Consider the following 60,926-nt stretch of genomic DNA (forward strand, 5'->3'; position numbering starts at 1 on the left):
GGTATGGGGAGAATGGGAAGTGACTGCTAATAGGTATAGGGTTTATTGTGGGGGGTGATAAAATGTCCTGGAATTATATATGGTGATGGTTGTACAACTTTGTGAATATACTAAAATGCTCTGAGTTGTCAAGTTTGAAGGAGTGACTTTTATGGTATGTGAATTATATCATAATAAAGAATTAAAATTAGCCCAGCTGGTGTGGCTCAGTGGATTGAGCATCGTACCATGCATCAGGAGGTTGCTGGTTTGATTCCTGGTCAGGCACATGCCTGAACTTGATTCCTGGTGGGGGTCATGGGCAGGGGGAGGGCGTATGGGAGATGGCCAATCCATGTTTCTATCTCATCAATGTTTCTATCTCTCTCTCTCTGGCTTTCTCTCAAAACAATAAAAACATATAAAAAAATAATTAAAATTACTAAAAAAATTTTCTTTAATTAACCACATATGAGATAGATTAACATATCTGGTAATGCTGTCTATATGTGAAGATCAATTTTGACAAAATCACTGACAAATTTGCAAAAATTAGGAACTGAAACAGAAGTTATAATGCTGTAATTTATTCCAATGACAGACCAATGTGTACATATGTTTTTCCTTTTCATTTAAAGTAAAAAGATGTAAATATAATTACAATTATTAATCCATTGCTTTTTTCCTTTCTTTTACTGTGACATATGTATGTATGTTCTATATGTATGTATATTCTATATGAATACATATTTTTTAACCAGTGTGATTATACATATGAGTTCAATAAAACTATTTTAACTCTTTGCATTTTTTTTCTGGTTACTATTATGTTTCATATCATTATTAATAATAAAACTAATATTTTGTTATATAGGAGAAGGGCTTTAAAAGTGACATATTTTAGTCACCAAATATGTAAGGTATGTCATTGACATTAGATACCGTTTTTGAGAGTCTAAATCAGAAAATATCAAGGCCTACACTAGACTGGTAATGAAAGGAATGGAAAGGAAGATAGATAGGTAGATAGATACTGCATTAATAACATAAAAACACTGACAGTTCTCTACAGTTATGGGGACAAAGAAGAGGGAGATGTCAAGTATGAAATATATTTTCAGCCTGATAATAACTGGAAGTTCTTGCGGGGCTTGGTTGATAGATATAGGTACCCAATGCCTAGAACTGCCTCTGAGTACAGAGTTTCCTCAATACACATTTTTTGTTTGAATGAGTGAATGATCTTATCTAGGATACATCTGATCTGCCTCACACACTCTCCATCCATCTTTTTACTCCAGCTATTACTATGGAAACCAACAGCTTGTAAGTGTCACCTGACAGTATCTGCTCCCAGCAACAGCTTTTTCTATCTTTTGCCTTTGCTGCAGTCTTGTGGGACACCTACCATTTTCCCACCCTTGTGTAAACCTGGAAGAGTAAGGGAATTAACACTTAAGAGGCAAATTTTGACCACCGGGAGTGGGAGAGTGGATAAATATTCTCCTCTCTGTCTCTTTAATCACATAGTATATGGCTCCACATAAAGTCCTCAGTGGGACAATGTTCCAGTCTTTCAGAGTGGCTCAATACCGCACCCTTGGTGGGGCTTCCCCTCTCTCCAGTTCACTCTTCCTGGTCCTCCACTTTTGTCCCTTGGGATTGGTTTCCACCATAAACTATGTGCATCTAGTTCTCATCTCAGGCTCTGCTTTTTGGAGGATTCTTATGTAAAATGGAATTAGCATTGGAGGTCCCAGGCAGTCTGGATTCCAGAGGGAGTCTGTCACCAACTTCAAATAGAGATGGGCACTTTTGTCATCATTTTCAGTTGTGCACGTGTTGACAGGTAAAAATCTCCAAGCTATTTGTTAACTGAGGGAAAAAAAAAAAAAGCAAGGCAAGAAAAATGCTTGTAGAATGGTCTCATGGATAAAGAGGGCTTGTGTGTGTGTGCATATATATGTTAGTGTATACAAAATGGTGGATTATCACGGTTTTCTATATAATTGTGTATGGCTTGAGTAGTTTACACGGAGAATGTATCTCGGGTAATTACAAACAACAACAACAAAACAGCCCGACCACCTCCAAGGCCCTTGCATTTTGCTTGTGAAAGTGCAGAGCCCGAGGCCAAACGCTTCGCAGTCACCAGGTGACAGAGCCGAGCTGCGCTCGGGTGCGCGCGCTAGGGGGCAGTGGAGCCAGGACAAAAAGCGAGGCGGGCGAGAAACCTGGAACTGCCAGGAGGCTGCTGGGTCTTTGCAGTCACCAGGGGGTAGAAGTATAGGGCAACCTAAATTTACAGCTACTCGCTCTTCCCCAGGCAGGACATGGCAGAAGTCATAAATTCCATCCCTCTGCTGCAGCCCAGACAGACTGGAGGGGGGACCCTCCACTCCTCTGAGAGAAGCTTGGCACCCGGAGCAGTCTTCAGGCCCGTTTGTATCACTTTTGCGCTTCCCAACTCTCCACTCTGTCCCCCACCCTCCCCCAACACCCGCAGAGGGGAAATTGAGTCACTGGGAGGCGAGGCCAGAGTCGCCAGGGGAATGTGCGCCGACGCCAGCCCTCAGGGCCTTCCAGATGCTAGGAGGAGGGGCAGGTTCTCCAGGAAAATATACAAAGAGGGTGAGAGGGGGAGGCTGCTGGCTGAGCAGGAGCTGAGCCAGACACATGGAGAAACGCTGCCCAGGATCAAAGGAAATATGACATTTGAAAAGAATGTGCGCGTCTGCCTGTGGTGCGGAGGGGGGCTCGGGGGCGGCGTGGCGGGGGGGTGGCGTGGAGGGCAGCAGGAGCTGGGTCCGGTTCGGGGTCTTTACCCTGCCTTTCTCGCCTCCGCTTCCCACCTCCCTTTGCCCCTCCTCCCGCTTTGGTGGACGCTCGTCGCAGGTCTCAGGGTGTTCCTCTCTCTCCCTCCCTGTACGTCTCTCCTTCCTTTATTTCCGAGACGAAGCTGGAAGGGAAGTGTAACCTGAGGAGACCAACCAAAGGGGGGGAAAATCAAACCAGGCCGCCTCCCCGCTTGGCCTCGGAACATTCTTCTCTCCCCGCCGGTCTGGTCTCTTCTCCCCGCCCCTCCAACGTCGCGGCCCTGGGCTCGGAGCCGGGGCAGCTCCGCACGTCACTGGGGTCCCCGGGGGCTGGGGGGTCCCCAGGGCGGGCCAGAGGGAGGATGGGAGGATGGGAGGAAGGGAGGAAGGGAGGGGAGCCGCCTCCACCGCTGCGGAGCTCGGGCCCGCCGGGCCAGCCCTCCCTCTTTCCCTGCCCGGCGGAGCCTGTTTCTCATTAGAGTAACGGGCGCGGTCCCCGGCCGGCTCCTGAGTGTTTGTAAACGTCTGACCCGAGGGCCGTCGCTTAACCCTTTAGGTGCGGGGCTGGGAGCGCCACGGGGGGTGCAGCCCGAAGCCTGAAGGGTTGAAAGATCGAGTGTTAGAAAGGCTTGAAGAACACGATTTGCGCGGGGGGAAATGGTGACACCCCACCGCGTCCGCCGTCGGAGTCTCGAATCCCGGATCTAAATCCCTCTCACACTACAGGGCCCTTCCTAGAAAATCCAGTCCAAGTTTTTCTTCCTCCTCCCGCCCAGGTGACAGGTGTCCTACTACGGGCCCGACGGGTCGCAGGGCTCCGGGCCCCTAGTAAACCTGGCGGGGATTTTCAGGAGAGCCGGAGCGAGATGCCAAAGAGTCTGAGATTCACTCCAGACTACAGTTCTAGGGAGGAGGGAGCCGACTTCCCTTGGAGGCTAATTAATGGCCCCTCTGGGTTCTTGGGACAAGGGCAGCGGTAAAGCCCGGCCTGGATCATCGCCCATCCGGGGCTGTGAACCTATGAACAGTTCTCCGGGACAGCTAAAAGTTCTTCACCTTTGGTGGGGAAGAGAGAGACTGCCGGTGGAAGGGCTGCGTTGGCAGAGCAAAGGCTTCTCGAAGGCCCGGGCAGGGCGGCTCAGGCGAGGGACTTCGAAGGAACGGCCTTTTGCTCTTCAGAGCAGCCGGGAGCCACTCTGCACCCCGCAGTCCGCTTGGCCAGAGGCTTGGAGGGAAAGGGGAGGAGAGGTGGTCCTTCCTAGTTAGCTGATGGCTGCAGAACTCCTTCAGAACTTAAGAAAGGGTCTTCCGTGGACCCTTTACACTGTGGGCCCCAAATGTGGTCCCTTTAAGGCACTCGGACCCGGAGCCCCTGAACTTAAACTAAGTTGGGGGTTGGAGGTGGTAGTGCTCCCGGCGGCAAGTGATTGTCACGACTGTGGGCCAATCGGCATCATTATGGTCATACCACGCTTGAGGGACCGTTTTTCCAATTCAGTTTTGTTCTCTCTCTCCCGTTTTTTTAATTTTTAGGGGGAGGGACTGCAGAAAGGACAGAGAGAGAGGGAGGGTGGGGAAGGACGAGGGGCGCGTGGTTTTCCCATCTCATCCCTGGAGGAGGGGCTGGAGCATCCCGGGCAGCCAATCAGGGACAGGCTGGGGGGGCCGCTTTGAAGAAGTTTGGGGAAAAAAGTTTGGAAAAGTTTCTATAATAACTAGGGGGCGTCCGGAGGGAGGCGGCAGCGGCGGAGGAGGGGGCGTCTCAGAGAAGGGGAGGGAGGGAGCCACGGGTGAAGAGACGCAGCCTCCTGAGCTCCCCCCTCCCATCCTGACCCGGACCTGGGGGCTCTGGCCGGATCCATGGGGGCAGCAAGCTGCGAGGATGAGGAGCTGGAATTTAAGCTGGTGTTCGGGGAGGAAAAGGAGGCCCCCCCGCTGAGCACGGGGGGGCCGGGGGAAGGTTAGTGCGGAGCTGGGAAGGGGTCTTGGGCTGAGTGAAGGAAGGGCCCGGGGATCCTGAGTCTGGGGACTTTGAGGCAGCGAGCCTGGGGTGGGGGATGGGGGGGGGTCAGAGGTTGAGGGTAGTTGCGGGGCTTCGGGGTCTGCAGAGGTCTGCTGGGGGCCGGGAACCACTTTCTCCTTTTTAGGTCGTGACTGGGGTGGGGGTGGGGGTGCCGCTGGCAGCGCGCCGCCTCTCGGCTGGGCCGACTGTCACTGGGATAGGGGGCGAACGGGAACGGCGGTCCTGAGAGCCCCGGGCACCGCCGGGGGCAGGGAAAGTGGGGCTCTGGAGCTTGCCCCTTTCGGACTGAGCTCTGAGCCGGCAGACCCGACGCCCGGGGCCGGGGGCGCTCTCGGGCCCCGCCAGGGCGCCCCTCCCCCTCCCCCGTCTGGCCGCAACTAGAGGCAGATGGCTGGGACTGAGCTGGGGGCGGCGGCCGCCACTCGCACGGAATCTGTGCAGCGCGCGCCCCCTCCCCCCAAACGGGCCGGGCAAGCAGCACCCCCGCCCCCAAATTGGGGGGAGCGAGGGAGGAGCCACCTCCCCTCGTCACCACTGCCCTGATGCCCCCCCCTTCCTTGGCCACTGTTGCGATAGCAACTGGGGCTCCTGCCAGCGCCGTTTGGGGGTTTGGGAACCGCTGCTAATTGGGTTCATGTGTGAGTCGCCCCCCGCCCAGCCCAGCGTCTCTCTAAACGCGCCTCCAGGCCGGGCTCCAGCCCCTCTCGACCCACGTCCCTCACGTTAAGACCTACCCGGTCTGGTACCCGCTGTCCCAGGCCAGGGGGCTTGAAGTGAGCTTTTCCTTGTGGGAAAAAAGTTGGCGCTTCTGAATCTTCTGTTCTACCTTCCGAGGTCCAACTTTGTTTCTGTCTTTGTGCCTCTGAAGGGCACCACAGAGACCTCGCTTTGCTGAGGAGTGGGTGGCATACAAGACTTAGGGGGCTGGTCTCTCAAGGAACCTAGACATCTCACCTGCTTCTCTCTCTCTCCCCATCTCCTGTGGCATCCCTCTCTCTGTTCCCCTCCCTTCCCATTTTGACAGAACTGGACTCAGAGGACACTCCGCCATGCTGTCGTCTGGCCCTGGGGGAGCCCCCTCCCTATGGCGCTGTCCCTATTGGCATTCCCCGGCCACCACCCCCTCGGCCTGGCATGCACTCGCCACCACCCCGCCCAGCCCCCTCACCTGGCACTTGGGAGAGCCAGCCCGCTCGGTCGGTGAGGCTGGGGGGGCCAGGCGGGGGCTCTGCTGGGGCAGGGGGAGGCCGTGTCCTTGAGTGCCCAAGCATCCGCATCACTTCCATCTCTCCCACGCCTGACCCACCAGCCACACTGGAGGACAACCCTGATGCCTGGGGGGACGGCTCCCCCAGGGATTATCCCCCACCTGAAGGCTTTGGAGGCTACCGAGAGTCAGGGGGCCAGGGCGGGGGCCCCTTCTTCAGCCCCAGCCCTGGCAGCAGCAGCCTGTCCTCGTGGAGCTTCTTTTCGGATGCCTCTGACGAGGCAGCCCTGTATGCGGCCTGCGACGAGGTGGAGTCTGAGCTAAACGAAGCCGCCTCCCGCTTTGGCCTGGGCTCCCCACTGCCCTCGCCCCGGGCATCCCCTAGGCCATGGACCCCTGATGATCCCTGGAGCCTGTATGGTCCAAGCCCCGGAGGCCGGGGACCAGAAGATAGCTGGCTGCTTCTCAGCGCTCCTGGGCCCACCCCAGCCTCCCCAAGGCCTGCCTCTCCATGTGGCAAACGGCGATATTCCAGCTCCGGAACCCCATCTTCAGCCTCTCCAGCTCTGTCCCGCAGGGGCAGCCTGGGAGAGGAGGGGCCTGAGCCACCTCCACCACCCCCATTGCCTCTGGCCCGGGATCCTGGCTCCCCTGGCCCTTTTGACTATGTGGGGGCCCCACCAGCGGAAAGCATCCCCCAGAAAACCCGGAGGACTTCCAGCGAGCAGGCGGTGACACTGCCTCGGTCTGAGGAGCCTGCGCCATGCAACGGGAAGCTGCCTTCGGGAGCGGAGGAGGCTACAGCTCCTCCAGGTGGTCCTCGGAAGGAGGTAGCGGGCATGGACTACCTGGCAGTGCCCTCCCCTCTGGCTTGGTCTAAAGCCCGGATTGGGGGACACAGCCCCATCTTCAGGTGAGGGTTGTGCCTGGCACCACTGTTACCACCAGCTGTTCTACTTTGGAGCAGGAGATCAAGGGATGGGTTTGAAGAAAGGTGCTAGAATCAGCAACCAGCTTGGCTACTACCATTTACCCAGTTGTAGGGAGAACTGAAACAACAGCACACCTTCTACAAACCGATAATTTGTAAAAGGATAATCATTTTCTGTGGACCAATTAATAAAAGCAGCCCCCCAACCCCTTAGGCAAAGGGGGGTTCCTCTGGGGTTCCCCCACACCTACCTCTGGACTAGTACTGTCTGGACATGGACTGTGGACTAGATTTCAGACCTACACGGGATAGCAGGAAGTCCCCCTTTCTAACTTTTCATTTCTAGGGCCTGACTTGTGTCTTAAAAGTATAGCTCCTCATCTGAATTGAAATAGCATGTATTTGCAAGACAAAAATTCATATTAAAACAAGGAGCTCTTGCATTCTTCTACCCCTTTACCCTCAAAGAATCCATAATCCTAAAACTTGGAATGTCAGATGGAGCTGGCTCCATTCAGGAAAGTTTCCTGGGGAAAGAAACCTTAACACCAGTTCTCCCTGGTTCCTGTAGGACAGGATTTCTCATCCTCAGCAGTATTGCTATTTTGAGCAGGATAATTCTTTGTTGAGGATGCTGTGCTGGGCACTGTAGGATGGTTTAGCAGCGTCTCTTCTAGTAGCACACCCTCCTCTAGTGTGACAACAAAAAATGTCTCTAGACATGGCCAAATATCACCTGGGGACAATCACCAGTTGAGGTCCTCTGTCTTAAGGTATCTGGAAGCTCAATACAGGAAAGTTGCACATTTGTAACACCCAGTTTCTGAACTGAACCTGTCCAACCCCAACTAGTGGAATGGGCACTGGCCTGAGAAGAGTGTGTGCTCAGTTCTGGCTTCTGCCAGTCATTGCTTGGCCCACTGTGTTCTATCATCCGAGTCTCTTTATTTGAAAAACGAAGGGGTTTATCTCCGAGGCCATTTCCAGTCTGAAACGGTGCTTCTTTGCTGGACTTTTCCCATCCAGGTCTCAAGGACTAGGATGGGCTTTGGGTTTCCCTGTATCCAAGTGAACACTTGCCACCTCAGACCCTGTGCTCAGAGCTGGAAAGGAGGGAGTCTCAGGCCTGGTGCTATCTTCCACACCCTCATCTTGAGGGACTTGGAGGGGCCTGTCTCCTCTTATCTTGCTTCTGGGTTTTTGGATTGTTTTATTTCTGCTGTGATTTCTCCCACACTCAAATCCTCTCCTCCATGGCATCTCAGGGAGCTGAGACTCACGCTGTGCTGACCGGGGTCTGAGGCTGCAGATGACTAGTGCTCTTCTCTTCTGTGCAGGACCTCTGCCCTACCCCCACTGGACTGGCCTCTGCCCAGCCAGTATGAACAGCTGGAGCTGAGGATTGAGGTGCAGCCTAGAGCCCACCACCGGGCCCACTACGAGACAGAGGGCAGCCGAGGTGCTGTCAAAGCTGCCCCTGGTGGTCACCCGGTAGTCAAGGTAAGAGGCAGAAGCTGGGCCTTGTAGCCTTTCTCCTCTCCAGTCCCAGATCCCTGCAGATGGGCTCCCACTGTGCAGACCCGTGGCACTGCCCTTTCCCACACTCCCTCTCAGCAGTGACCGGCAGGCAGGCGGGAGTTGGGGGAGGAAGGGTGCCCTTCAAGAACCCGGATATACTTTCTGCTCCTCTATCCCTCCACCCCCGCTCCCCTCATCCCATGGGACACCAGCCTCATGTCTACTGTGGAAAATGATGGCCTGCCAGATGTGGGGGAGGGCTTAGGCTGAGGCCAAAGTTTACTGGGAGTTAGGTTGTCTCCATTGAGTTGGGCCAGTCTCTCTTGGGAGAATTTCCCTTTTGCCCAGCTCAGTTTGAGCCTTATTCCAAGAATAACACTGTGAACTCCAGGCCACGTTTTCTCCACAACTGGTGCCCAATTCCCCCTGGGAATCCCTTCCAGGATATCCTTTGTCTTTCAGCGTCCTCACCCCTTGGTGGGTTGAAAACCCTGGGATGGATGAAGGACGAGACAGTGAAGATTTCAGTTGGGTTGCCTGTGTCTCTCTCTGCCAGCTCCTAGGCTATAGCGAGAAGCCGCTGACCCTCCAGATGTTCATCGGTACTGCAGACGAAAGGAATCTGCGGCCTCATGCTTTCTACCAGGTGCACCGCATCACTGGCAAGATGGTGGCCACGGCCAGCTATGAAGCTGTAGTCAGTGGCACCAAGGTGTTGGAGATGACTCTGCTTCCGGAGAACAACATGGCAGCCAAGTAGGTTCCCACGCTACTTCCCCTCAGTCCTCAGGCTTTAGGACCATTCGTTTCCATGGGTCCCAAGCTAGGCCCACTCTTCCTCTTCCCAGAAGAGCTAGACATCCTCCACAGGAGCAGTATAAGGCCTTTCCTCCACCTGGAAGAGGACTTAAGGGGCTGGGGAGCAGTCTGCAGAGGTTAATCTCTGGGTTAAAATAGCCCTCCTAGGCTCCCAGAGGTCTTCAGGGCTTTGGATAGAGAGCAGGGGCTTTCCTCTTGGGGCGTGGGCATGACCGTTCTGGCTTCAGCTGGGAAGACTTGCTTTCCATTCTTTGCCTTCAGCATTGACTGCGCTGGAATCCTGAAGCTTCGGAATTCAGACATTGAACTGCGGAAGGGTGAGACGGATATCGGGCGCAAGAACACGCGTGTGCGGCTGGTATTCCGGGTACACGTGCCCCAGGGCAGCGGGAAGGTCGTCTCTGTGCAGACAGCATCGGTGCCCATTGAGTGCTGTGAGCAAAGAGGCCCTATGCCATCTCTCTGTCTCTTGTGACCCTCTTGTCTGTGTGTCTGTGTCCTCGGCATAGTGTCCTGTGTCCCGTCTGTCCTGCCTAGCCCTATAAGGGAGTTAGCCCTCGTTTCTGCCCTGGAGGGGTGGGAGGAATGTTCTAATTTGTCCCTGCTGCAGACTCTGTCTCTGGGCTGGACTAGAGTGGCCCTGTCCTCCCTCTGCCCTGGGTAGCCCTGTGCACTTGTTTGGATAACTCTCTGGCCTACCCTGTTGGCCTCACTCTGCCTGGGTGGCTCTTTTCATGGTGGGTGCCACCCCAGGGACTCCGTGGGTTTACTTGTACACCTGCCACTGAGGAGGGCTCCTCCGGGGCCCTGTGGCAGTTATTCCAAGGAGGCGGGGGCAGAGGAGGCTGTCCTCTCCATACTCAGCCCAGCCAGGCCTTTCCTGCACTGCCCCGCAGCCCAGCGCTCGGCTCAAGAGCTGCCCCAGGTGGAGGCCTACAGCCCCAGTGCCTGCTCCGTGCGAGGAGGAGAGGAGCTGGTGCTCACCGGCTCCAACTTCCTGCCAGACTCCAAGGTGGTGTTCATTGAGAGGGGTCCCGGTGAGTACCCACGGGGGAGGGGAGGGCAGGAGGGCAGGCAGGGAGAGTTGGGACCGCCGGTGAAGGAACTCTGGCACTGCCACTGAACCAGCTTCTCTGTAAAAGGGGGCAGGTAGACTGTCCTTCCTCTTGGACTGTCTGCCTCCCGGGCATGACAGCAATCTAGAATGCTCAGAACGATGAGCAAGTGTAAGAAGTATGCATTCCATTTTTAAAGGACAGGTCAGCCTTGAGATCATTGACCCCATGTTCATAGGGTCCATGAAGAGAAAGGAAATGGTAACTTACACCCTCATAGTCCCACGCTCAGCCCCTCCTGAGTTATGATCCTGGTAGCACGACTATGATTACAAGAGCCTGTGACATACCCCAAGATGGAGCTCCAGGGGTGGAGAGGGAAGACTGATGGGCCCAGGTGCACCCACTAGCCTGAGGTCTTTGTCCTCCTCCAACCCTGACCACCAAGAGCCTTAGCCCCTACACTTGACTAGAACAGATTTTGAGGTGCTGGATCATGAGACTTGAGGTCTCATTGCTTTCCTTCAAGCTAGGACCCCTTCCTATCCTTGAACTTCCTCCCAGCACTGTCATGGGAGGGGATGTTTGGAGCTGGATGAGAGGGTTCAAGAGTTGCTCTGTCACCCACTTCCCCTGGTCCCTAGGGTCATGTCTCTTGGTCTCAGTTTGCTGCTTTATATTTTGTGGACATTTTTTAACCCTGCCTTGTCCATTCCATTGAGTAAATATGCAGTGGGCTTCTTTGTGCGTGAAGCCTTGTGGGGGGCTCTGAGTCTAGCCTTGGCCCCAGCAGGAGGGGAGATGGCAGGGGACTGGGCCCGGGCAGGGCCCTGGGGCCCGGCTGGAGCCATCTCTTCCCCCTGCACAGATGGAAAGCTGCAATGGGAGGAGGAGGCCACTGTGAACCGGTTGCAGAGCAATGAGGTACCAGTGTCACTGGGGTGCCCACGCTGGGGGCGGGGCAGGGAAGGAGTCAGGGATTCCCAGCTATGTCCCTTGCCCATGGGAATGGACTCCAGAGGTGACCTGTTCTTTCTAGAGGACACATTCTGGCCACTCCGGAAGCAGGTTCTTCTCTACGGAACAAACTTGGCTCCTTAGAAAATGGAAAAATCCAGGAGGTGGAGTTCGGGTCCCTGTAAGGGCTGGGCTGAGCCTAGGTCCCTGAGGGCTCCCTGCCTCATCCTCTCCTTCCCAGGTGACACTGACCCTGACTGTCCCCGAGTACAGCAACAAGCGGGTGTCCCGGCCTGTCCAGGTCTACTTTTATGTCTCCAACGGGCGCAGGAAGCGCAGCCCTACCCAGAGTTTCAAGTTCCTGCCTGGTGCGCTCTAGGACAGCCCATGGTGGGGTGTGGGGATATGGGGAGCTGTGACAGGGCAGAGGGGTGCCATGCCCCATCGTGAGGGGCCAGGGGATGGAAGAAAGCTGGGATGGGAAGGTGGATGGAGGGTGTGCAGTGAGGAGCCCGCCAGCCTTCTCACCAGTGTGTCCTGCTTCCCATCCCCGCAGTGATCTTCAAAGAGGAGCCCCTCCCAGATTCATCTCTCCGGGGCTTTCCTTCAGCCTCAGGCCCCTCCTTTGGTACTGACATGGACTTCTCACCACCCAGGCCCCCCTACCCCTCCTATCCCCATGAAGATTCTGCTTATGAACCACCTTACTTGTCAGAAGGCTTCAGCTATGGCACACCCCCTCTGTACCCCCAAACGGGGCCCCCACCATCATATAGACCTGGCCTTCGGATGTTCCCTGAGACTGGGGGTACCACAGGTTGTGCCCGCCCACCTCCAGTTTCCTTCCTTCCCCGGCCCTTTCCTAGTGACCCCTATGGGGGACGGGGCTCCCCTTTTCCCCTGGGGCTGCCATTCCCTCCTCCAGCCCCTTTCCGGCCTCCACTGCCTTCCTCCCCACCGCTGGAAGGCCCCTTCCCTCCCCAGAGTGGTGTTCATCCCCCAGCCACTGAGGGGTACAATGAGGTAGGGCCAAGCTACGGCCCTGGGGAGGGGACTCCGGAGCAAGAGAAATCCAGGGGTGGCTACAGCAGCGGCAGCGGCTTCCGAGACAGTGTTCCCATCCAGGGCATCACGCTGGAGGAAGGTAAGGCCCAGAGGCTCCTAACCTGCGAGTGCGTGTGTGGAAGAGGTTGCTCGGCATGTTTACTGAGGGCTGGAGCCTGGCCTCCCAGAAACTGGGCATCCTTGGTCCCTTGGGGCTGGTCAGAGGGTCTCAGGAGGCAATGTCTTGGTGCATGCAGCCACCTGAACCTAGTTAATTTAATTCTGAAGAATGCGTGGAGTTTCTGTCTGTGCCTCAGATCACAAAAGTCTCTGGCTAGAAATACTTTCAAGATTACTTAATCCAGTCCCCCAGTTTGCAGATTTAGGCACCGACTTTCAGAGAGGAGCAGTGGCTTGCTGAGGTCCCAGTCAGGCACGTTTTTCCTTCCCTCAGCTTCCCCCTAAACATGGCGACTGTGGTCAGGATTGGTGATGAGGGACTGTCATATTTGCCTCTTCCTCCCACTGACTACACCCACCATTGGCCCTGCTGACAGCGACAGTCCTGACCCTGCAGGCTGCTGAGCCAGCAGGAAAGGGCTGGAACGGGGGCCTGGGAGTCCACATGAATGGAGTTGAGCAAGATTTGATTGGGAGCAGGTGTCAAGACACATTGGGCAAACTGAGGCCCAGTGGAGGAGGAGCCTAGAGGCATCGTAGACTGAGGCCTGCCTTGAATGGATTGGGGGGTTTCTGGAAATGGAGGGGACCTGCTCCTAGCCCAGTCTCTGAACTGTCCCTCCTTTACAGTGAGTGAGATCATTGGCCGAGACCTGAGTGGCTTCCCTGCACCTTCTGGAGAAGAGTCTCCTGCTTGAACCATCGTCTGGCAACCCCAGCCTCCGCGGCCCTCTCCTGCCCTGCTCACTCCCCCTTCATCCTGGGATGATGGTTCCAGAAGCTTGGGACCAATCTGGTTCTTCTTTCCCCAGCTTTTGCCTCCCACCCCCCCTGCCCTCCCTCTCTTCCCATAGCTGCGTGGTGGCCCCCTGGGCCTGGTGCTGTCAGGGAGGGCTCAGGGAGGGACAGCACAGAGGACGAATGGGTGGAGACAGGCTGGGTGTGAGGACTGACTGAAGTGAAGGCTGTGTCTAGGTTGTGGACGGGCCCTGGTGCTGGGAGGCTGGGGACAGGTGGATGGGTAATAAAATGCTCACTGACCAGTGCTTCAGGCTCCAGAACTCTTTGGAGAGAGAGGAGGGGCAGCTTACCCTGGCCTTAGGTGGCTTAGAGGTTGGAAAGAGATGGGATGTGGCTGGGGTCACTGTACCCCAAAGAGCTTCTCAGAGCAGGGGGCTGGGGAGGCCTTGGAGGGGTCCCAGAGGCTCCCAACCGGGTCAAGGTTGGGGGCCAGAGTTTCAGTAGGCCTTTCCTCCCTGGGATTCAGATTCCTGTAGGGTCTTTGGGATGGGGCCCAGGAATCTCTGTTTTCAAGTTTTTTTTCTCTTTCTATCACCCAGATGATTCTGATTTATAGCCAAGGTCAGGAAATACCAATCTAGTCTTTTTCCCTTCACAAAGGAGGAATCTGAGACTCAGAGAGGGAAGGGGCTTGCCCAAGGTCACACAGCTAATCAGTAACACATGGAATGCTTGGGCTCCTGACTCCAGCCTACTGTCAGATACCCTGACTCATCAGGCTCAGGCTCCTGAAGTTTATCTCCATGGAGTAGGCCTGGGGGTGAGGGAGGGCTGGCATGGGTCTATCCACAGTCTGGATTCTTGGGGACGGTGGAAAGATCTGTGCTTTAGAGGTAGACTTCAAGAAGCCAAGCAAGCTCTCTAGCAGCTCCGAGTGCCACCTGCTCTGGGGCCCAGTGCATTGTATGAGCTCCTGGCCTGGCCTGCAGGTATGCCCATATATCACCAGTGACAGGCCCATGGTCAAACCTGGTTTGTCCCTTGTCTTGACAGCCTATATGGCCAAGTCCCCAGTGGATTGGGGAAAGTCAGGCCTTGTCAGCCCTGCTCACATGGAGCCTGGCATACAGTAGGCACTGAGTACCACCAGCCTGAGCTGGCTATGCCTGAATGCTGGGGGCTATACCCAAAATATTCCCAGGGAGTTGGTACTCAGGAAACTGGCCTCGCCTCCAGGCTGGTGGGGCCTCTCTATGTCCAGTGGGTCCAGACAGGTCTGGCAAGAACCCATGTGTTCAGGGGTGGGTGTGAGAGAAACTGGCTCTGGAATGGAGAACGAGAACCAGGACGACCCTCAGTAACAAGGAATTTCCTTTAACTTCCTGAATACAAACTGCTGTGGATCAAACTGACATCAAGTAATCAGCTCATTGGGCCTTGTCTGCTTTTCAGATACCCTCCAGTGGGGGCCAGAGTCATTGCCCTGAAATTTCCATGTCAGGAGGGACCATGGGATACATGAGTTATGTCCAGCATTCTTCAACTTCCCCCACCCCCACCTCATACCCCAAGATCTCTAACTAGGGGTAGGTCAGCTTCTGTGAGTGAAAAGCTACAGTGAAGGAGACTCACTGCCTCCCAAGGTAGACGATTTTACATTCTGCCAGGGTACTGCCTTTCATTCATTGCCAGATATTTATCAAGCAGCTAAATGCCCCCAACTGGTCCTGGAGGGCCTCTTAGCCTCATGAGGCAACAGTAAGTCAAAATCTCATTATAACTCAACAGCTTAACTCAGTAAATATTTCTTCTAGAATGCCAGGTCTTGGGGGGCAGTGAACAATTTTATTATAGGGTGCAGAAGGAACAGAGAGCAGGGGCACTCCATCCAGCCGTGGGAGCTACAGGGAACTTCAGGGGTGACCTCTAGATTGAGACGTGAAGTATGATGGCACTGACCAGCCCAACAGCAGGAAAAGGCAGGCCAGGCAGAGCCACCAGAATGGGCCAGGTTCCCGAGGAGGGAGGCGAACGGGAAGGCTGACAGGTGGAGGGCCTGCCACACCTGAAGGACCAGGGGAAGTTGTGTGTGATAGGGGTGGGGAAAGGTTACGTTCTGGAAGTGTGTGTATGTGGGGTGGGGGTGGGGCGGCTGAGGAGGGACTGGATGGGAAAGCACAGGCTGGATCCTGAGGGATCTCGTAGCCCTGCCAGGGAATTTAGTTCTCCAAGGATGATGGGTGCTTTCTCAGTAGATGGAAGGCCTTAAGCTGGGAGTGATACAATAAAGTTGCCATAAAGTTCCTCCTGGGGTGAGCTGACACCTGCTTCCCTGTGAGTGCTGGGCAAGGAGGCCCTCACTTCATAGGCCTAATCCTTCTCCCCTGTAGAACCCTAATGTGAGGCAGCCTCCCCGGGTCATTGTCTCTTCCCAGGATCCCTACAGACATCTAGCTCCCTGAGGCTGGAGTTGGGAGGGGAGAAGAATGCTGGACCTTCAGCTGGTGTCAGAAAATACTTTCTTGGTCAGGGTTTCCCCTAGTGTGGTCTGAGGATTACTTGCATTTGAATCACTAGGTGGTGGAGGGGGTGTGGTTTGCTTTGTTTTGGTTTGGTTTTTAATGTAGATTCCTAGGCAACCCTGACCTTCTCATGGTGGGTGGGGGGTGGCGCGGGGAGGGTTGGTGGCAGGCTGAGGTAACTGCGTTCTCAAAAGTAAAGAGTGCTCTGGGTAATCCTTCAGCATCATCTAGTTGAGAACGAGAGTCATTTGTCAAATAAGTGTCAGTTCTTCCCACTCCAAACTCTGTAATAGCTCCCTGGCTCCTCACAGATCTTGTCTGGGCTGCTGTGGGTAGAGGGTCACCTGGGAAAGTATACTTAGGGGAGGAGAAGGACACACACATTCTTGACATTGCAACTCATCTCTTCCCTCTCCTGGCTCTGTCTTGCTGCTTAGATAATATACGATGGCGTCAGGGACAGCCTGGAAACCGGTGCAGGAGTAGTTTCCCCTGGAGCTGACTGAGTCTCCTTCTCCGACTGGAACTCTGGGCCTCCTAAGTGCCTAGGGAGGGCTCCCCACTGGAACTCGGGGCCTCCAAAATGCCTGGGGAGGGCTCAGTGGAGAGCCGTGTAGTTGGGTTTCGGGTTGTGCTGGTGCCTTGGAGCCACCGCCAGACCCTTGCAGTAAAGCAGCATCTTTCTCACTTCCTGGAAATTCCAGATGTGGGAAGTGCATAGGGGTTCAGCTGCTCTTTTAAGAGCTGGTTTTAGTAGCCTCCATGTCTGATCGCTCACTTAGTTAACTCCCCACAAAGTCCTCTAGGGCCCCTGGTCTGTACCAAACCCTGTACTAGGCACAAGGGACCTGGGCAACGCACTGGGGCAACCTAATCACAAGTGGGAGAGACCTTCCTGCCTGGAGATGGGGTCGGGTGGTCTGAGCTGCCTGAGAGACAGACATGATATGTCGCTATGGAAACACTGGAACTGAGCCCAAGAAGGGGGGTAAAAACACATTTTACAAAGGCAGGTGACTTTGAGCTGAGTCTTTACAGAGAAGTGGGAGTTTTCTGGGTAAACAGGAGAGGGATGAGAGAGGGTCATACCTGGGGGTTCAAGTGTATGAGGTCAAGACCAAACAGGTGGGAAGAAATCAGACTTGAGATGCTTTAATAGGCAATGCTAAGGAGTGTGAATAACAAATAACAGGGTCACTGAGTTGGTCAAAGAGTCTACAGGTGTGTGTGTGTGTGAGGGAGGGGAAAAGAGAGAGAGAGAGAGAGAGATTTAAGGTTTAGAAGCTGTGTGGAGAGATAGTGACAGGGAGACCATAAAGAAGGGTTTTGCAGTAATTCAGGCAAGAGGAGTCTGGGCTCTACCTACTACTTGGCTCAGCTAAGCAGGATGAGCTGTTCCTAACAGGGAACAGGAAAGGTCCTGGGTTGGAGCCCTCGCTCAGCCAATCATCTGTGTGATGCCTAGCACATCCCACATGTAGCTGGGCCCTAGCTGCCTGCTGTAAATATTTACTGAGCTCCTACTACGTACGTGCAGGGCCCTGTGTTAGCTACAGCGAATAGGACGAATAGGGCGCTGAGTGAGACAAGCGGTTCATTCCCCCAGGGAACTCAGGAATTAGCAGGCACTTGCAGAACACTGTGGGGGAACGCTGGAGGCTTTGGGACCTCACAGAAGGGTCACTGACCTGTTCTCTCCTGTTGCTTGTGTATCTCTTGTAGCAATGGTGGACTATATTTTGATATAGTTTGGATCCACTCCTTTTGGGGGAAGTGGACAAGACATTCTCTGAAAGGAAGGGATATTTCCAAAGCCAGTGTAATCTTGGATGAAGAGTATCCAAGGCCAGGAAATGTGGATTTGTCACTGAGGCCTTGGGTAGAGTTAGAAGGAGCATCTCTCTGTGCTTCTCTCTCTTGGGCCTGAACCCTGAGCAATCTATTTAGGTCCGTATCCAAGCAGCCTCTACTGCAGGGAGGCAGGATACTGGTGGGGTGGGAAGCCAGAGGCCAAGGTGGGGAAAGGGGCAGCTTTATGACTAGGTGGCTCTCCATTCTGATGTTCCTCTAATTCCTTTTCACCCTTTTAGAATGTCTTAGTTTCCCAGGGCTGTTATAACAAAGCACCACAGAACCAGGTGGCTTAAAACAATAGAAACCTAGTCTTTCATAGCTCAGGAGCCAGAAGTCTGAAGTCGAGTTGCTGGCAGAGTTGGTTCCTTCTGGAGGCTCTGAGGGAGAATCTGTTCCTGTCCTCTTTCCTAGCTTCTGATGATTGCTGGGTCTTTAGTGTTCATCAGCTTGAAGAAGCATCACTCCAATCTCTGCCTCTGTCATCACATAGAATTCTTCCCTGTGTTTCCTCTGTCTCTGTGTCCACAGTTCCCTTATTAAGACACCAGTGGTTGGATTTAGGCCCCATCATAAGTCCTAAAGAAGAGAGACCCCCCCCCCCCTTCCTTCACAGTGGGACCCAGCTGAACTTCAAGTGTCGCTTGGCCATGCCCTAGGGTAGCTGGTAGCCCCTCCCCCCCGACTGCCCTGGTTGAACAGTGCTGAGGTTATCATCCAGGAGTGCTGGAAAGGTGACCGACACCAGGGGGCAGCAGTAACAAGGTGGGGTGGGAAGGTGGGAGGAGGAGAAAGATCAGAAAAGCAATGCCCCTTCTCCCCTGCGGACTTCACATCCAGGTTCTCTTCTGCATTTGCTCAGACTACCCCTGGAAGACTGGTTCTCAGAATCATCAGTCCTTCGGCTCTTAGTAATCTTAGGTTTGCCTTGTTAACTACATTTTTAAGGAGCTTTCCCTGTCTCCTCTACTACATTGTAAGGTCCTAAAGAGCAGAGACATTGTTTATATGTACAACTCCTTGTGTTTGTGCAAGGAGATACAGAGTTATAATGAATATTGAAAGCTGCCGTTTTGTGATGCCTGTTAGGGGAGTGCTTTACATGTTTTACGCCAGGTTTGCTGCAACCCCAAACCAAAGCTCAGAGACATTTGTTAAGAACCATAGCAACGGAAGAGAGTGCTCACCTCTTGGCGCTTTCTCACACCCTTTACATAGCCCACCTCATTGAAACCTCTCTCAACAATCCTAAGAAGTTGCTCCTATTACTGTCCCCATTTTATAGATGACGAAACTGAGGCACAGAGGGCTTAAGTAATGTCTAGAGCTGGGATTTGAAGGCTATCTCCTAACACCAGGCCCAGCAATCTTTCCCACAGTACTGCAGCCAGTTCCTTATCACGTGGGTAAAATCAGGTTAAAAGTAAACATCTAGTAAAGTAACATAGAGAGAATATAGTAAAAAAAAATTATAATAACTATGCATGTTGTCAGATGGTTGCTAGACTTATTGAGGTGTTCACTTCATGAGGTATATAAAATGTCTAATTGCTATATTGTATACCTGAAACTAATATAATATTGTATGTCAACTGTGATAGAAAGATAAATAAAAAAAAAAAAAAAAGGAAAAAAGTAAACATCCAGGGCTGCCTTCAAACGAGGCAGACAGACAACCCAAAGATTAAACTTAGTCAAGGGCCCTGGGATTCATGCAGCCATTTGAAAATTGTTCACTTCTTCTTTTTTCCCCCCTTTATTGATTTTAGAGAGAGGAAGGGAGAGGGAGAGAGAGATAGAAACATCCATGAGAGAGAACATCGATTGGTCGCCTCCTGCATGCCCCCCACTGGGGATCAGGCCCACAACTTGGGCATGTGCCCTGACCAGGAATTGAACCAGCAACCTCTTGGTGAATGGGTGGACGGACGCTCAGCCACTAAGCAACACTGGCTGGGCTGTTCACTTCTTAAGTAGTAAAATGCAGGGGTTGGAGTGGTCCAAACAGTGCCTGAGATCCCTCCCAGTTCTAACATTCCAGGAGTTTATGTCACTAATAGCAGGGTATAGAGGAGCCTGTGGAAGGAGACCCTCCTTCTCAGCGTTGCTAGATAAAATACAGGGTGGCCAAGTCCCACCTCCCCAGTCTCTGGCTAAAAGGGTGGAGTTGGGAAGGGGTACAAGGGCTGGGTGTACGTTCAGATGAGGAGCGGAACTATGCCCCTTTCCTCTCCATTCTTTAGGTTTTTTAAGGATGTTGCTCAGCCTCAGAGAGAAGTCTTCTTCATTCCTTGTTCCCCTGGTGGAAGAGAGCAGAGGAAGGAAGTAGGCTAAGGCCTTGACCTGCCTGGTACCTGGCCAGCCCCACATGCAGGCCATGTAGACAAAGATGTAGTACATAGATTCAACCTGGTGCTGATATGCTCGGTTACCCCTCACATGAGTGACTTTGTAGAGCACAAAAGGTTTTTCCAAGGCAGGGGAGATTATGTTTCAATTTCATTTTGGGTTGTTTTTGTATTATTTTCTCTATCCTGAAAATTCTAACACTTCCTGACCGAGCACCCCATTGGCTACGGAACTTAGTTTTTTCTGGTTTTGGAGTTTCCCAGTTTTGGGTGGATCTGGCTACACGCTGTTTTCTGCCTCCATCAAGACTCCCCACTGTCGTTTCTTTGAGGTTGTAGTCAGTCAGGGTGACCTTCTCTTGCTCTCCCAAAATGTAACACATTGTCACCAAAATTCTTGTTGGCTTAGTTTTTCATTAGCCATCCAGAATTCCATTCTATTGTGCAATTTGCACAACTAACTCATTATTTATCAAATATATATATGTGTGTGTGTATAGATAGATATAGATATAGATAGATATATATAAATAAACTTCTGGGAAAACTGCTGATCTATGCTGGGATGAAAAAGGCATGTATGACGAAGACCTATCCTCCCAAAGGCTGCAGCTGTGCAGGAGTTTGTCATACAGCCACGCTTGCTTGTTCACAAAGGAGTCATTAAGTAGTAAGTACCAGGCAATAGTAGTCACTGCAGAGACCAAGATCATCAAGATCCAATTCCCGTCCTCTAGGGGTTCACAGTTAAGAGATCACTAGCTAGTGACTTGAGATGTTTGGTGGGCATGGTGCTTTAATAATTCCTGCCTGTTATCTATTGCTGTGTAACAAACCACCCCAATTTAGTGGCTTAAAACAACAATGCTTTACTTTTCCTCAGGATTCTGTGATTTACCCTGGTGGTTCTGCTGCTGGTCTCATGTGGGCACGTTTGGTGGGTAGTTCAGCTAGTTGGCTCTAGATGGGCTCACTCCCCTGTCTGAGACCTCAGCTGAAATGGCTGAAACAGCTGGGATGACTGGGCTTCTCTCTGACCACCTGGCTTCTCTCTGACCACCTGGCTTCTCTCCACATGGGATCTCACCCTCCTTCAGGTGATCCTGGGCAGAGAATTCTAAGAGGGCAAAAACCAAAGTCCCAAGGTCGTTTTAGGTCTTGACTCAAAGTTGCCAGTCACCCACACTGCATCCTATTGGTCAACACAAGACACAAGACAGGGCCAGGCTCCACCCTCTCATGGGGAGGGGGGTAAGGCAGCGAGGTCACAGTGCAAAGGGTATGCATATAGAGGGAGAGGAATTTGCGGTTACATTTTGCAGTCTACCATGGCTGTCAACAGAAAAACAAAATTCTATTTCATGTAATGATCAGACTCACTACTTTTTCTTAAAAAAATGGGGAGATTTGGCCTTGGCCAGTTTGGGTCAACGGTTAGAGCGTCGAACCGCACACCAGATTCCCCGGTTCAGTTCCCGCTAAGGGCACATACCTCGGTTGCAGTTTGTCCCCAGCCCCCCGTTGGGGTCGTGTGGGTGGCAACCAGTCCATGTGTCTCTCTCACATCGATGTTTCTCTCTCTCTTCCCCCTCTCTCCCACCTGCTCTATCTGAAGATAAATTTTTTAAAAAGTTCTCCAGTGAGGATTAAAAAAAAAGGGGGGGGGGGGGAGATTTGGCAACAAGCTGTTAGAGCTGAGTAACTACTAGCCTGTTGAAACTGAACATCTCATCTCCAGCTCATGAGTCCCCATCACTCTCTATTGCTTATCTCAGGCTCTGCTGACCCAGCAGGTCTCCTGCCTGACCATGGCTTGTGACCGCTGTCTTTTAGCATTTCTGGCAATAACAATGGAGGACAGTATGTGATGAGGTCAAATGTGTCCTGCAGATCACTCAACCACTTTCCCCTGTGGGGTAATGTGAGGGGCTCTAAAGTTGCACATAAGTAATTTTTTTACTAAAAATAGTTTAAACGTTGAAGCTAATTATATTAGTTGTCTTGGGCTGCCACAAAAATTTCCACAGCCCTGGCCAGTTTGTCTCAGTAGTTAGAGCTTCGGCCTGCAGACCAAAGCGGGTTTGATTCTAATCAAGGGCACGTGCCTTGGTTGTGGTTGGTTCTCGGCCCTGGTCAGGGTCGTGCGGGAAGCTACTAGTCGATGTGTCCCTCTCGCGGCGATGTTTCTCTCTCTCTCTCTCCCCCCCCCAACTCTATCTGAAGATAGATAGAAAAATATCCTTGGATGAGGATTAAAAAAAATTACCACAAACTGGGTGGCTTAAACAACAGAAATTGATTCTTTCACAGTCTAGAGGCCAGAAGTCCCATATCAAGGTGTCAGAGGGCCTTGCTTTCTCTGCAGGCTCTGGGGAAGACTCCGTCTTTGCCTCTTCCAGCTTCTGGTGGCTCCCGACTTTCCTTGGCTCATTTCTTTTCTGCATCATTTCAGTCTCTGTCTCCATCTTCAGATTTTCCTCTGTGTCTTTTCTTCTAATGACACTGGTCATTGTTGGATTCAGAGCCCACTCTACTCCAGTATGATCCCATCTTAGTTAATTATATTCATAAAGACTTGATTTCCAAATAATGTCACATGCTGAGGTTCCAGGTGGACATGAATTTTGGAGGGCACTATTTAACTATACTAGTGAATGATTCTTCTAGATGAGATAGAGCATCTTGACATTTATGCCTGTAGAAATGTCACACTCACTTACAATCTAATAATATACTTTATCGAGTGAGAGACCAGCAGCATTATAACTAGATTTGCACAACTGTGGTCATACAAAGAGTGTATCTGGCATATGAATTCTCCAGGGTGGGAAGAGGAGGAACAAGAAGGGGAAGGCTGAGGGTAGCTGGTCGAGATAGGAGTGCTACTCGGTCTGGGAAGAGGTTGGAGTGTCCAAGAGAGGCTTCAAAAGGAGGCGGGAAGTAGTGCTTGAGACCCCAGACTGCAGAAAGGTTTAGATGGGTTAGAGGAAGTGAAAGAATAGCATAGACAAAAATTCAGAGAGTCCATGACATATTGATGCAAAGTAAATGATCAGTATGGTCTGAATGTTGTGAAGGTGAACAGTGAATTTTGGGGTGGGGAGTGTCAGATGGGGCTGAGAGGTCAGACGTAGTCCTGTGAACTGGTAGAACTGTGGTGCTCAAATCATATCAACTGATTGTGTGTCTCAGATCTTAGACTTCCTTTGAGATTTCCTTTGAGCGATAATAACAATAACACTAAGAGTGAGTGATTATAAATGTTTATTATACACTTTAGTAAGTACTTTGTATGCTTTATCTCATTTAATGCCCCCCCCCAATCTCCCACCTCCTTGACCAAATACTAGTATTATCCTCCTCAAAGATGAGGAAGGTGGGTTCTTAGAGCTGGGGTACCATCTCTGGGCTCCAGCTATCAGAGCCTATGCTTTTAATCACTATACTCAACTGCCACCCCAAATGGGTTCCATGGATAGTAATACAAAAAAAAATCATAGACACAGACAATGTATGGTGATTACCAGAGGGAAAAGGGGGTGGGGGAAGGCAGAGAGGGTAAAGAGAGGGTAAATGGTGATGGAAGGAGACTTGACTTGGGGTGGCGAACACACAATATAATATACAGATGATGTATTATAGAATTGTACACCTGAAACCTATATAATTTTGTTAACAATGTCACCCCAATAAATTCAATTAAAATATAATATTGTAAAACCACTGCTAGAGAGTTGCTGAAAATGTCCGAGCAAGGTTATACCACAGAGACAGTGGTATTCTTCAGTTAACTGGGGGTCTGGATTCAGAGTCGAATCAGGGGTGGCGGTGGGGGGGCAGTTTGGTGGCTAGCAGACCCGTTTAAAGTTCATTTCAGTAGCCTGGGCAAGGGTGGTGTCTGTGGCTTCTGAACCAGACAAAGCTCAGAAGATAAGGACATATTCGTGGGTCAGATAAGGAGAAGCAGTGAGTGAATTGCTTGTGCAAAACACTAACCTAAGTGGTTCGTCCCCTCTTAGAAACGGTAGGCTCTCTGCTGCCTAGAGCTGGTTTCAGCATTAATACAGAGTTTTGATAAAAAAGAGAAAGGAGGAGGGGGCGGGAGAAAGAGAAGAAGAAGGAGGAAGAGGAGAAGGAGAAGAAAGAAGAGTCCTATAGTGAACCACAGATTTTGGTTAGTGATGATGTGCCAGTGTTGGCTCATCTATTGAAATTAAAGCACCGCACTGGTGCTGGACATGGACAGCGAGGCGGGCGATGCACGTGTGGAGGGACGGGGCACGTGGGAACCGTGCGCTTTCACTCAGCTCTGCTAAGAACCTAAAACTTCTCTAAAAATAAAGTCTATATGTACAAGAAAAAAAGAAAAATGGAGGAGGGTAGTGGTTTCTGAGGTAAGTATAGAAAACACAGGTAAATAAAGTTTATTATTATAATTATTGTTTATCTTCACCCGAGGACATTTTTCCATTTTTTGTTCAGATAGAGTGGGAGGGAGAGAGAGGAAGAGAGAGAGAAACATTGACGTGAAAGGGACACATTGAGTGGTTGCCACCCGCACAACCCAACCAGGGCCTGGGACAAGCGGCAACCGAGGTACGTGCCCTTAGCGGGAACCGAACCTGGGTCTCTCTGGACCGCAGGCTGATGCTCTAACCCCTGAGCCAAACCGGCCAGGGCAAGTTAATTATTTTTAACTGCAAGACTTACAGCATTCCTTTTCCTTCATAACACTTAATAAAATTACAATGATATAATTATGCCATTATTTATCCATAGGCATAGGCTACGAGAACTCTAGGCATAGACTCCATGAGAACAGGGCCTACAATCACTGATACATCTCCAGCACCTAGAACAGAGTTTGGCACATGGTAGGCACTCAATACTTACCCACTGAAAGAAAGAGGAATCAATGTTGTAAGTCTTGTAAGACTTGGTGATGGAGGAGATAAGAGAGGAGAGGAAGTGGGGGGAGGGCTATAGCTTTGGAGTGGTTTCAATTAGTCATACTTTCGCTAGAGACCCTCCTTCCTAAAGTTCCCCATTGACTACCACGCTTTGCTTGACTTGTGATGACCTCTGACCTCTGGAGCCCCCATTTGACCGGCTTTGCCCCGCACCGTCCTCCCAGCATGGCTGTGCTCACTGTCCCCGCCCCAGAAGTCCAGCCTCCCGCAGCCACTTCCTCTCAATGCCCTTGCAGCCAGTCCTGGTTCAACACCCACAGAGCTCGGAAACGTTGCTCTTGTTTTTTTTTTACAACAATTTTCCAAAGTGCGTTGGTGTCTCATGGCAGTAAATATGGGGTCATGATGGGAGCCACCAGTGTCCTCTAGTGTCCCTGGGAAGCCAGGGAGTAGGTCCCCATAAGCACAACCCCAGGCTTTTTCTGGGAAGGGCTGGAAATACGCCAGGACAGGGGCAAGGCAGAAATCACCGTCTCTGGTGTTATGTCAGGGACAGAGGCTATCTTTGCGAGCTCAAGCCAAGATAAACTATAATCCTACATCTTAGGAATGATCTTTCAGAAACAAGTCCAGGAGAGAGGTGAAATAGCCCCTTCACGTCAGTAGGAATGTTCTTAATAACAAAAGGAAGAATTTCCTCCTTAGGGATTGATATATTTGTATAGAAAATGGTCTATCTTCTTCCCATTAATATCGAAAAAATTATAAAGGCAGTACCTGCTTATTAAAATATTTTAAAATATCAAGAAACTGTAAAATACTAAGAAGGAGAAAGTGGAAGTGGAAGTCTCGTCACGCATTCTCTACATACCTCTACCCATCCTCATTTTAAAATCATGCCATGTGTCCTGTTTTGCAGCCTGTGTGCTGCTCCCCTATTTTAAGGAATTGATCAATTATCTACCTCGATATTTTTATTGGCCACATGATTTTTAACAGCGTAAGAGCACTGTAATTCAGGGGGACAATCTAAGCCTAGCCTTTAATGCAGCTATTCTTTTTCTAGGAATCCGTCCTACAGAATTGCCCGCACCAGCGTGGAAGACTATGTGACCTGAGTGTTTGCCAACAGTGAAACAATGAAGTTAGTCTGTTAATTTGTAATATAATTGAAAAGAGACAGAGAGCAAACCACTTGGGTATGAGAAACTCTGGCTTTGGGGACTCTGTAGGGGAAACAAAGGGCCATTATGAAATAGAGGACATGTGTTTCCTACTAATAAAATTTCCCTTTTGGGGGTACAAACAGGGTAGTTAGTGTCAGGCTACCTGGACTCCTGGGGTATAAGCCAATTGGAGGGTCACTCTTTTTTTCTTTTTTCCCTAAAGACAGGGAAGCAAGGTAGTCTGCATTTTGCTCTTTTTTTAATTAAAAATTTTCTAAATTGGTTTGAGAGAGGGAGAGGTGAAGAGAGAGAGAGAAAGAAACAATGATTTCCCCCCCACCACTTTTTTATGCATTCATTGGTTGCTTCTTGTATGTGCCCTGACCAGGGGATGTAACCCACAACCTCGGCATATGGGGATGACCCTCTAACCACTGAACTACCTGGCCAGGACTGCATTTTGCTTTTAATTTTTGGTGCAAAACAGAAGAATTAAACTAAATTACACATTTAAAAAACATAAGTACCACAAATACTCTAAAGTTCAGAAAATAACATGGTATTTTAAAATTATGACTGCCCTGGCCAGTTTGGCTCAGCGGTTAGAGCGTCAGCCTGCGGTCCAGGGAGACCTGGGTTTGGTTCCTGCTAAGGGCACATACCTCGGTTGCAGTTTGTCCCCGGCCCTGGTTGGGTCATGCGGGTGGCAACCACTTGATGTGTCCCTTTCACGCCGATGTTTCTCTCTCTTCCTCTCTCTCCCTCCCACTCTATCTGAACAAAATATGAAAAATTGTCCTCGGGTGAGAATTAAAAAAATAAAATTATGACTAACTGCTTGATGTACAGTTTGTGTGGTCATCCCAGATGAGGTGGTACAGTGGGCAGCAGGAATATTTCTGGAAGACATTTTGGCACAGGGATGGCAAGCAATAACTTAAGTCTGCATGGAAGTTACTGCAAACCGCATGAATCTATCCCACAAAACCTACATATAATATGTCTCCAACTCACCTTCCCCTTAGCCAGATCCCCAAAATGCCCTTGATTGCTCCAATGTCACCTGATACAAGGGGAAGTGTGACAGGGGGAAGTCTGAAGGAAAGGCACAGTGATCTTAACCAATTGGGGTTAAAATATCTCTCGCAGTTGACCCATGCACCAAGAGGTTGCTGGTTCGATTCCCAGTTAGGGAACATGCCCAGTTGTGGGCCAAATCCCCAATAGGGGACATGCAGGAGGTGGCCAATCGATGTTCTCTCTCATCGATGTTTCTCTCTCTCTCTCCCTCTCCCTTCCTCTCATTCTAAAATCAATAAAGAAAAAAAAAATCTCTCACAGATTTGACAAAAACACAGGACCCTGGGAACACATGGCTGGGACCCTTCCAGGCCTTGGCAGAGGCCTGCATGACGGTAGGCCCTGAAGCCTCAGCTTCCTCAGGGACATAGTAAGTGTGCCTCTGGCTGTGGTGTGCTGGCAAGCTCACTGGGACAGCCAGAAGTTGGGTGGTTCCCCAAGCCCTCCTTCCCATGCACTTGGTTTTATAATGTTCACCTTTGTATGTCTTGAATGCAGTTCCATCTTTGGAGAAATAGAGGAGCCTGATTCTAACCCCACTTATTATTATTTTTTTATCCTCACCAGAGGACATTCTTGCATTTATCTTCAGATAGAGTGGGAGGGAGAGAAGGGGAAGAGAGAGAGAAAAACATCGATGTGAGAGAGACACATGGACTGGTTGCCACCCACACAACCCCAACTGGGCCGGGGATAAACTGCAACCGAGGTACGTGCCCTTAGCGGGAACCGAACCCGGGACTCTCTGGTCCGCGGGCTGACGCTCTAACCGCTGAGCCAAACTGGCCAGGGGTACCCCCACTTATTAAATGATAGTATTCCATTGTATGAACACCCACATTTACATTATTTCAAGCTGCCATAACAAACAATGCTACGAAGCATATCCTTGTTCACGTTTCTATCCTTGTTCATGAATATATTTGTAAAATACATTCTTATCATGCTACTGCTGGGTCTCAGAGTTCACTTAGATAATCGCTTTTGCCATGTGCTGTCCTTGAGGGCATGCCAGCAGGGTATGAGAGTGGTCAACACTGTGTGTTAGCAAACATTGCTGATTCTTCTTACTCTATAGGTGAAGAATGTATTTTGCTGCAGTTTTTTAAAAAAATTAATTTAATTATCCTCACCTGAGGATACTTTTCTATTTTTCTTCAGGTAGAGAGAGAGGGAGAGAAAAGGAGAGAGAGAAACATCAATGTGAGAGGGACAATCAACTGGTTGCCTCTCCAACCAGGACTGGAGACAAACTGCAACCTAGGTATGTGCCCTTGGCTGGAATCAAACCCAGGACTCATTGGTCCTCGGGCTGATGCTGTACAGCTGAGCCAAACCGGCCAGGCCTCTTGCTGCAGTTTTAATTTGCATTTCTCTTATTAGTGGTGAAGAGTAACATCTTTTCATGTGTTTAGGAACCATTTATATATTTTTTTCTATGGACTGTTTTTATACTTTTTCCATTTTTCTATTGAGTTCATCTTTTTCTTATTGATTTACAAGAATTGTTTTAATGTTAAGAAAATTAGCTCTTGTCTGTGATATAACTGGCAAATGTACTTTGCTAGCTTTTCATTTGTTGGTTGACTCTGTTTATGGTGTTTATTTTCCTGGCCGGGGGGCGGGGGGGGGGAATTCCATATTTATGCAACTGAATGTATTAATCAAATTTTTTTTTTTTTTTTGCCATCAATTAAAAATTTACTTGTTTTGCCCTTGCCGGTTTGGCTCAGCAGTTGAGCGTTGGCCTGCGGTCCTGAGAGACCTGGGTTCAGTTCCCGCTAAGGGCACGTACCTCGGTTGCAGTTTGTCCCTGGCCCTGGTCGGTTGTGCGGGTGGCAGCCACTCGATGTGTTCCTTTCACGTCGATGTTTCTCTCTCTCTCTCTGTTCCTCTCTCTCCCTCCCACTCCACCTGAACAAAAAAATAAAAAAATAAAAATAAAAATTTACTTGATTTTAAAGAATTCAACCCTGGCCAGGTGGCTCAGTTGGTTGGAGTGCTGTACTGGATAAGTCAAGGTTTCAGGTTCAATCCTTGGTTGGTGCGCATATAAGAGGCAACCAATGAAAAGTGGAACAATGAATAGATGTCTCTCTCTCTCTCAAATCAATTAATACAAAATTTAAAAACCCAAATGCTGACATTGTCCAGACAAATTTAACAGGTTTATTTACAATTGTTACAAAGTTAAACTGCTGAAACCTGTTTACTGAAACATTTTGACATGCATTAATGCTTTCTGTCCCCGCATTTGTATTTTAAAAATTCACACACAAATGAAAATGGAGTAACTGCTGGTACCTGATTTCTGTCTACTATGTTCCACTTGCAATCATATACTTAGGTACCTTTTGACCCCATGGGAAAAAAATATTTAATGTTCAGAAGTATCAATAACAGGAAGAAGATAAATTTTTTTAAAGAATGAAATGTTTCCCATCATAGTAGATTCTTAAGCACATTCTCCCCATATGCAGTGTGATAGCTGGAGGTCTTTTGGCATAATTGTTACACATTTGGCGTGGATAGCACACAGATTGGTGTTTTCAGAAAGGCCAACCAGACAGGCCTCACATGCCTCCTGCAAAGCACCAGTAGCTGCACTCTGGAAGCTGAATCTGTTTTCAGTCCTGAGCAATAATTTCTCGCACCAGACGCTACAAGGGAGGTTTGTGAATTAGAAGTTCAGTGGACTTCTGATAACGTCTAATTTCATGGAGATCCGGTACCAGGTGGGTAACACGAGGTTTCTTCACCCCTCCAGAAGAGGGCGCACCTCTAAGCAGCTTTTGTAGCCAGTTGCTTCCTCCTTGCTTTACCACATCTGGACTTGCTTGCAGTCCGCTTTGCAGGAGCCATGGTATAGAGACCTCCTTACTTACCCCATTTCTGTGTCTGGAGCTCAGGATAGCTAGAGGTCCCGCTGGCGTTGGAGAGTGACAGTGGCTTAGCGGCGGCTTTAAACATCTGTATTAAGCAGTTTTAAAATGACTTCTGATGTAGTGCCATCCTTCCAAAGACCTTTCTCTCCCAATGTAAGAATAAAAAATGTTCTCCCATGGTTTGTTGTAGTATTTTTTTTTTTTCTTAATTCTCACCAGAGGATATTTTTTCATTGACTTTCAGATAGAGTGGAAGGGAGGGAGGTGGGGAGGGAAAGAAAGAGATAGAAACATCAATTGGCTACCTCCTGCAAAACCCCAACCCAGACTGGGGATCAAACCTGAAACTCAGCCCAGCCAGTGTGGCTCAGAGCTTGAGCATCGACCCATGCACCAAGAGGTCGCCGGTTCGATTCCAGACCAAGGCACATGCCCAGGTTGTGGGCCTGATACCCAGTGTGGGGCATGCAGAAGGCATTAATTGATGTTCTCTCTCATTGACGTTTCTATCTCTCTCTCCCTCTCCCTTCCTCTCTCTAAAATCAATAAAGAAAAAAACAAAAACAAGCAAACAAAAAAACCCCTGAAACCCAGGCATGTGCCCTTGACCTGGAATTGAACCTGGTCTGAGGGCCAACACTCTAACCGCTGAGCCAAACCGGCCAGGGCTATTGTAGTGTTTTGTGATTTCATTATTAATATTTACATTTTTAATCCTTCAGGAATTTGTTTTGGGGGCAAGGAGTGTATATTTTATTTTAATTCAAACAGTTACTCATTATCCCAAGAGCATTTATGAAAAAATACATCTTATCTCTATTGACTGAAGGGCTATCTTTGTCAACATATTAAATTCCAGTGTGTGGTTGCTCTGCTTTTCTAGATTTTTAGTCTGTTCCACTGAATAGTTAGTCCATTCATGCATCATTTGCTTATGGTGGTTTTATATGTTTTGATTTTGGACTTCTGCTTCCAGAACCATGAGAGAATGCTTTTCTGTTGTTTTAAGCCACCCACTTTGAGCTAACTTGTAAAGGCAGCTATAGGAAACTGCTTTGGTGATAGAGCTAGGATTTGAATACAAACCTCTGACTTAAGCCCTGTCTTATGAATGGGAGCTCAGGGATAGTCAGCCCTGCTCCTGAGAGTGGGTGTTTGTTGGGGGAAGGACAGGGGAAATTTACATAATGCCAATTTCCTTGGTTCTCATCAGCCTGTGGGTGTGAAGGGACAAAGGGGTATGCTAACTGTTCCATGTCCCTTTAGTTCTCTTCACTCTGTTCCAAGCTGTCCTGTGTCCTTCAGGCTGACTTCATGGCCTGCCTTGACCTCACTTCCTTGCCCCTGACGTCTGATTGCATTTGACCAATGCTAGGCACTAGCAGAAAATTGGAAGGTGGCCCCCTCCGTGCTAGGCCACAGCTTGTCAGTGGCTGTGCATTTTGACCTCAGGCCATATTTCCTGTCTTGTGGCCTTCTCCAGGTCCAGCTCTGGCACATTGGTTTGTTCCAGTGACCACTTCTTCCTTTCAGACCTACAGCTTCTTCCAGTCTAGTCCTAGAGTACTGTACCAGTCTCTTATTGGTTTTCCTTAAACCTGCCCACATCTCTATAGAAGATCTATTCTTTAAAATGCCATCAGCCATCCCTTTGAGAGGACCATGTGTTTCCTACCCAGATCCTGACCAACAGGAGGAGCCCCCACCTGCTCATTTGGAACCACTTTAAGTCTTGACCATTTTATGTGCCTCTGGGAAGCCATTTCTGCTCTGATAGGAGCTCTCCAGAAAGGCAAGCTGCTCAAGGACTCTGGAAAAGTCATGGAGAAGCCTATCTTCCCTCTGGGTTACTCTACACAAAGATTCTAAGCAAGCTGCCTGGCTCCAAGGGCTCCCCACCCCCATTCCCAGGAACTGGGCTAGGTATGGTCTGGGCTAGGTGGGGAGGTCTAGTGACAGAACTGCCTGTCTCTCTCTCTCAAGAATGGGAGGCAAAAGGTCTATTTCTGTCAGGATCACAGGGCAGGCCCCTCCTTTAATCACTATGAGCTTTCTCCCAGAGGCTTTTCATTCCTTATGCAAGCAGGCTTCTTGGCAGGGTGTGCTACCCTGTTGACAGACATGCCTAGACACATCCAATTCTATTTAGACTTGATCTGGGATCTTTCTGCACAAGGTTGGGAAGGTAGATTTGGGTCAGGGTGAGGAGGGCCTCCAACACAATCAAACAAGTTTTAACCTAATATTGTAGTCAAGGTGTATTCAAGCTGGGGAGAAATCTGGATCAAATGTGTTAAGAGGTTAGGGTATTGCCATCTCAGAACCCATGTTCTTGCTCTCCTTCTAACAAAGCATCACCTCAACCAGAGAGACCCTATCAGGGTACTCTCCATCACCACACCTTGTTGTTTTTCCGGAAGAATATATATCATTCCCTGAAATCACAGCTGTTTTCTTCTTTCTTCATCTATTCTGTGAAAGCAGGGAGATAGCCATTTTAGTCAATGCTATATTCCCAGGGGACCTGGCTTATAGTAGGTACTCAATAACTATGTGTTGAATTTGTTGAATGAATGAATGGATGTGGCCCAATGAATGAATTTAGATGAGAAAACCTGAAGAAGTCAAGGGATTTAACTACCTGCTTAAGAGTGCACAACTATCACTGGCAGAGCTGGGACCCGATCCAGGATATCTAACTAAATCCATTCCATCCAGGTGGAGAGGCAGGAGGAGAATGCGTTAGCAGGAATGATAAGGAGAGCCTGATCTAGGAGCCAGACTGATTGCATCTCTGTGGCAGTGAGATCCGAAAGGATAGGAAGGAGAGGAATCTCTGGGAAAGCATGGTGACACAGTGACCAGAGCTGAGGTGGTAGAGATGAGACAAGTTCCAGGAAACAAACAAACAAACACGTATTGGATGTTTATTCCTTGCCAGGCAATGTGCCAGGTGTGGTACCTGTACCTGTGTGGTCTGATTTACAACGTGCACTGTAGATACTATTATCCCCATTTTTATGAGCTAAGGAAATGGAGGCATAAGAGTTTATATAAATTAACCTCTTTTTTCCATTTATCAAGTACCTGATTCCTAAGCTTAACTTTTTCATACCCTCCACATGACCTCTTTGAACATAGGGTTGAAGCTGAGAGTTTTCCTTTAAGATGTTTGAAGTCCACAGTTAATTGGAAGAGATCAGCAAGAGTTAAGTATTTATTAGTGGGGAGGAGGAGTACCTTGCTTCAGAGGAGAAACTGAAGCATAAAAAGGCAGGAACTTTGATAAAGGAAGAGCAGTTAGAGGGGAGAAGAGCGGAGCGATACAAATTCACCCTGAGAGTCTGTTTTAAGGTGCCGTAGAGGAGCCGGTTAGGGCTGTGACACAGGGCAGAGCAGAAGGCCATGGAGCCAGATGTGACACAGACCACCTTTTTCTTTATCTGGATTCCAATCTAAGGAGAAGCAGCAGAAGTAGGGAAGGGACTGATTGGGCAGAGTTCAGTCCAGACTAGAACTGGTGTGAGCCCATCTCTCTTCCCCCACTGGGCTCCTTCCTTCCAGTGGGCACTCCTGGCCTTTGCCTGTATTTACACAAACAGGATGGCCCCTCAGCCCAGATGTTCCTGGGCAGCTCTAATTTAAAGTCCACTGCCCTTTGTCCCCATAGGTACACTTGTGCCTGTCAGACTGCAGCTCTTGGTTTTGGTTTGGAAAATAAAAGTCACGGAGGCCCAGATGCAGATTGTACCCTCCACAGAGCCAGGTTCTGTTCAGGCCATAAGACTGCATAAGGTGTCCTTTGTCCGGAGGATGCCTCAAGGGCCCAGTATTGGAAGTGGCCCCCAGCCCAGGGCTAGTCCCAGACCACTGATGCCAAGCAGCTGTCTGTGGGTCAAGGTCAACCCTTTCTCAACAGGAACCCTCAGAGGCTGTATTACCCATTAGACCCTCACTCCCATCCTGAAGCCTCAGGGTATAACTCAAACTCGATAAAATGGGCTTTCATAAACAACGCAAGCCTGAAAACTTGGGCGGGGAGGCCCCTCCAGCCCTGGGGGCTTCAGGAGGGTCTGGGCTGCCTGCCAGCTCCTGGCAGTCCCCAGACTTGGGGGGAAGGGTGGGGAGGCGGTGCTGTTACCCTCTCCTGCCCGCCCGGTTTCTAGCCTAGAGTTTCCTGGGGCCCTGGCCTCCTGGGCTTCCCACCCTGCCCTCCCTTAACCCTTTCCTCGAGGAAGGGAGTGGCACAGGTCCCCGATCTCCAGGGAGGCCTGGGAAGCGGGGACGGGGGGTGGCGAAGGGAGGAACCGAGGGACAGGCCAGGTCCCTGAAACCAAGCCCCCTCTCCCTCACCCGAATGCCCCTCCTTCCCCTTCCTCTTCCTTCCACTGGGGAAAGGGGAACGTGGAAGGAAATTAACTTTGACCCCTGGATTCTGGCTCTGGGCCCAAAACTTGGGTGGAAGGCAGAGGTTTCCAGGACCCTCCCCGCCCCCTCCCTTCCGCCCAATGCTCCCTCGCCCCTCCTTCCGCGCCCCTGTAAACTGCCCTGCAGACGGAGAAGGAGTTCATCCCGGAGGGGCTGGAGGAGTGGTGAAGGGGGAAGGCTGGGGGCGGAGGGAAGGGCGGCGGGAGCCGGACCGGTCCCACCCCTAGCTGCAACCCCTGGCAGGAAGAGATTGTCGCGGGAGCCGCCGCCGGAGGGACGAAGCTCCGGAGGGCGGGCGCCCGAGCGGTGGCGGGTGGGTCAGCAAGCCCGCGGACCCAGGCCGCGGCGGGGGGCGCGCCGCAGGGAGCAGGGGGCGTGGCCTGGGCTCCTTGGACCAGGGCTGGGGAGCCTGCCGCGTGGGACCCCGGTGACACTTCGGGCTCCCTCCTTCCAGGGCAGGCGGGGTAGCCATGCTCCTGGCCGGGGGTGACCCTCCCGCGCAGGAATGGGTCATGGTGCAAACCAAATCGAAGCCCCGGGTGCAGCGGCAGCGGCTGCAAGTGCAGCGCATCTTCAGGATCAAGCTGAACGCCTTCCAGAGCCGCCCGGACAGCCCCTATTTCTGGCTGCAGCTCGAGGGGCCCAGGGAGAACATGGGCAAAGCCAAGGTAAACAGCTCCTCCCCGCCCCCACCCGTCCCTGCCTGCCGGACCCCTCTCTGGCTCCGCTGCCACCCGCGGAGACTGGGGTCCCCAGAGGTCCACCGACTTGGATTCGGCATTATGGCGGGCAGGTACGAGAACATCCTTGCCCCTTTCCAGATCTGCAGCCTTGGTTCCTTCCCTCTGGTTCCTTCTTTCTTTTCTGCCCCACCCCTCTCTTGCGTGTCACTTCTGTCCCTCAAGTGCCCTGAGAGAGGCTCCGCAGCGGGTGTGTACCCCCATGAGCCTTCCTTGGCCAGGGCCTCAGCATCCACAGCTCTCCTCCTCCATCTGGGGAACAACTTAAGGTCCTGCATTTCTATGGCCTGTGCAACACACCTCTTTGTTCTCCACCAAGTCGATTCTTCTGTCTCTTTTTAAGTCTCCTTAAATCCTGGGCTGCCCCTTGGAGACTCTCAGAGTGCTAGGACTGGAGGGGTCCTTAGAGGTGCTACTAAAGCCATGCTGGCATTTTACAGATGAGTTATTGGAGACTGGAGAGGGTAAGGGGCCTGTGTGAGTGCTCAGGTCAGATAGGTGGGGGTGGCGGGGGGCTGGGATAGGAACCCAGAGCTCTGGGCTCTCTGGATGCCCTAGGCAGCCCCTTGCAGGGGCTCAGGGGTGGGGGTGCAGCTCTCTGAAAGATACCAGCCCTTAGGGATGGGTTGAAATCTGGAAGGAGGGCCATGGGCTTTCAGATGAAAGGACTTGCTGGATGGAACTGGACACTGGATAGGCCAGGTCATAGTGCTCCTCTCTTGTATTCTCCCTGGCTTTTCTCACAAGCTTCTCCTCCACTTGGGCCTCTCAAGTTCCCTTTGACCCCCCCAATCATGGCCAAGGTCTCTTTCTTCCCCAGGATTCCTTTATCTTATCTTTTCCTGGTAGGAATGCTACAGCCTCTCTCTCCCCCAGACCACCCCAACATGCTTCTTCCCCAGCTGGGTCTATACCAACATCCTAATTGGTCAAGGCCATGGGTGGGGGAGGCCCAGAGCGCACTGGCCAGCAGGCCAGCCTCGGGCAAGCCCCTCCCTCAGCCCCTCAGTTGAGCTGCTGTATCAGCAGTTTTTCCAATTCTGACAGAGGTGCTGGGGGAGGGGAGGGGTGCCTGCCCTGAGAACAGATGTGCAGGAGCCTCTGAGATGAAGAATTTTCAGTAGCTGGGATAGGGTGGGTTAACAAGAGGAGCCTTTTGGATTGTTTTGGGTTCTTAATGCTTTGTTAATTTGAAATACAACAGCTCACCCTCGTATAGGATTGAGGCTTTCTGAGGTGCCCAGCTCCCCTGGTCCCTGCTTAAATCCTGGATCGACTTTTCCAGGCCTGTCTGCTCCTGCTCCCACTGCCTCCTCAGGGATCCCTCTCTCACACCCCAGGCCCTGCTAATGCGGTGCCCTCAGTTCCCCCACCTTGTCACCTCCTTTCCCTTTGGCTTCCCCTGGGGAGAGGCACTGTTTAAGATGGAAACAGAGCATGAGAGGGTTCTAAGTAACTCCCTCCCTAATTTCACAGAATGAGCAGAAGGGCAGGGAATGTAGGGCGTATAAGACTTTGTCCCAGGAGTGAGGAGATATGGGCTTAATTTGCTGTCACCAAGCCACACTGGGACAGAGGGGTATGTTGGAGAGAGTTTGAGATTGGGGTTTGCTACCTCCTGGGTAACCTGGGTCAAATCATTTACCTTCTCCTGGGCCTATTTTTCCATCTCTAAAAGATATATTAACACCTTGCATCATGGAGCGGTTGTAAGAATTAGATGAAATAATGCATGCTTATGTACTTTTGCAAAATGTGGAAAGCTATAGAACACAGATGTCAGTTGTTATTGTTAACTAGCTTTGAGCAAGTCCCCTTTTCCCTCTCTCAGTCTCAGTCTCCTTGTTTGTAAAGTGAGAAGCTTGGATTACATGCTCTCTAAGGTCGAGCGATCTGATACAGGAAAAATTCCCAAGAATGAGGATGTCTCACGGTTTCCATGTGGAGTTGCCGTGGCTCACCCCTGTTCCGGCTGTAGGGACACAGAATCATGCACTTTGCTAATGGCCTACTTTACACAGACAACTGGCAGTGAGATCTCAGTGAAACTAGAGGTTGTAGAATGTGGAAGGGTTGAGGAGGATGAGAGTGGCGTGTTGGTGAGGGGAAAAGGTCAAGAAGGATACGTGTCCATCTGGAGGAGGGCTGAGTTGTGTTTCTACATCATATGAGGCTGTTTTTTCAGGAACATCTCTGTAGAGCTCTAGAGTGTCTTACATTGTTTTTTCATGGTGGGGTTTAAAAAGTGAGGACATCGCCCTGGTCGATTTGGCTCAGTGGTTAGAGCGTCAGCCCGTGGACCAGAGAGACCAGGGTTCGGTTCCTGCTAAGGGCACGTACCTCGGTTGCAGTTTGTTTCCAGCCCTGGTTGGGGTCGTGTGGGTGGCAACCAGTCAATGTGTCTCTCTCACATTGATGTTTCTCTCTCTCTCTCTCTTTCTCCCTCTCTATCTGAAGATGAGTGCAAAAATGTCCTTGGGCGAGGATAAAAAAAATAAAAATAAAAAGTGAGGACATTGCTGGAATCACATTCCCAGGCAGCAAAAACAAATACTGGGGAGGCTTGGCCTCTGAGGTGAAATCAGCAAGTGGAAAGGAGGGTTTTATTTATTTATTTAATTTTTTGGAAAATGTTTTTTTTTTTTTTGGTACGTGCCCTAGCCGCGGGAACTGAACCCAGGACTCTCTGGTCCGCAGGCCAATGTTCCAACCGCTGAGCCAAACTGGCCAGGGCTTTATTGTTGTTGTTTTTTTTTCAGAGAGAAAGGAAGGGAGAGAGAGATAGAAACATCAATGTGAGAGAGAAACATCAATCTGTTGCCTCCTGCACACCACCCAATGGGAATCAAGCCCAAAACCTGGGCATGTGCCCTGACCAGGAATTGATCAGGGACCTCTCAATCAATGGGACGATGCTAAATCCACTGAGCCACACTGGCCTGGCAGAAAGGAGGGTTTTAATAATGATCAGAATTGCCAAGGGACAAGCCCTCTGTCCTCCTGAACAATGATGTGAAGAAGGGTTGGACAAAGATAGGAGAGATGACATGTTTACTTCTTCCTTTTTGGAGACTCTTCTTGGAGATGGGGGAGGGAGGTGACAGGAGCCAAAGACTGGATTCAGGGAGCTGGGGGACAGGGTGTTATTTGCTCACTTTTGGCTTGGCTGTCAATTAGAAGTTCATTTATTCCTGCTGTCCATAGTACCATGGAAATTGGTAGTGGCTAGGGGTATGCTGGAGCTGGCCCTGTTAAAATTCCCAGAAGTTTGCAAACCAGTGGTGTCCCATTGGTAGTTTGAAATCAGCCATGCTGGGAGTCTTTACACCACGGAAATTGGCAAATGCTACAAATCAGAGCTATCCTCCAGTTGTGTTGTGTGCACCTTCTCCTTCTCCTTTATTTTAAACTTTATTTTTCTTTTACCCAAGTAATTAACAATTGAAAAGCTCAATAACTTTGAAAAAGCTCACAATAGAACACAGTGAATCCCTGTCTTGTCTTGCTCAACTCTCTATTCAGTGCCCTTTCTTGTAGACAGTGTTTGTTCTGACATTTACACATCTCCACATTCCTAAAAAACGACTGTAGGTACGATTATCTTTTGATTAATCCATTTTAGTTTTTTTTAACTTCCTATTATTGTAGGTGAAGATTTAACTTCCTTACATTTCCATCTCCTCTTTATTCCCAATACAGTTATTTTTCAATTTTCTGTTAAATCTATATTTAGTATTTGCATCATTATGCAAATATCATTAATATGTAAGCATTGAAGTATACCATGATTATGTTTTTGTTCCCACTTTTTTATTTCACTGAGGTTTAGAAGTCCTTGTTTTTCAATATGCTTTTCTTTTTATTTATTGCCAATTCCTACCACTTTCAGTGGCCTCTCACCACAATTTTCTGCAAAGCCAATCTATTGGTTCAAGGTGTTCTTTCAGTTCCAAATTTTTTCTTGGAGACACCCTTCCTTCCGTCTGGTCTGGCCTACATAGCTGTCATCCCGAGACTTCCTTTTGCGGACATTCTTGGCATCCCTTGGCCTTTTGTTGTCGTTGTTAAATGTCTTGTTTCCTTCACTGAATGGCTTTCTCTTCCTTGGGGTGCTAGAGCACATCCATTGAGAGCTTCATCAAGTTAGAAAGATGGTGCCGTGGTGAAGAGTATACTGATGCCTGCTCTCAACGTGCTTGTCTCTTGAGTCCTTCCCTCCCATCTGAACTAGTTGTCCTCTATGCCTGCTGGCAGTTGTCTTCCTAGAACAGTGCCTGACACATAGTAGGTACTCAATAATGGAGTTGTTGAGTGGATAAATAAATTCTGAGAGTTTTCTTCATCATCATCCTGGAGATTGCCTTTGTTTTTTTTTCTATGTTGGTATCCTTTCTTGATTTACTGGAAAGCACTCTCCAGGAGCTTTTTTTTTTTTTATCCTCACCCGAGGATATTTTTCCATTTTTTGTACAGATAGAATGGGAGGGAGAGAGAGGAAGGGAGAGAGAGAAACATCAACGTGAAGGGACACATCGAGTGGCTGCCACCCGCACGACCAACCAGGGCCGGGGACAAACTGCAACCAAAGTACATGCCCTTAGTGGGAACCGAACCCGGGTCTCTCCGGACCGCAGGCCGACGCTCTAACTGCTGAGCCAAACTGGCCAGGGCCTGAGAAACATTTTATAGGAGGCAAAATGTTGGGATTGTGTATCTGAAGGTCACTTGGTTGATAGTTTGGCTGGCATAGAATTGTAAATGGAAAATTATTTTCCTTCAGAAGTGTAAAGACATTACTCCAAAGCCTCCTTGCTTTTTAGATGTCTGAAGCTATTCTGGGTCCTGAGTCCTTCGTGTGTGAAGTTTTTCCTCTCTGAAAGTTTGTAGTTTCCCCCACTGTCCTGAGGTTTCCCAGTGAGACCCCCTTTGTGTGGGTCTGTCTTCATCCATTGTATGTTACCGTTGTATTCGGTGGCCCTTCCATCTGGACACTCCAGTTCTTCCAGTTTAGGGCATTTTCTGGAGCCATTTTGTGGATGACTTTCTCCCCTGTGTTTTCTGTGTTCTCTCTTCTTGGAATTCCTCTTCAGGCATTGGACTTTTTGGACTGTCTGGTCCACTTTTCTTATTTTTTCTCCTTTTTTTCAACTCTGACTTTTTGCTTTGCTTTCTGGTGATTTCCTTAACTTTATCTTCCAACCCTTTTCTTGGGTCTCTCATTTCTGCCATTCTTTCTTTCTATCTATCTATCTATCTATCTATCTATCTATCTATCTATCTATCTATCTTTTTTGTTTTGTTTTGTTTTGTTTTTATTTTTAATCCTCACCCGAGGATATTTTTCCATTTATCTTCGGATAGAGTGGGGGGGGGGGGCAGGGGGAGAGAGAGAGAAACACTGATGTGAGAGAGACACATCGATTGGTTGCCTTCCATACGACTCTCACCAGGGCTGGGACTGAACTGCAACCGAGGTGCATGCCCTTGACCAGAATTGAACCTGTGACTCTTTGATCTGCGGGCTGACACTCTAACCACTGAGCCAAACAAGCCAGGGATGTCATCATATTTTTAATGTCTAAATGTCATTTGTGTTCTCTCTGAATTCTCTTTTCAAAAACAGTATACTGTTCTTGTTCACTGTGTACTCTCTGAGGAGAGTAATGATAGTAAACTTCCTGGCGTTTTCCTCTCCCTGTCTCCCTGTCTACTTTCTCTTTCTTCAGGTTGCTCCCCACCCCTTTCTGTATATTGCATATTTATCTCACATTAGAAGTTTTCCTCATATGTCTGGTAATGTTTGCATACTTAAGAGTAAAAAACAAAAAGCCAGTTGGGTGCTGAGGCTGAGACTTACTGATTTTGAGCTTGGCCGTAGAGAGACCGGGGGGCACTGTCTGTTAGGGAGCCCATTTGGTGGTCTTTGCCCTTTGGCTGGCCTGATTTCTAGAATGTATTTCTCTATTCTCTGTCCTGGAGGGTCAGGGTCTGGCTGCTGAACCTCTGAATGGGAGGAACGCGTTTCTCTGCCTGCAGCTTTTATTGTAGCCATCATTATCCGTCCTCCCTCCCCCATGTTTGCTGTATGGTACCTACGCTCTCAAGTATGCTGGTAAACCTCTGATCCCAGGGCCTGTTTTCAGTTCTCTAGAGAACAAACCTCCAGTGGGTAGGAAGGTACTTGTCCAGCCTGTGTTCCTCAAACAACTTGACCTCAGTCGCCTTGTGTTTATAGTCCCCTTCACTCCCAATTCCAGAGTGCCTTGGTGCTGCCATTTTCTAAGCCTTGGGTGTATTCTGCTGTGTAATTTTGGGTTCTTCTGGCAAGTAGACAATGAATGGCAACTGACTTATGAGAAAGGAGAATCCTAAGTCAGGTGTTAAATAATAAAGTACCTTGATCAAGGATAGAGCAGTGTTAAGCTATTTAGTGGTGTTCTGATTTAATTACAAGTTGACAAAGGACCTGTGGGATATTGGGCAGTATCTTTTTACAAACACTCCACTCTTTTTTCTGTGCTTATTTTGTTCCTGTCTCTTTTCTACCTTTTCTCCTCTTGGAGGAAAAAGGTCTGGGTGGGCTTTATGCAGGAAAATTGCTGCAGATAGTTTTTGGATGTAAATGTCAGTTGTTTACTTTTCTTTATAGACAGCATCATTGTTATTCCTTGGAGTCAGAGGGCTGAATGCCCCAGCCCTCTATCTGTGTGACCTTGGACATGTGCCCATCCTTGCTCCTCTAAAGTGGTGGTGATAGTAATTTCCTTATAGGGCCGAGAGAAATAAAGGAGGTAATATGTGGCACATAGTAACTATTCAATAAATATTCAGATTTATTATTTTGAAAATTATTTCAGTTCCTACATATCTTTTAGTTAAAAAATATCGAACAGTTAATGGTACAATAAATATTTTAAGCTCTTTGCACAGAGAGAAAGAAACCACCCACCCATCTTCTTCCCCAGCACATTTCTCCATGTTTATATATTGTTTTCATGTGGCTAGAGTGTGGGGTGCATGAGGTGGGGGGGCTTGTTAAGGGCTGTGAGAATGATCCCACACCTGGTCAGATTCACCCATGCCAGGCAGTGGGTCCCGCTGAGGTTCTGGGTGGGAGGAGTTGGCTTCGGATGTCTGTTTTGAGTTGGTTTTGGACTGGTTAGAAGATAATTAGAACTGGGCCTAAGTGCCTGGGTACGTTTCGGGCCCTTTGGGGAAGGGGTTAGCAGTGTAGGGCCTGGGCCAGATGGGAGAGGCCAGCATAGGCCGGAGCAGGGAAGAATGGGATGGGCACTGAGCCTGGAGTCATCTTCAGGATGGCTACCGGAGATCCAAAACGGAGCATTTGGTTTCTAATGGAACTGTCAGGGGAGAGCAGGAAGAAGACGGCCGTTATCAGCACAGGGATTTGGAGCAACATGAGGGCAAATGCAGTCAACACAATTAAGGGAGAGTGCTCATGCTCCTTTGGAGCTCATGGGATCATGCGTGGAACTCAGCCCTCTGTGAAGGAACCCAACCTCTCCCATCCCGGGGCCTGCTAAAGACAGAGTGTGTGAGCCCCGTAAACAGGAGGACTTGGTCTGCCCAGGAAGCCAGAGGCCTTTCTTCTGCGTCAGCCACTGTGTGTATCTGTCCAGTTCTCCTGAATGCTGGCCTTGAGACTTATCTCCTCTTCTCCTCTTCTGTCCCCTCTGGGCAACAGAGTTACCATAGTTACAGGTACAGATTGTGCCAGAGACCTGAAGGAGGATTAAGCCAGAATCCCACAGGATTACCCTGTTGTCACTGTATAGTCAGTCCGAGGAAGTGGAAAGAGTTTTGGAATCAGACAGATGTGGGTAGTCTTGGCCCAGTCACCCTCCAGCTGTGTGTCCTTGGACAAGCTGCATAGCCCTTCTGAGCCTGCAAAATGGAAATTGGCTGTGCCAGGCACTAGGCTAAGCACTTCCTTTGCATTAACTCACTGAAGCTCTGTAATAGCCCAGTGAGGCAGAACTATTATTCCCATTTCATTGATGAGGAAATGTAAGTACAGGGAGGATAAATAACTTGCCCCAGGTCACAGAAGTTCCTGGTACCCAGAGGGTGAAATCTGCCCCCCCCCCCCCGCCCACTATTTCACAATTCTTAAATGCCAGAGTCAGACTGGACCTTAGGAGTACCTTGTTTAATCTGTCATGCAGGTAAAGAGGCTGAAATCATGCTCTGATCATGCTTAGAAAGATGGCACATCTCCCACAATTAACCTGATCTACTGAGGTCAAATTGGAAGTAGAACCAGGTCCTTGACTCCAAAGCCAGTTGCTCCTTTCCCTCCAGGCCTTCCCCATTCTGTCAGAGTTTCCTGGAAATAAATGCGTGTGTGAGTGGGCAAGGCCAGGGAGAGGGGGGCTGGCCATGACTTCTGGCAGGCAGGGGGTGGTGGTGCCTGCTTGGTGACGGGTGGGCCTTCTGGGTGGTGGAGTGTGAGCCAGTGGCCGCCCCCTAAAGGAATGACTTCCTTTGTGTTCTCCCCACTGTGGCTTCAGGAGTATCTGAAGGGCCTGTGCAACCCAGAACTGTGGAAGGAGGTTCGCTACCCGCCAGCCCTGCACTGCGCCTTCCTTGGGGCCCAGGGCCTCTTCCTCGATTGCCTCTGCTGGAGTACCCAGGCCTACCTGGTGCCCGGCCCCACTGGCTCCCTAATGGTGGGCGGGCTGACCGAGTCTTTCATCATGACCCAGAACTGGCTGGAGGAGCTGGTGGGGCGGCTGCGCTGGGGCCCTGCTCCTCTGTTCACCCCCCGGGGCATCTGGGAGGCTGAGGTGACCAGGGCCTTTGGGGCTTTGGTCTGGATCCGTGGTGACCAGTATGCAGGGGACCTGCTGCAGCTGCCCCCAGCAGTCCAGGAACTGCTGCTGAGCCTGGTGCGGGATGCTGCGGGCAAGGAGGACATCATCGAGTGGCTCAGCCGCATCGGCACCTCCAGCGCCCGCTCCGACCCGGAGGTCCTGATCTGTCCTCCCCACCAGCAGAAGGAAGGCCCAGCCGTGACATCCGTGGGAGATGGTCCTGGGCCCTTGCTGGAGATGAGGACCCTCCAGAATGGGAACACAGAAAATTCAAAGAGATTAACCAGCCTGGGAGCCACTTCAGGCCCGAACACACAACAGGAGACAGCAAACCAGCTGGTACGGTAAGTTTTGGAGAATCAGTCTGGCTTCTCTGCCCCTACCCCTGCTTCCCCACCCCAAGGAAATAATTTGGGACCTAACTGGCCTCCCCATCTTTCCAACAAACTCGGGCTTCCTCTAGGGTCGGTTCCGACAACCAAGGTGGTACGGACAGTGCTCACAAGGAAGGGCCAGTGCCAGCCGCCAGCAGCCAGGATTCTGCGAACCACTCCCAAGCTTTGTCGCAGCAGAGGCAGGTCCAGAGGGTGGAAGACAAACTCGCCTTCCAGCCCCAGGTGTCAGCCCTGGGTGTGTGCCCATCTTGGAAGGCCTGGGCTCCGGGGCCAGCCTTTGGGCCCTTGTGGCCAGGGGCTATTGCTGCAACCTTCTGGAGGATCAATGAGCTGCATTCTCTGCACCTGGCCTGGCTCCTGTCCCAGGCGTGCTTCAGTTTCCCATTTTGGCAGAGGCCTCTGGGCCCCATTCAGTTCAAGCTGCCTGGGCAGAGTCCTTTGCCCTTGAACTTGGAGTGGAAGCAGAAGGAACTGGTTCCTTTGCCCAGTGTGGAAAGCCCAGAATGTAGACCAGATGGGGGCCCAGGAGGAGAGGCAGCCCTGCAGAATTGCCCAAGACCAGAGACACCCCCCAAAGTCATGAGTTTAGTGGTGGTCTCAGGGGGCTTGGGTATAAAGGACAAAGCTAGCCCAGGACTCCCACAGATAGGGCCACCTTTGACTTCTACACCCCAACTGCAAGCTGGAAGTGAGCCTGGGGATCAAGGAAGTGTTCGGTGGGATTCTAAGGGGCCAGAAGAAGGGCCCTTTCCAGCACCACCCACAGGGCAAGGGATGCCTATAGCTCAAGGGAGGCCTGTGGGTCAAGGGGAGCTGACAGCTAAGTCAGTACCTGATGCTCAAACAGTGCCTGATACTCTCGAAGTGCCCATGGCTGCAGCGGTGCCGACAGCTCAGACCCCACCCACAAATCAAGTGCTGCCTGCAGCCCCCAAAGTGCCTACAGCCCAGATGATGCCGACAGTCCACACAGAACCCGTGGTCCACACAGAACCTGCAGCCCCCAAAGTGCCTCCTGCTTCAACAAAGCCAGCAGCTCACGGGGGACCCACAGCTCAAAAGGCAGCCATGGGTCCACCTGCATTGGCAGCTCCCGTGGTGCCTGCGACTCTGAAAACTCCAACAGCTCAGAAAATGCCTGCAGCCAAAACAGCACCTGCAGGTCCCCAAATACCCAAAGCTCAACCTGGACCTGCAGCTAAAACAGGGTCTGCAGCGCCCAAAGCACCTGCAGCCCCCAAAGTGTCTGCAACACCCAAAGCCTCCAGAGCTCCGAAGACGTCTGCAGCTCAGAAGGCGCTCACAGATCCAGGGCCAGCCTTGGATACAGCCAAACTCCTGAGAGAGGTCCAGCCTTTGCCAAAGGGCAGTGCTTCCTTCCCGAAGGGCCAGGGGGAGGCCAGGAGGCAGGGTCTCCAGTCCAGCAGCACCTTGGCTTCCAGTAGTATGTATCAGCCTCAGGTGGGCGGGCTCCTGGGGGCTTGGGAGGGGGCCCCAAGGCAGCCACCTCGACAACCACAGGCAAACAGCACAGTGACCAGCTTTCAGAGGTACCATGAGGCCCTGAATACACCCTTCGAGCTGAACCTGTCGGGTGAACCTGGGAACCAGGGGTTGCGGCGAGTGGTCATTGATGGCAGCAGCGTGGCCATGGTGTGAGTAGCATGGGGTAGGCTGGGCATGCTGGGGAGCTGGGGCAGGGCATCCATGGGAGACAGTGTGGACATCTTTTGTTGACCTCTGTATATGGGTGACATGTGGTTAAAATGGGGAAAAGATGGAAGGGAAGCGGTCCACATTGAGTGGCTACGGCATGCTAGGCAATGTGTGTGTGACCTTGTCACAGCAACCCTGCCAGTGTAGGTTTCTGTTCTTCGACAGAAGCAGAAACAGGCTCAGAGAGGTGATGACTCTTGCCCAAGGTCCCAGAGCCAGTATGGGTCCCAGCTGGCCTTTGGGTTCAGATTGTCCACCAGCAGGGCCACACTCTCTCCATGGGCCTGCCTCACATAACATGGTGTCAGTCAAGCCCGGGTCAGCTTGCAAATGATTAGCCCGAACCATAGGCCGAGCACAGAACTCCCCTATGAAGTCTGTCCTGACCAACACTTAGAGGTTGTCCTCCCTCCACAGCACTTACTGGTGTATGTGTTAGCATGAATTATATGTGAGACCACTTAATGTGCCCAGGTGGTAGAGTTACCTTGCTGAGCACGCTGCCAGCACACAGTAGGTGGCCAGCGAATGTTTGTTTGCTTCCAGCTCTAACCTGAGCCTTTTCAGTGTAGAGGTGTCTTGTCCTCTTCCTCCTCTGGCCCTGGAGGCCCCTACACACATGTGTGTATGCACACACACACACACACACACACACACACACGTAACAGTAGGTGCTCACAGAATGTTTAATGATGGAGGGAAGGAAGAAGGGCACCTCTGGTGCTGGTGCCCTGGCTTTGCCCGCTGTGCTGCCCAGGCTTTGAGGGAGGGGGAGGGGCAGGGCCCTTCCTTGGGCACGAAGTTGCCCCGTCACTTCTCACCGCCCCGCAGGCACGGCCTCCAGCACTTCTTCTCCTGCCGCGGCATTGCCATGGCGGTGCAGTACTTCTGGAACCGCGGACATAGAGAGGTCACTGTGTTTGTACCCACCTGGCAGCTGAAGAAAAACCGGAGGGTGAGAGGTGAGCTGTCCACGTCCCCCAGCCCCTGCAGCAGCGCCGGCTTTTCCTTTCCCTGTCTCTCTGTCCACACCTCGGCCTTTTCCACGCGCCCTCCTCTGACGATCTCTGTCTCTGCCTTTCCCCTCCAGAGAGCCACTTTTTGACGAAGCTACATTCCCTCAAGATGCTTTCAATCACCCCCTCCCAGCTTGAGAATGGCAAGAAGATCACCACCTACGATTACAGGTGTGCCCGTCCCCAGGCCTCTCTGTGGGGCTGTGGAGGCTGGGCTGGTGTGTCGGGTGGAGTCAAACATGTCAGAGAGGGCCATTTCGGAGAGGATGGTACATGGCCCTCTGGAGGCAGCGGGAGGGACACAGTGAGGAGAGGCCTCCAAGGTCTGCTGTACCCGAGGCCGGGGGCATTTGCGGCTTTGGGACTCTGCAGCTCCATTTCCCATAGTTGACTGACTGTCTTCCCCCTTGACCTCCGGACTGAGCTCACTGCTTTGGGTGGGATTAGCCCTGGTGACTGCTGGTGTATCGAGTGAGTTGTTCCCCCAAGCAGCCGGTTGAAGTTCGTGCCTCCAGGAACTGCTTCAGTCTTTCCCTTCCCCAGCCTTGGCACTGGGCGGAGGCATGTGTGTGACAGTATGTGGTCGGAGCCCTGGCTGGGCTCTGAAAATAGTCTGACTGGCCCCATCTCCTAGCTAAAGGCTGAAAACCTCCCTGCTTCTCAGTCCTAGGCATCCGGCCCTCAACGTGGCTGCACACCCAGGGTGCACAGGGCAGTCTTTGCTGCTGCCTCTGTGGGGAGGGAAGGCCCTGCTGCAGTCACTGGTCCTGGGCTGGAGTCCGTGCTGGGCAGACACAGGTCTCGGCTTCACTTAGGCAGGGAGAAATTCTCCTCCTCCCCACTTTTCCCCAAACCTGGCACCCACTCAGCCTTCAGGACTGGGAAGGACTAGGTAGGGCAGCTCAGGCACCTCTCCTTCAAGAACAAGCCCCCTGGATGAGGTGTTCCAGTGCCTCAAGAGTCAGGCCTGGGTTCGAAGGAAGATGGCTTTTCTGCAGAAGGTTCCTCTGCTGGGCACCGGTGGAATAGCATGCTTCCCAGTCCCAGCAATTGAGACGGGATGCTTGGGAAATGGGTTTATTTACTCAGATGTGTGTTTTTATACGTGTATGTACACATACACATATATGTCTCAGCGTGTACATGAATGTTGTGAGTTGGTGAAGAATAATAGTAGAAACTATGTGTGCATGCTGTTTGGCAGACAGGAGCTAGATACTTCAATGTGTTATTATTCAGGTCAATCCTCAGAGCAATATAGGGGAGGTGCTTTATGCTTTAGAGACGCGGAAACTAAAGCAGTAAAATGCATATATGGATGTGAACAAGTGTGTGGATTTGTGTGGGTCTTTGTGCACGTGTATGTGTGAAATAGGGGTCTGTGTTTGAATATACAGTTGGGAGGTGTACATCCCAGTTCACCCTCCTGGGGGCTAGTGGTGATCCCAGCTAGCTGCCGAGGTGAGGGGCTGGGCTCCTGAGCCCTGGCTTCTCCCTACCACGGGCAGTCTTTGTCCAACACAAAGTGAAACTGCAAGTTCATGGTCCCAGAGGCCTGGGGAAAGGAGGGGCTGGTTACTGGCTCATTAATGACTCCCCCTCTCCTTGCAGGTTCATGGTGAAGCTGGCGGAGGAGACAGACGGCGTCATTGTCACCAACGAGCAGCTCCACATCCTGATGAATAATTCCAAGAAACTGATGGTCAAAGACCGGTGAGGTGGCTCAGAGAAGGTTGGGCTGTTCCTTCTCCTGGGATGTCAGGCAGCCTGTAGCAGTGGGGTGTTGGGGCAGGGAGAGGGTCCTTGGGACAGTGGCTGGGAGTAGCTGTGGCCTTGGCCCCCATGGAGATGCCCAGTCAGCCACGCAGTGTGGCCGGTCAAGGCTGCTCTGACTGTGCTCCTCTCTTCTGGGTCCAGCCTGCTGCCCTTCACCTTTGCTGGGAATCTCTTCATGGTGCCCGATGACCCCCTGGGTCGAGACGGCCCCACCCTGGATGAGTTTCTGAGGAAGCCAAACAGGTAATGGGCCTCCCCCTGCATCCCAGCCCCTCCTGGGACTGACCAGAACCCCCCTGAGTGCTCGCCAGCATCTGTCAGTGCTTGCTAGTGAGCAGAGTGTCTCGATGGTCTCACACCTTTACCTTCTCCCACTTCCTGGGGCGTCCATAACCACTTCCAATATGGTTTTGCAGTTTGACCATTTTGCACACATGCTTTAATATTGTAAGTATCCTTCCACAACTGCCATTTGTACTCGATTTCTATTGTTTTTTCCAGATGTTAATTCATGTGGCTCCCTTTAATGGCCGTGTGGTGTTCCGCTGCGGTAGTACCCAACAGTTACGGGATCTCTTGGGTAGGGCTGTTGCCGGTTCTTGTTCCATTGTGTACAAGGGCAGCCGTGTCTGGAGTCTATGCCGAGTAGAATTTATTCCACATTTATTATCCCCATAGATCCTCACAACCTGAGTTAGATGTATGACCACTGTCGTCATTTTACAGAAGAGGAATCTGAGACTCAAGTGCGTTCCCAAGGTCCCTTTGCTGGTGCCAACAGACTGGCCTGCAGGAACTCAGATCCTCTGGCCTTCGCCCCTCGGGGCCGCCTTGCTGCCCATCCCCCAGTTCCCTGAGTCCAGAGGGGACTGTGGTGGGCCTTCTGGCCAGGGCACTGCTTCCTGGACCAGGTCCCCCCTGTCTCATTTTCCTGGTTTTGAAAAAAAGTGGTGTGGTTGTTTGTCTGCTGGGTTCTCCCAAATCCCTTGTCAGGCCTCCTTCCCTCTCTTGACCTCTCCCTGTCTTGCTCATCCTGGGGTCCCGTTGGAAGCACCAGCCATCTAATCCTTATCAACCATCGACTTAAAACTGGGTGAAAATGTCACTGGGCTAATGAGGTTTTGACTGTACAGGCCTTCAGAGCACAGCGGGGTCTCACTGAGGCCTGGCACATGGTGGAGGTGGGAGCACGTGCAGGCAGGGTCCTGCCTGAGGCTGGCACCCTCCCAGCCTCGGGGACACTGAGCGATGCGGAGAGCTGCAGGGTTCCCAGGTGTGGTTTTCTCCTTGGATGATCTCTGTGCCCCTCCCCACTCCATCAGTCCCTCTGCTCTGCTGTTCCGGTGCAGGTTGGACACCGACATTGGCAACTTCCTGAAGGTGTGGAAGGCTGTTCCTCCCAGCTCAGCCAGCATCTCCGAGCCGAGTGACACCGCCAAGTCAGAGCCCCTGGAGAGTCCTCAGAAAGTGGAAGAAGTCAGGGAGGAGAAGGAGGAGAGGCAGGACGAAGAGCCAGAGCCGAGGGAGAGGCAGGATGAGGAGCCGAGGGAGGGGCAGGACACACAGAGGCCAGCTGAGGAAGAGGAGCCGGACGCCTCGCTGGCATCGGTGTTCAAGGCTGAGTGCCCGTCCCTGTCAGAGGAAATCCTCCAGTGCCTCAGCCTCCACGACCCCCTTGATGGAGCCCTCGACATCGACCTCCTGCCAGTGGTGGCTTCTCCCTCCCTCGGGATCCCCTGGGACGGGAAGGCTCCCTGCCAGCAGATTCTTGCCCACCTGGCTCAGATGACCATCCCCAGCAACTTCACCGCACTCTCCTTCTTCATGGGATTCATGGACTCCCACCGGGATGTCATCCCCGACTACGAAGCCCTTGTGGGCCCCCTGCACAGCCTCCTCAAGCAGAAGCCAGACTGGCAGTGGGACCAGGAGCACGAGAAGGCCTTCCTGGCCCTGAAGCGAGCCCTGGTGTCTGCCCTCTGCCTGACAGCCCCCAACTCCCAGCTGCCGTTCCACCTGGAGGTGACTGTGAGCCAAGTGGCCCTGACGGCCACTGTCTATCAGGAGCACTCAGGGAGGAGGCACCCCATTGCCTATACCTCGAAACCCCTCCTCCCTGATGAGGAGAGCGAGGGACCCCAGTCGGGGGGAGACAGCCCCTACGCCGTGGCCTGGGCCCTCAAGCATTTTTCCCGCTGCATTGGAGACACCCCCGTGGTCCTGGACCTCTCCTACGCCGCCCGGACCACCGTGGACCCCGAGGCATGGGAGGGCCGCAGGCTTTCCAAAGCGTGGCTCATCCGATGGTCCCTCTTGGTACAGGACAAAGGCAAGAGGGCCCTGGAATTGACCCTTCTCCAGGGCCTGCTGAGGGAAAACCGACTGCTGACACCAGCGTCCTCCATGCCTCGTTTCTTCCAGGTTCTGCCTCCCTTTTCTGACCTGTCCACTTTTGTCTGTATCCACATGTCAGGCTATTGCTTTTACCGCGAGGACGAGTGGTGTGCTGGCTTTGGCCTCTACGTCCTGTCTCCCACCAGCCCTCCGGTCTCCCTTTCCTTCTCTTGCTCGCCTTACACACCCACCTACGCCCATCTGGCTGCTGTGGCCTGTGGCCTGGAGCGCTTCGGCCAGTCTCACCTCCCCGTGGTTTTCCTTACTCACTGCAACTGGGTCTTCAGCCTCCTCTGGGAGCTCCTGCCTCTGTGGAAGGCCCGGGGCTTCCTGTCCTCCGACGGGGCCCCGCTACCTCACCCGAGCCTGCTCTCCTACATTATATCCCTCACCTCTGACCTCCCATCCCTTCCATTTATCTACCGAACCTCCTACCGGGGCTCCCTGTTTGCTGTGACAGTGGACACCCTGGCCAAGCAGGGCGCGCAGGGAGGCGGGCAGTTTTGGAACTTGCCAACGGATGTGCCAGTCCCCGTAGTGTCTCCCCGTGCCATGGGCAAGAAGCCCAACTTGCTGGCGTTACAGCTCAGTGACAGCACCCTGGCAGATATCATTGCCAAGCTGCAGGCTGGGCAGAAATTGTCCGGATCCTCGCCCTTCAGTTCTGCCTTTAACTCACTCAGCCTGGACAAGGAGAGCGGCCTGCTTCTGTTCAAGGGCGATAAGAAGCCTAAGGTCTGGGTAGTCCCGAGGCAGCTCCGGAGGGATCTGATTTTCTCTGTGCATGACCTCCCCGTGGGGGGCCACCAGAGGCCTGAGGAGACCTACAAGAAGTTGCGGTTGCTGGGGTGGTGGCCCGGGATGCAAGAGCACGTCAGAGGTTATTGCAGGAGCTGCTTGTTCTGCATTCCCCGAAATCTCCTAGGCGGTGAGCTGAAGGTTATCGAGTCCCTGTGGCCCCTCAGGTCGACCGCCCCCTGGTCGAACCTGCAGATTGAGGTGGTGGGCCCAGTCACCATAAGTGAGGAGGGCCACAAGCATGTTCTGATTGTGGCTGATCCCAACACCAGGTGGGTGGAAGCATTCCCGCTGAAGCCCTACACGCACCTGGCTGTGGCCCAACTGCTGCTTCAGCACGTGTTTGCACGGTGGGGTGTTCCCGTGAGGCTGGAGGCCACCCAAGGCCCCCAGTTTGCCCGGCATGTTCTGGTGAGCTGTGGGCTGGCCCTGGGAGCCCAGGCCACCTCCCTGAGCAGGGACCTCCAGTTTCCCTGCCTGACGAGCTCAGGGGCCTACTGGGAATTCAAGAGGGCCCTCAAGGAGTTTATCTTTTTGCACGGCAAGAAGTGGGCAGCTTCTCTGCCCTTGCTGCACCTGGCCTTCAGGGCCTCCTCCCCCCAGGCCACACCATTTCATATCCTGACAGGTGGCCAGGAGAGGCTGATGGAACCCCTGTGGTGGGAGATGAGCAGTGCAAATATCGAGGGGCTCAAGATGGATATCTTCCTGCTACAGCTGATGGGGGAGCTGCTGGAACTCCACTGGAGGGTGGCTGACAAGGCCAGTGAAAAGGCGGAGAACAGGCGGTTCAGGCGGGAGAGCCAGGAGAAAGAGTGGAACGTGGGCGACCAGGTCCTCTTGCTGTCCCTCCCCAGGAATGGCAGCAGTGCCAAGTGGGTGGGTCCCTTCTATATCGGGGACCGGCTGAGCCTGTCTCTCTACAGGGTCTGGGGCTTCCCAACCCCGGAGAAGCTCGGGTGCATCTATCCTAGCAGTCTGATGAAGTCCTTTGCCAAGAGTGTCACGCCCTTGTCCTTCAAGGTCTTAGAGCAGTGAGCTGAAGCAGTGGGGGAGGCCTCACCCCCAGGGTCCTGGGCTGCTGCTGCTGCTAAGCCTCCCCCAACCCCCATCAGTGCTCTGAAAGCCCCCTGGGGGCCTCCATTGTGCCTTTTGTGGAGAATTTACTTCATAAAGCTTTGCTGAATTGCCTTGAACTGGGGACCAGCGTCCCTATGGAAATGTCCCCAGTGTAGGGTATTGGGAGAATCTGCTGTCAGATATGGGGGCCCCTGGCAGTTTCACCCCCTGGAGTGCGAAGTCCCCTTACCCAGGTAGGCCAGGCTCTGTCTTTCCCCAAGTATCCCCTTCACCCTGACACACAGGTGCAGGTGTACACATGCAAACACGCACACACACAGAATTTGGTTCCTGGCTACCTAACTAAAAAACCAGCTCGGGCCCTGGCCGGTTTGGCTCAGCAGTTAGAGTGTCAGCCTGCGGACCAGAAAGGCCTGGGTTCGGTTCCTGCTAAGGGCACGTACCTTGGTTGCAGTTTGTCCCCGGCCCTGGATGGGGTCGTGTGGGTAGCAGCCAGTCGATGTGTCTCTCTCACATCATCTCTTCCCCCCTCTCTCTCCTGCTCTATCTGAAGATAAATGCAAAAAAATTAATAATAATAAAAAACTAAAAACTGTGGCTCAGGACCTTAGAACCAGAACCACGGCCCACTCTCAAACAGAAACCTCGAATGCAGACTCCTCTCCTCTGACCTTCATTTGGGGACCCCTTGCCCTGGAAGTTGTCACAGTTGACAAATCCATCAGGCTCTGGAGAGGCAGCCTGTTCCCATTCTCATGGTCAGCTTTCTCAGGCCAGGCGAGGCTGGCCCCGTCTAGGAAGGGCTGGCAGTCCTGGGCCCTGAGGCTCCGAGCTGGGGTGGGGGAGTGGCCAGCCACGCCAGCTTATCAGATGGAAAGGCAAGGGGGAAACTGAGTCAGCCTACCTCATTTGACTCCAACCAATGGAGACAACCCTGACCCCTGCTGTGATGGTATCAACCCCACAGGAGTCAAGGATCTCGATGCCAAGTGTGGCATCTCTACCTGAAGAGCTGCTTCAACTAGACCAAGGGGCCCAGGCCTCTGTTTCAAGTGGGGGTGTATGTGTCTGAAATGAGCGGTGTGGCTGATGGTAAGGTGCTGATGTGGCTCTACCTCCCAACCCCACCCAAAGCCCACAGCCCTCTCCTCCCGCCTCCACTGTGCCTGCAAACCCGCCCCTGCATAGTGTGTGATTGCTGCCGTCGCATCACTCCCCATCCCCTGGACCTGCTTCCACTCTGCGATGATTGCTCTTGCAGCAAGAGTGAGTTCTCATCGGTGTGTGTGTTTACACTCACCCTCTGAATCGCTGCTGCCGCTGACACAATGAACTCCAGTGAAGGCCGGCCCCCTATCCCTCTGCCTGGGCCTCTGAATAGTTTTATTTTTCCAGAGCTGAGCCCGTCTCCTGGCCTAGCTCAGGTTGCCAACATACTTGGCATTGCAAGAGCCAGAGTAGAACCTGCCATAGAGTTAAATTTGCTTGTTTTACAGCCAAAGAAATGCCCGGAGAGGGGAAGGGACTTGCCCAAAGTCACACAGGTAGTTTGTGGCTGAGCTGGGACCAGAATTAAGCTTCCTGACTCTCAGTTCACCACAGACAGGTGTTCTGGTGACAGGTTCAAGTCAGAGAATCCCTCTAAAGCCTATACTCATTCCCTCCAGTTCCCCATCTCCCATATCTCGTTGACAAACTACTAGATGTTGCCCTTGAACCATTTTCAGCTGTTAATTCTGTTCAGGAAAGAATGATTGGGTGACATGAGAAACTGAAAGGTGAGCTGTGGGAGTTTTAGCAGATACCCCCTTTCCTTTTTCGCCCTTCCCTACTTCTCTCCCCTCCCCCGCTAATGGTATGGCCAACCTCATTCTCCCTTCCCAGTGCTGTACCTACTCCCCGTTAACCACACTTATGATCATGTACCTTTTTATGTTTCATTTGATTTATCAATAAATAGATCAATATGGAGCCCATCTCCAGTTGTTTTTTAGCTTCATTTCAATTATGGGAGCAAGGAAGGTGGGAGGTAGCCGTGGGGCGTGGCTGCTGGCCCGTTTCCCAGCTGACATGCAGACCTGAAGACCTGGATGGCACCTTTCCAAGTTGATCTGGCCCAAGCTGTATTGTATAGACAAGACCAGCTCTCGGGTAATGATCTGAAGGCCCCATGGGTGGGTTCATGGCAGGGCCCGGGGGAAAGCCCAGGCTGTGGCTTCCAAGCTGGTGCTCTTTGCGGGTCATGTCTTGAACATGGGCAGAGTGAAGATGAACCAAGGCTGGCATAAGAGCACAGCGTCAGTGCGGAGCCAGCTCAGTTGTATGCGAGAAGCATGCGAGAACTAAGCTTGAATACTGACTCTAGCCGGCTGCCTACATGGCCTGTTTCCGAGGTCTCGTTTCCCCATCTGTCAAATGTAGGGTAACAACTATGGATGAGCAAGGACTACATGAAATCATCTGTGCGAAGAGTGTGATGTTGGGTGTGGAGTAAGTAGGCGTCATTGTTATGGACTGTATGTGTTCCCACAAATCCATGTGTTGAAACCCTAACCCCGAATGGAATGGTGTTAGGAGGCGGGGCCTCTGGAAGGTAATTAGGTTTAGATGAGGTCATGAGGGATCCGTGTCCTTATTAGAAGAGAAAACAACTAGAGCTTCCCTCACTATCAACCTCTCAAGGGCATAGTGAGAAGAAGGCCACTAGCACACGAGGAAGTGGGCTCCCCCCAGACCAGCTGGCACCTTGCTCTTGAATGTCCAGCCTCCAGAATGATGAGAAAGAGATTTCTGTTGTTTAAGCCATCCCGTCTGTGATGTTTTGGTTAGAGCAGCCCGGACCGACTAAGAGGATGGAGCACATGTTAGCTAACATTTCTCAATTGCCTGCCCCGAAACTCAAGGTGTTACCGCCCCTCAGGGTCACAGACCTTCCTGGCCCTGGCCAAGCTTCTCGACTTCGGGCCTCTGCTTCTTGCTGCCTTTCTCACCAGCCCAAACTGAATGGCAGTATACACATGAATTGAGAGCTCCCTAGCTCATGTGCACACTGCCATTCAGTATTTACAGAGCACCTACTGTGTATCAGGCCCCGACGGGGTATGGGATGGATAGCAGGTAATGTGAGTGACATGAGTCTCTTCCTCTTTAGAGCTTGTGGTCAGGTGAGGGAGACAGTTCAACAAGCAAATACAGTTCAGAGGGGTAAAGGAAAGGATGTGGCATAGGAGCTGCAGGCACAGGGCCTGGGGTACAGCTCACATACCCTTCAGAGAGGTCTTGGTCTTCCCTGACTCCCTTGGCCAAGAGCAATTAATTACATGTTCTCAGCACAGTCAGTGACTAAAAGGTTCAGAACTCCTAAATGGAAGACTGATAAGAAAGGTGGCTCAACAAAATCTCTTTCTTTTTATTTTATTTGTTAAAAAATGTTTTTTTTACTGATTTTTATTTATTTTTTTGGATTTATTTTTATTTTAAAAATTAATTTATTTTTGTTACAGATGTTTCTCCTTTTCTCCCCACTAATTCCCCCTCCCCTGTCCCCAGCTTTGTTGTCCATGTCCATTGTGCATGCATATATGCATATAAGTTCTGTGGTTTATCTCTCCCCCACCACCTACTCTTCTGGGAATTGTCAGTCTGTACCCCACTTCCACATCTCTGGGACTACCCCATTCCTCAGACTGTTATGTTCATTATATTCCACAAATAAATGAGATCATATGATACTTGTCTTTCTCTGTTTGGCTTGTTTCGCTTAGGATAATACTGTCCAGGTCCCTCCATGTCGTCTCAAAGGATAAGAGATCTTTCTTTCTTACAGCTGCGTAATACTCCATTGTGTATATGTACCACTGCTTTTTTATCCATTCGTCTACTGATGGACACTTGGGCTGTTTCCAGATCTTAGCTATTGTAAATAGTGCTGCTATGAACATGGGGGTACATATATTCTTTCTGATGGGTGTTTTCAGGCTTCTTAGGGTATATTCCTAGAAGTGGGATCACTGGGTCAAATGAACGTTCAATTTTTAATTTTTTGAGGTAACACCATATTGTTTTCCATAGTGGCTGCACCAGTCTGCATTCCCACCAGCAGGTGTACTGGAGTCTCCTTTTCTCCACACCCTCGCCAACACTTGTTGTTTGATGATTTGTTGATGGCGGCCATTCTGACAGGTGTGAGGTGATACCTAATTGTTGTTTTCATTTGCATCTCTCTGGTGATTAGTGATGTTGAGCATTTCTTCATATGTCTCTTAGCCATTTGTATGTCCTGTTTGGAGAGGTGTGTATTTAGTTCCTCTGCCCATTTTTTAATTGGGTTTTTTGTCTTCCTTTTGTTGAGTTGTATGAGCACTCTCTATATATTGGAAATTAACCCCTTATCTGATATATCATTGGCAATGATGCTCTCCCATACAGTGGGTTGCCTTTCCATTTTGATGATTGTATCTTTCGCTGTGCAGAAGCTTTTGAGTTTGATGGAGTCCCATGTGTTCATTTTCTCCTTTGTTTCTGTTGCCTTAGGGGATGTATCAGTGAAAATTCTGCTGCGTATGATGTGCAAAATTTTTTGTCTACATTTTCTTCTAGGATTATTATGGATTCATGAGTCATATTTAAGTCTTTTATTCATTTTGAGTTTATTCTTGTGTATGGTGTAAGTTGATGGTCTAGTTCCATTTTTTTTTTGCATGAAGCTGTCCAATTTTCCCAACAACATTTATTAAAGAGGCTGTCTTTACTCCACTGTATGCTCTTGCCACCTTTGTCAAATATTAATTGAGCATATTGCCTTGGGTCCATTTCTGGGTTCTCTGTTCTGTTCCACTGGTCTATATGCCTGTTCTTGTGCCAGTACCAGGCTTTTTTGATTATTTTATTGCTCTGTTCAAGTTTTCTATCTCTTCCCAGTGCAGTTTTGGGAGACTATGTGTTTTTAGAATTTTGTCCATTTTGCTTAGATTGTCGAATTTGTTGCTGTATAATTGTTCATAATATTTGTTAACGATCCTTTGTATTTCTGTGGTGTCAGTTATTATTTCTCCTCTTTCATTTCTGATTTTGTGTATTTGGGTTCTCTCTCTTTGTTTCTTGGTGAGTCTAGCTAAGGGTCCATCAATCTTGTTTATCTTTTCAAAGAACCAGCTCTTTGTTTCATTGATCCTTTGAATTGTTTTTTTGGTCTCCATGTCATTTCTTTGTGCTCTGATATTTAATATTTCCTTAATTCTACTTGCTCTGGGGTTTTCTTTTTGTTTGCTTTCTAATTCTTTAAGTTGTGAGGTTAGGTAGTCTATCAGAAATTTTCCTTGTTTCTTGAGGTAGGCCTGTAGTGCTATAAACTTCCCTCTCAGAACTGTTTACTAAGTCTGTGTTCATGGATCAAGGTGAACATACCTGAGAGAAAGAAGCATTGTAATAGGTAACGGGCCATAATAAAAATAAAAATCCTACCTGCTTTTTAAAGATTGTCCAAGAATCTTTGGGACATGTAGGAGTTTTCACTTGTTTACTAATTCATACAGTAACAGTAACTTAGTATACCTAAGTACTCAGTATAGGTGAGTGCTTCCTCTGTGCCAGGCACTGTTCTAAGAGCTTTACAACCCTCCGTTTTATAGATGAAGAAAATGAGGCACACAGAAGTGAACTGACTTGCTCAAAGTCCTGTGCAGCTACGAAGCGAGAGGCTCCTGTGCCCAGTGCCCTAACCACTGTGCTCACTGCCTCCCATACAGGTGTTAGCTTTGTTCCTTGGGTCAGTCAGCCCTGCAATCTGTGGCCTCTCCATCTTTCGTTCAAAAGTCATACAGAATCAGTTAAGGTTGCTCCATTTCAGTTTGGCCCAGATTAATGTGATTTACAAGCTGAAACAGATCCTGATTTGCCTCAGTTGGGTCTAGGAATGATTCCTTTGGCCCTGGTAAGTTTAAACAAATTTTTTTTCTTTATTTACTGATTTGAGAAAGAACGAGAGAGAAACATCAATTTGTTGCAACTTTTTTTTTTAAATGCACACCAAATTTTATTTTATTATTTTTGTTGTTGTTGTTTTCAGATCGAGTGGGAGGGGGAGAGAGAGAGAGAAACATCGACGTGAAAGGGACACATCAAGTGGTTGCCACCCGCACAACCCAACCAGGGCTGGGGACAAACTGCAACCAGGGTACGTGCCCTTAGTGGGAACCGAACCTGGGTCTCTCTGGACTGCAGGCCGACACTCTAACTGCTGAGCCAAACCGGCCAGGGCAATTTGTTGCAACTTTTGACTCAAATGCCATACCTTCTTTTTCCAAGAGTGCCATTTTCCCTCAGCTAATAAATGGTGTTATTTTATAGGTTTGCATATTCTTGTAGATGGTGAAAAATGAAGCAGGGAGATTGCAGCAGCTGGATTGCAAAAAATCAATGTTAAGAAGTCTGGACTTAAAAGAAAAAAGAAGTATGTACTTCAGGGGATGGGAGTGGGGAGGAAGGGGTCAGTGCGGGAGGGGGATGGGAGAACATCTGTAATACTTTCAACAATAAAAATAAAAAAAGGAAGTATGGACTTCATTCTGAAACCCACTTTCCTCCTGAGGCTCCCTTAAAGAGCTTTACGCGCCTTGGCCGGTTTGGCTCAGCAGTTGGAGAGGTGGCCTGCGGTCCAGAGAGACCCAGGTTCGGTTCCTGCTAAGGGCACGTATCTTGGTTGCAGTTTGTCCCCGGCTCTGGTTGGTCGTGCGGGTGGCGGCCACTCGATGTGTCCCTTTCACGTAGATGTTTCTCTCTCTCTCTTTGTCTCTCTCCCTCCCACTCTGAATAAAAAATGGAAAAAAAAAAAAAAAAGAAAAAAGAGCTTTAGGCAGTGAATTCATTTACATTTTTTTCTTTTTCTTTGTTGATTTTAGAGAGAGAGGAAGGGAGAAGGAGAGAGAGATAGAAACATCGATGAGAGAGAACATCGACTGCCTCCTCCTGCATGCCCCCCAACTGGGGATCAGACCCACAACCTGGGCCTGCGCCCTGACCGAGAATCGAACTGGCAACCTCTTGGTGCATGGGTCGACACTCAACCATTGAGCCACAACTGGCCGGGCAGTGAATTCATTTAGATAGATCATTATGGCAACCCCAGTGCAGAGACTGGACTAACGAAGGCAAAACTGGAGGCCAAGGGGCCAGGAAGGAAGCTTTTGTAGAACTCTGAGAGATTGGTGGTTTGAGTCAGGGTGGATGGAAAACAATGGACGGAATCCATGGGTGTGAGTAAGCGGGTATGAGGGTTATGGAAGAGCTGGTGTTTGGCTGGGACAACAAGGAGGCTCCATTTGTAGACTCAGGGAACCAGGGAGGGAGAACAGATTTAGGGAGGAAAGACTATAATTTTAGCAGGTTGACTTTAAGGTGGGACATACAATGTATACATCTGAGAGAGATTTAGGAGGGAGATCTGGATAGAGATATAAAATGAAGAAGTTGTCAGTACATGGGGGAAATTCCTGCTTTTGAGACAGAAGGAATCCTAGGGCAGAACCTTGGAAAAAACCAACATTTAAGAGACGGGCAGCCCTGGCCGGTTTGGCTCAGCAGTTGGAGAGGTGGCCTGTGGTCCAGAGAGACCCGGGTTCGGTTCCCGCTAAGGGCACGTACCTCGGTTGCAGTTCGTCCCCGGCCCTGGTTGGGTCGTGCTGGTGGCAACCACTTGATGTGTCCCTTTCACGTTGAT

The 60,926-nt window shown here is 50.7% G+C and overlaps 2 protein-coding genes across 4 annotated transcripts; both read left to right on the top strand.

Moving 5' to 3' along the window:
- Positions 1 to 4,462: 4,462 nt before the first annotated feature.
- Positions 4,463 to 15,104, top strand: NFATC4 (nuclear factor of activated T cells 4). Of its 2 annotated transcripts, XR_004959217.1 has the most exons (11): positions 4,463 to 4,755; positions 5,843 to 6,938; positions 8,294 to 8,456; positions 9,031 to 9,230; positions 9,555 to 9,727; positions 10,190 to 10,330; positions 11,217 to 11,272; positions 11,547 to 11,673; positions 11,862 to 12,122; positions 13,160 to 13,412; positions 15,093 to 15,104. XR_004959217.1 is itself a non-coding variant. In XM_036258181.1 (10 exons), the coding sequence occupies exons 1-10, from the start codon at positions 4,656 to 4,658 to the stop codon at positions 13,225 to 13,227; spliced, it is 2,712 nt and encodes a 903-aa protein (XP_036114074.1). In that variant the 5' UTR covers positions 4,463 to 4,655; the 3' UTR covers positions 13,228 to 13,277. The 2 variants fall into 2 exon arrangements, 1 of the variants encoding a protein (XP_036114074.1); XM_036258181.1 differs by lacking the exon at positions 15,093 to 15,104 and having other exon boundaries at positions 11,862 to 12,449; positions 13,160 to 13,277.
- Positions 15,105 to 34,473: 19,369 nt separating this feature from the next.
- NYNRIN (NYN domain and retroviral integrase containing) lies at positions 34,474 to 53,560 on the top strand. Of its 2 annotated transcripts, XM_036272172.1 has the most exons (10): positions 34,474 to 34,773; positions 34,920 to 35,128; positions 43,732 to 44,378; positions 44,498 to 46,084; positions 46,977 to 47,107; positions 47,236 to 47,332; positions 48,773 to 48,874; positions 49,079 to 49,180; positions 50,287 to 50,436; positions 50,467 to 53,560. In XM_036272172.1, the coding sequence occupies exons 2-10, from the start codon at positions 34,931 to 34,933 to the stop codon at positions 53,165 to 53,167; spliced, it is 5,715 nt and encodes a 1,904-aa protein (XP_036128065.1). In that variant the 5' UTR covers positions 34,474 to 34,773; positions 34,920 to 34,930; the 3' UTR covers positions 53,168 to 53,560. The 2 variants fall into 2 exon arrangements, with proteins under 2 accessions (XP_036128065.1, XP_036128054.1); XM_036272161.1 differs by having other exon boundaries at positions 50,287 to 53,560.
- Positions 53,561 to 60,926: the final 7,366 nt, after the last annotated feature.

The sequence above is a fragment of the Molossus molossus genome, unplaced genomic scaffold, assembly GCF_014108415.1.
Source record: "Molossus molossus isolate mMolMol1 unplaced genomic scaffold, mMolMol1.p scaffold_m16_p_1, whole genome shotgun sequence".
NCBI lineage: Eukaryota > Metazoa > Chordata > Mammalia > Chiroptera > Molossidae > Molossus > Molossus molossus.

Bases quoted from the DNA above. Each gene is read 5' to 3' on its own strand.
- NYNRIN (XM_036272161.1), top strand. From the start codon at position 34,931: ATGCTCCTGGCCGGGGGTGACCCTCCCGCGCAGGAATGGGTCATGGTG. The intron at 46,085-46,976 runs GTGAGTAGCATG...ACCGCCCCGCAG, and splicing joins GGCAGCAGCGTGGCCATGGT to GCACGGCCTCCAGCACTTCT. The intron at 47,333-48,772 runs GTGTGCCCGTCC...CTCTCCTTGCAG, and splicing joins ATCACCACCTACGATTACAG to GTTCATGGTGAAGCTGGCGG.
- NFATC4 (XM_036258181.1), top strand. From the start codon at position 4,656: ATGGGGGCAGCAAGCTGCGAGGATGAGGAGCTGGAATTTAAGCTGGTG. The intron at 8,457-9,030 runs GTAAGAGGCAGA...TCTCTCTGCCAG, and splicing joins GTGGTCACCCGGTAGTCAAG to CTCCTAGGCTATAGCGAGAA. The intron at 12,450-13,159 runs GTAAGGCCCAGA...CCTCCTTTACAG, and splicing joins GGGCATCACGCTGGAGGAAG to TGAGTGAGATCATTGGCCGA.